The sequence below is a fragment of the Motacilla alba genome, chromosome 8 (genome assembly GCF_015832195.1).
Source record: "Motacilla alba alba isolate MOTALB_02 chromosome 8, Motacilla_alba_V1.0_pri, whole genome shotgun sequence".
In the NCBI taxonomy this organism is placed as follows: Eukaryota; Metazoa; Chordata; class Aves; order Passeriformes; family Motacillidae; genus Motacilla; species Motacilla alba.
The window spans coordinates 12025834-12097922 of NC_052023.1; the positions used below are offsets into that span (position 1 = coordinate 12025834).

At 39.1% G+C, this 72089-nt stretch overlaps 1 protein-coding gene across 1 annotated transcript; it reads right to left on the minus strand.

The window, feature by feature from the left end:
- Nucleotides 1-11361: 11361 nt before the first annotated feature.
- On the minus strand, nucleotides 11362-54046 carry LOC119703936 (vitellogenin-1-like). The gene is made up of 36 exons (XM_038144453.1): nucleotides 54007-54046; nucleotides 53687-53707; nucleotides 53311-53462; nucleotides 50629-50880; nucleotides 48315-48476; nucleotides 47484-47635; nucleotides 44600-44750; nucleotides 44343-44500; nucleotides 44077-44242; nucleotides 42884-43006; nucleotides 41113-41331; nucleotides 38848-39065; nucleotides 38671-38768; nucleotides 34880-35004; nucleotides 34693-34794; nucleotides 34490-34609; nucleotides 34046-34235; nucleotides 33856-33949; nucleotides 33558-33743; nucleotides 28322-28466; nucleotides 26560-26779; nucleotides 25510-25679; nucleotides 24443-24872; nucleotides 23916-24172; nucleotides 23777-23833; nucleotides 22753-22944; nucleotides 21534-21740; nucleotides 20264-20406; nucleotides 19614-19752; nucleotides 18307-18442; nucleotides 17425-17611; nucleotides 16932-17029; nucleotides 16264-16358; nucleotides 15999-16158; nucleotides 14654-14815; nucleotides 11362-11666 (listed from the first exon to the last, which is right to left on the minus strand). The coding sequence occupies exons 1-36, from the start codon at nucleotides 54044-54046 to the stop codon at nucleotides 11548-11550; spliced, it is 5646 nt and encodes a 1881-aa protein (XP_038000381.1). The 3' UTR covers nucleotides 11362-11547.
- Nucleotides 54047-72089: the final 18043 nt, after the last annotated feature.

Sequence of the window (72089 nt, forward strand, 5' to 3'; positions counted from 1 at the left end):
CAGCAGAGTCATCCTGATTGATGTATACATCTGGTGGACACCAAAATAAGGCTACCATTACTAAGAAATACTGACTTTGAAGTCATGAATTACAAAAAGAAGAAAGAAAGCAGTAAGAACATTTTGAAAATATGAAGTAGCAATGCTTACTAATTTAGCAGATATAGCACAGAAGGAGAACACCAAAAAGTAAATATCGCCCCCTTAAAGTATGGGACTTCAGTGCTGGCAAGCACCAGTTCAGTCTTATCTCCCATGGATACAGTTGGATGCAGCAGCAGGAGTGTTATTTTCTCCCTGCATGATACGAGTCACTTCCACAGGAGACAATATGCAATCCTAAGAGCTAAGCACTAGGTGTTTCATATTTGCTGAATTTCTTGCTTTGAGTCATTGATTTCCTCACATCGAATCTCATCTCTGGCCCAGTTAGTGAGCCATTAAGTGAGGGCTCTACCGTGTTGATGAAATAATAATTCTGTTTACAGAGCGCCTTCTCACCAAGGCACTGTAGGTGCAGCACACTGTCTGCTTAATTCACACTCTTTTAATAATTAAAGCTTTTCTACCTAATGCCTTTGTGAAAGACTGAATTCTTGTGCGAACTTCAACCAGAAGCAATTGCAGAGAGACTTCCTGGGGACCATTCCTAGAAGGTCGCCCATTTGTTTGGTGCCAGAGCAGACTTTCCTCTAGAATGAGGAAAACATTTCCTTCTTTTGAGGAAGATGCTCAGGCCTTGTACTCAAGCACATCAGCTGAGGAGAATGCAGTTGCATCCATTTGTGCCATGCTTTTGTCCCATTAGGGATCACCATACTCTGAATGCATAAGTGGTGTGACAATTCACGCCTTCTAAAAAGTTAAGATATGCTTAAATGATATTCATATTCCTCAAAGAATAAATTGCCTTCTGTTAGCAGAGAAAAAGACAAACTTAGGAGAAGTAAGGGCCAGCATGACTTGCTGTATCCAGCCCAATCCAGAGCAGTAGGAGTTTACCCACCCAGCTGAGGAGAAGGGAAAAAAATCTTGTTCGTATGTTTTTGGACAATCAACTTCTACAAAACTCCCTCTATTTTATTTTTCTTTAATTCTCATGCATAATTTGGGAAAAAAGGAGACAAGAGTGAGGTAGGCTGGTTGTTAGATAATGTGCTGTCTTATTCCCTAACACTTGCACACTGCTGGCTTAAATGTGAGCAATTCCTCCTGTTACACTTAAGATTCCATGGGGGCACTTGCAAAACCTGTCCAGAGCTTTTCTTTCCTGGGCCACAAAAGCAAATCTTTGTACGCTCGGTGACTCTAATCCAGGAGGGAATAAAGTTTAGTTACAAAGGCAAAAATTTTGCTTTAATCTTAAGGGCTTGTGTCTCCTTTTTTCCCTTCTTGGACATTAATGAAGTTTTTGTAAAAAGAGACATTAGGGCTCTGTACATATCTTGTGTGGGTGTAAAAATGACACACGAAAAGAAGGATGTAAAGGGTCACAGGTCATGATCCTAAAGTGGAATTGTTTGTGATTTGCATCTGTAGACCTGCTCTTGGGCTAATACTGGGTGATTTATTAGATGTAGTGGCTGGATATAGCCCTGAAGTGACCATCTACAGGAGGATAGCTGAGAAACCAGCTATGAAACATGGTGACTCTCACCTGGCTGATATGACTTCCCTTAACCTGTGGGAAGGGCTCCCAGAAGCTGAAGCTCTTGTAGCAAAATTTAGACTTCATGTCACATTACTGCTTGTTTTTGAAGTATGCTTTGAACAGGAAGAAAACCTAGCAGGGAACAGATGATAGCCCATGTTGGCAGGAATGAATTAATTTGCTTCTTACACTTGTGTGAACACTGGCTTCAGTGTCTGTTCCCACATGTCCTTGGTGGCCATGTCAGGGGACCCCTGACATGCTCAATTGGTTAAGCTCATCAAGCTGAAACATCTTGAAAGAGACCAGATTTTTTCTTTTTTTAATGTTCTTGCATTTCTGTTCTCTCTCCCTATATTTGGAGGGTCTCTGGCTAAGGGATGGTGCAGACAGAGTAATTTCAATTCCCATTGTGTTGTCCCAAACACTTTCTCTGAAGGCAATAGGCTGCAGTAGTGGGTGAATAGTTCTGGTGGAATTAGCCCGCCTGTGAAGTGCTTCCTTAAAGCTACTGGGTGTGCTGGTGTCTGGCTGCTGACAGAGGGCTGGAGCTCATGTGGGAAGGGTCACCAGACCCCCAGGAAAGGTGATGGTTGACAGCAAATGTCATTGGCCAAACTGCACCCATGTGGCCCCATTGCTGGTGTGAAGGCAGAGGAGCTGCTAACACTTACAGTCTCCTCAAAAAGTGCCTTTGAAAATATTTTCCTAAGATTTTTCCTTTGATTTTGTCATAAAAAGCAAGGCTAGAAGGTAGTTTGAGAGCTCTTTAAGATAAATCCTTTTGTGCCTTTCCTACAGATGCAGGTAATTGCAGAGAGATTTGGGATCTGTCTAAGTCAGATCCTGCCCATTAAAAAGTAGATCTCAGTGCTGGATTTGACATGCAGTGTTGACATCCTTCTTTCTGTAGTAAGTCAGATGATATGTTTAGCAGACAGCTACTTTGACAACTTTCCTTCTGAGAAGCTAAAGGAGGAAAATGCTGAAAATTTCTGGTAGCTTTTGACATTTTATGTGCTTGCTGGGCTAATCTTTGTAAAATCTTGATGTTGGGAGGTCACTTACTGATACCAGAGGCAAATGCAACTCTAGAGACTTCATTTCATTGCAGTTAGGGAGCTAGACCTCCTGTTAACAAAAAATATTGCCTTGCTTACATTAAAGGGAAAACAGACTCACCAGCTTCTGAACTTTGATACCAATTCTGCAGGATCTTTCTAAATCTTCCATTTCTTTCCATTAGAAAAATCACCTGCACAAATCTTTCAAGAAATTATGAAATTAATACTGTTACCTCTTCATAGTTTAAATTACATCTTGAATGATTCCCTCCACAGTTTTCTTTACTTTCTCCCTTCACTTTTGCTGCACTAGGAACTACCTTCCCTGTCTTGAATAGTTGAATAGCTAAACACCCATATTATGTGATAATGACTAACTCCACATACAGACCCTGAAGCCATTATGAAGAGTTATTGCACAAGACTTGAGCTGCCTGTGCTCATTCAGAATGAGATGAAATCCAGACAAGAGCCTTGTAGAGGAAGTCAGTCGGATGTCTCATTGTATCACCTCCTGCATTAACAACAAACACCTAGAGTGGGACCTCTAAAGTTTTCTAGAAGCCTTTTAACTGGTTACTGTGAATATATTTTTTCAAAATAATTTATTTCCATAGGGTGTAAAATATCTAGTTTGTTTTCATTTGTATTGGTTTGAAAAACAACTATGCATATACCAGATTTTTATTTGAATATCTGAGGAGAGTGTTTCACTTGCTTACAGTTATAAAATTTTTTAGGGACATGTGTAATAAAGTGTCCATGTGTTTTGGGAGAGTTCCAACCATGAATATTTTTAGTGTGTCTGACAGCTGTGTCTCTGGTAGGAGATACCATCACAGTGTCCTTTCTGAATGTACAAGTGGGCAAAGAGGCTTCTTCTCACAAAATCAGCCATAATGAAAACCAATTATATATTAATGTACAGGGATTTCTTTTTTTAAACGGCTTGGTCATGTTTGCGCTCCAGTGGCAGTGAGTTTGCAGCTGATGGACCCCCAGAAGTGGCCAAGAGGAGCAGAGAACATCACTAACAGGTTTTATTTAACTCTGTTCTTTGTTTTGTGGTTCTATTTATCAGTTTCTACTGTGAGCATATAAGTGCACAGAGAAGGCTTCCTCTCACCTAGAGGTCAAGGTGAAGTATGAGTAAACCTATTTCCTGCTGCTCCATTCCCTGGAGGGTAAAACTATTGAGATGATCACCAAGTCTCTTATCTAGAAGGTAAATGCAGCAGCAGCTGGTAGGAGCAGAGGGGGCTGCAGTTTGGTTTCCTGAGGGTTTGCCACAGGAATCTGTTCAGCTTGTTGAGACACACTTGGTTATGTAGTGCTTTCCTGACAGCCCTGCTTACTGACTAACAAGGGAAAAATAAGCCCTACAAATAGCATAATGCAGAATTCAGGCAAAGAGAAGAACTTAAAGTAGGAAAGGTCTTTTCATAGGAAGGAAATCTGGCGAGGGAAGAGGGTAATGAAACCCAGTAGCTGTGAAATTGCTGTGTGATCACCAAGCAAGAAAAGCGCTTGGTTTGTCATTCAGAAAAATTATCGCAGTTTTCAGTCTTGAGACATTAGAATAGTAAGACAGGTTCTGCCACACATTTTATTTCTCATATACTGTTTTAAAAGATCTATCAACATTTTTGCAGCAGAAGAAACTTTTTTCCTCTCTTTCTTAAGTGCATATTGATGTGGAGGAAAACAGCAAGGCTCATGTTTTCAGTGTTAGTGCAACATAGAGGAAATGGTTGACATTTAAGGATGATGTAATGAGGAAATTACCAGGTATTTTCCTGAGGGGCTGACTCTGGGTGATCCCACTCCATCCGTATTCCTTACACCTATGACTCAGGGCCATTGGTTTTTAAAAAGCACTATTTATTACGTCTTGATTGCCTTAGGATGAAGTACTTGTAGAACAGTGGAAGTGTAATGAGAATCTTATTGGATGACAGACTTCCCCAGCTAAAATATGAGTTTTGGCAGCTTGGCTAAACAAATACATTTCCAGCTAGCAGTTGTGAAAATCTCACACTGTCTCCAGCCCAGAGGTTATGCAAATGTAAGCTGTTGTGGCACTGCTTGTCTCTTCTGCTCCATATGGAACTACAGTTAAAAGGGGACTTGATGACTGGAACAATGGGGAAGGGATGGACACAATTAGAGGAAATATTTCTGTTGTTGTTACGGGGCCATTCAGGCATAGAGTCCTGATCACTGATTTCAGAATAAATCAGATACATATACAAATAATTGAAAAACCTCATTTTAAGTGAGATTTCTAAGGAGAACAAGCTCAGGAAGAGCAAAAGCATTTCAACTGCTCTTTGGTACCATGCTGAAAACATGCAGCAGGTGAGTGAGGATGACATTCAAATGTTTGTGCTATAAAGGAGTTACCCCTAGAATTGATAATAGAAACTGTGTAAGAAATGAGAAATCCTCTTAATTATTTTTATATTTATATTGGCATGATATAGAACCATACTATACTCTGAGCTATGATTTTGCTTGGCCAGGACAGGGTTTACTCTGTAGGTGTTCGTTCATGTAAAGCTGCAGATTTGGTAGAACACAGAGCACAGAGCTTTGCCTGTACCTATAACCTAAACCATGACCTTTCATTCAGCCAGTCTGTGCCTACTCATGAAGAGAAAGCTGAAATGGGATACCGAATGATGTGCAAAAATTTAGTGCTTTGAGCTTCAGATCCTTTGAGAAATATAAATTAAATAAATTCATCCCAGCACTTCTGAAAAGCTCCTTGTCCCCTGCCTGAGTGAAGAAGGTGAGGCGGAGAGCAGCCTGCAGGTGCTGCAGAAAGAAGCCACTTCCCAGGGCAGTTTGGGGCTGTCACACGGCGCCTGGCTCTGCGCAGGGGGGGATGTCAGCATCCCAGAATTTCTCATGAGTGGAGCAATCCATTTTGTCGATCTACCAGCTGGCCAAGAGGTGCGGGCAGTGCCAGGTTCCCTGTCTGCCTGGTGCTAACCAGCTGGCCCTGGGCATGCTTCGGAGCCTGCAGAGCCAAGCTGAAGGCAGGAGGCAGCGCAGGGGAGCTGGCTGCTAGCTGGACTCGGAGTTGGCAACCTTACCTGGCCCGGGAAGCAGTGTAATCCGTATGGCTGCAGCTGGGGATCTGAGCGCTTGGCAAAGGGGACAACCTGCCTGCCAGATTTATTTTGGTCTGTCAGGCAAGGTCACCAATTAATTCCTCTGGAGCATTTCAGTTTGGTTGCATTAGGATTTTCCAATGTGAAGCTATAGTGTTGTAGAGACTGATGCCCAGCTTCACAGAGGAAAGAAAAAGATTTAGATACAATGCAAGTGCTTATACTCAAGACTGAAATCCTTAATACTCCTTTCTATACCTTTAAAAAGTGAAGTCTTTCACTGCCTAATTTTCACAAGCTGTAGAGCTCTCCAGCATCCTAAAAAGCAGCCTTGCCTTTGCTCAGAAATGGTGGAAAATATGCAGGGCTCAGCCCCTTCTCGCATGTAAAGTGTCACACAGCTTGCTCTCTGTACTCCACCTGTGATTATGCTTGTGCTTATTTTCATTCCCTAATTTAACAGGTTGAGCAATCATCAGAGATGTGAGCCTCCTTCCCTGGCCCACTCTCCCCAGCTGCGTTTCAGAATGGGTAATGCATGTGCCAAAACCTAGAAGGTGATTTCAGGTATGGAAACTGTTCCCAGGGAGCCCAGGGCCCTGTGAAATGAGCTGTGTATGATGACAACTTCAGCATTTCCTGTTGAAGCCTTGGTAGGGATCGGGCTGGAGGGAAAGATGCCTTAGATCCCACCTGAAGTGCTTTATCTCCTTAATAAGGGAAGTGAGTGCATTGCTCTGGGATGAACACTGTGCTCTGGCTCCAGACACAGGAAAGCCAGGCCTTGTAATACAGACACTCAGAATGCCAGAGGAAACAGGGGCACCATGACTCATGGTGTGGATCAAACGGAAGGGGTGTTATTTCTCAAAGGTGAAACATTCAGAGATGTATCTGCATTGAGTCTGCAGTAATGTAGGCAGGCTAATGCCACTGTGAGACAAACACTTCTCTGCTAGTTCTAGCCCCAGCCTGAGCCTGTGTTAATCTCTTACACCCATAGTGAATCTCATCTGTATATCATCCCCCAAATCATGAACAGATCTTGAATAGTACTAATCTTGTTTTGACCCCAGAAGAAGGAATCTGAGTAGAATTCTAGCATGTTAGCTTATCCAGCCCAAATGCTTGAATTCTTGGCTCTGTTTTTTGTTGTTGTTGTTGTTGTTTTTTTCTCTCTGTAATTATCTTTTTTTATCAGCTGCAAAAAACAAAGCATCAAAGCAGCTCTAATTAAATTCTCAACCATGTAAGAGACAGATATGACCACAGTTACACTAGGCATTTAAATATTGTTTCATATAATGTCTCTAAGGAATGTTGGGTTACTTTTTCTTGTGAATGTTAAGAAGATACATGCAGGTTAGTTGCTTGCATGTGTGTCTGCTTGCTATGCACCAGACCAGTGGATGCATAAATAGGGAAGGGAAACTGGGACTGCAGGAAGAGACAGGCTACAGATAATGAAGGGAAAGCTCTGTGATCAGATCTGTCAATATAGATAATTCCTGCTTATCAAACCCCATCTGAAAGGCAACTTAAAATTATTAGGCCATAGAAGTGTTTGCTGTGAATTACAGCTAAGTGAACTGCAAGTGCAAAAAGAGGGATAACCAGATTTTTTCTGTACATTAAGCATTTTCAGGTACCAAAATAACAACCTTCTCACACTGATTCAGGATGAACTGTAAGTACTATTTCTGAGCAGCTTTGTATTTTCTTCCTAAACTGTTCTTCCAGTACTGCTTACAGTGTAATTATTGCCTTTCCAGCAATACCAGAAATAAGAATGTCTCATGCAATGCCTTTTTCCTCTGGGGACAACGTGAAATGGTATTCAGAATAGTACCAAACTGTAATGTACTCACAGGAAAAAAAAAATCACATAGTAATCAAGTGTGGAGATAAGAGGGAAAAACACCCCATCCCAAACCTTAAATGGAATTTATGTAAAACGACCTGGAATATATCAGACCTACAAAAAAAAAAAAAAAAAACCCAAAAAAACACCCACAAAAAAACCTCAAGGAAAGACATATAAGCCATTGTAACTAAATAAAAAAAGCCAGTAGATGGCATGAGAGACCTTGAGATTCGACATAAAACTCAGATGGTCACTAATAGCTACTCCTGCAACCTTCTGAGCTCTCTCTGCTTTTAGCCCTAACTACTGTATTTGCTGGATTCCTGAGGTTTCTTATTCATCAGCTGCACTTAGATCCACACAGTACATTTATTTTTAGGGACAACTAAAGTTCATTTAATAACTCATTCAAACATGCTGAGTAAAAGCCTGGCTCTGTTGAGTTTAACCACTGGCTTCAGTGAGGTTAGAATTGAAGATTTTTTTTTTTTAATGCTCACGCTGCGGAGCTGGCATTTCATTTCCAGGAAGGGCCTGGTATTAGTGGTTTTGTTCTTTCTTATCACACTGCAGCTCCTTTCTCTGGAGCAGAATGATCCTGCTTTCCTGAGATTCACTGTGTCATTTAAAATTAGTGAATCAAAAGAGCCAGGTCTGGTGGACAAAAGGTTTGTTGTCTTTGTCTAGGATACAAAAGGCTGTGTCTCCAATAGCCTTTTTGCCTACCTGTCTGTAACAGCACCATCCAATTCTAGGCTTTTAGGAATAATCCACTAAGGTATAACCAAAGCTGACCAGGAACAAATTAAGTATATTGTTTTGATTTTTTCCAAATGTATAGTTATTTTACAGTTGGATGAATCTGAAAATGAAAACCTTCAACTTAGCAATAAAATATACTCATGTGGTTAGGAAATCTAGTGGAAAAATTTACTTTTCATTTCTAGAATCACTGAAGAACTTGCAAAAGACATATGGGACTATAAATTCATAAGCATTTCTGACTCCATCAAGTAGGTAAGTAGTCATATCTTTCTGATGCAGAAAATGAGACACAGAAATCCCCAGCCTCATGCAAAACCAGAGAGCTGCAAACCCTTACAGAGCTGCAAGGGCAGGATTAGGATGCAAGCCTGGCTTATGCTTAGGTCTGCATCTTTTTTTCTGACACTTTTTAAAAAAAACAATACTAGGGTACCATAATTGCAAGATTATATTACTTGGTTACTGCAGTACAGTCCAGAATTCATTAATACATACAATTGAGAAGCACTAGGAATGAAAAGTGGAATGCATAAAAGCTCAGCCTGTGTAGTACACATTTTAATACTCAGTTGGGTACATAGCTTTGGCTTGCTTTATAAGATAGGACAGGCATGATTTCCAAATGAGGTTTAAATCTGGACTGCAGATATTCTCCCAGATGGGTTGGAAATGTCTGTGTGGTGCATTAGAAATTCCAGAAGGGCTTTTTCACACTTGTACTGCTAATGTTCTTCCTTTGGCAAAATGAGCTGGTTCTAAGTCTTGCTTTGCTGTGCACACTACCAACCTCAGGCTTTTCTAACGTTCATTTCATTGTGATTTTACAGCTGCAGTGAAGCCTTTCAGGCAGTCAAAGGCATTCAGCTGTCTCAGCAAGAGGGCACTAACAAACAGGAGGTGGCCAGAAAGGAGAGCTGCTCCTTCGAAGGAAATGAGAGCTGTGTACTGCCTGTGCCCTGTGCAGAGCAGAGAAAGGTCTGTGCCTGGGCTTTACCAGTGACTGCTTTCCCCAGGGCTGAGCCTGCACCCCAGCCCAGGCTGCAGTACTGGTGGGGTGATGGTGAGTGAATTCCCTGCCCCAGGAGCGGAATTTCTTCTCTTACTAATGGCTCTTTGCTGTTACTAAACCCCTGTTTTAGTAGTTGAGCATGAAACTTCATTTTTCTTCTCCCCCTACTACCTTTGTCTTATCTGAAGTGGTTGACTGGCAAAAGTTTCTCTTTTGTAAACAAACGGATTAAAGAGAAAGGTGTTGGATTAAAGATGACAGTCTGATCCCATGAAAGTCAATGTCAAATCTCCCATAAGCCACAGTGAAAACAATACCAGCAAGAAAAGAACTCTCCAGGTGTAAGACTAGTGTGATTTTAAGGGAAAATGGAATGCAATATTCTTCATCTCCCCTCTTATTTGAGGCTATCTGTTTTGCAATCTAGCACTTCTGATGAGTTAGGAAAACATAGCTTTTGTACAATTTGCGAATGGTTTATTACAAATAAAGTCACAGAGCAAGAATTCATGTTACTGGTCTTAGTTTGAAGATACATGCCTGACAAAAGCTGTTGAATAGAGCACTGGCTATTTGCATATATTCTCAACTACAATACATAGACGAATTAAGGCTGGTGGAGGAGAAAGAGGCAGCCTTTTGCCTTTGTAGGTTATCCCCAGGAGAGAGGCTTGGGGCAGAGGCAAATACCCTTGCCCCAGGCATCTGGTCTGAACAAACTTGTAACGGCTTACTTCTGGAGGTAATGATGTTATGGCTGTACACGGAGAAAAACTGGGCCTTTTCTGAAAGTTAGTGGCAAGACTGCAACTCGAGAGAGAGTAAAAGGAGTGCCTCCTTACATTACTCATTTTTCTGCTCTGGAAAGAAAAGCACCGTGAAGTGTTATGCTGTAATTGTTCAACTATTTAGTCTTCAATCATCCTCAATCATCTTTCTGATAGATCAGTTTTTAGTTAGAAAGAAAAGTATTTTCTTTAATGAGAGTTTCCTGCCAGGGTTTGGGTTCAGCTGTACGGTGCCCACACTAAGGTTTCTCTTGGAAGAGCAGGCTGGCTGCTATTGACTGCTATGGAAAACATACCATGGTTCAGTGCACGGCTGATTTGTGACACAGGGTGAAGAGATATTGTGCCATTGCTTGGGGGTTTGAAGGTGCCTCCTATTCCTGGTCCCCTGGAGTGGGAGGGAATTACCTTTCTGCACAGTGAAAGCTAGCAGATTGACTCTTCACTGGTTAAACACAGTCTGACTGTCCTGCTTGTATTTTATTTTAGCTTTATGATGCTATTGATCTTACATATCTTTCTATATATTGCTTTTCGGAGTATTTGGAATGCTACTTGATGTATTATTGTTCCCTGAAGTTTTTGAAGCCATCATTTTCATAAATATACAATAGGAGATGGTAAAGCAAAAAAAAAGTTCCTATTCACACTTTTAGTTAGTTCATGAAGCAACAGCACATCCATTGAAATTTAAATGAAAATGGAGACTGTGTCACACACTATAGCTCTCTGGAAAGCTACAGTGGGAGTCTAGCAGTCCAATTCATTCCTTTGTAGAATGTACTAAGGCTAATGGTCTTGCTGGGAGTAAAATATATTTTTTTGCAGAACGGTTCCAGGAACAGACGTTGCTCTTTACCAGAAAACATAAAAGAAAACAAATGCTTACTGTGTCTTTAGTATGCTAAATATGAAATTCTTTGCACAATGGAATGTTAGCAGTAGCCGTAATCATGTTTTCCTTTCATCACCTAGTGAACATAATTTTAAGAGCGGACTGCTGTAATTATATCTCAGATAAAAGAGAGCAGAATTTCTGTATAATATTATAGTTGGCCTGATTGTTTTGTTGATAGGGAAAAATAAAGAGAGACTGCATGAATACTTATTTAATGAACATATTTATTAAGCAGTGCAGACTGTACATAATGCATTTGACTTTGCAGTAGACTTACTTTCTTCAAGCACCTTTCTTAATATTTTACTACAGCTATTATGTTCCCTTCTTATCTGTCCAGCTAGTCAATTATTTGTGTAGTATGTCTATAGCACAATGCCAAAAGGTTTAGCTTAACTACAGCTGCCAGTGCAGGTACAATCAATGTCAGCATCCACAGACTCCACAACATCCTCAAACGCAGATTTCTTATCGCTGCTTTTCTGCCATTCCAACAGGCTTACAGCAGTTTCTGTCAGAAGAGTGAAGCCATTGTTAACTAACATCAAGCAAATTAACACATTTCAAAGAAATACTGTTTTGATGGCTGTCAACTCCCTCATCAAGTAAAGAATGAAATCCTGCCCTCACGACTGACATCTAACTGACTCATTGACTTGGAACAGGATTTTCACCCATGGTATAATTACTGTACTACTTCCCTAAAACCAAAATGAATTACATTTCATGAAGCACAAAGACAAAAGGAGGCTGTGAACATGCTGGAGGTAGCCCCTGTCAGTGTAAGACCACCACGTACCAATCCACATCAGCAATCACTTCTGTTAGTGCTGCATATCACGGGGTATTTCTGCTGACTATTTGTCGAAGTTCATTTCTGAAGGGTAAGCCCTTTGGAGAATTTTCAGAGGTTCATAAACTTCTAATTAAAGTTTCCCATATATTGTGAAATCTGGCAGAGCATTGTCAGTTGCAGTATTAACCTTACCACACTGCTTTATCAACAGCAGCTTGAATAAGCCATATTCCTTAATGCTGAAATAATCTAAATGGAATAATGATATTCATCCTCCCAATAAATATTCCTAGCTAGTTGGAGGTTTATCATTGCATTGGAAGAATATTAGGATATCCATTTAGATTAAGTTTGTACAATGAGAATGCGTAAAGGTTTCATAATTTTACTTCCATTTGTTTTATTCCTTAGTTGGACAGTACATTTATAACATGCCATCCCCCATCACAGGGAAACATGGACACTACTGTATGAGTTCAGGTCACGTCAGTCACTTATCTTCTGACAGGTTAACACTCTCCATGGCTAAATTACTGTCCAACATTAAGCACAGGTTTTGCATACTAAACTGGATAATAAATATTTCCCAGCAAGATGCTGGAGATGCTTTTAAAAATGTATATTATATTTCCAGGCTGTGAAATGCTATAAAAGTCTGAATTCTGTTTTTTATATACATTATGTCTCTTACTCTTGGCACACTGTGGGTCTGAGCACATTCATATCCATGTAGGAAATGGTTTCCTTGCAAACTGGATTGTGGGTGAGTAACTGATCCCCATGTAACTGATCCCCTTGTGGCATGTTTGAAATATAAACCAATATGTGGATTTAAACTTGGAGTGATGCCTGCCTCAGTCAAGTTCCTAAGGCCACAGTCTTGCTGATTTGAGGACAACAGGAGAAATTATGCATTCTTGTACTTAATTTTATCCTTGCTCCACTGGTGACAGTGATGGGGTCCTTGAATTTTGAAACAGCAAACTATCATGTCTGAATTCTCATATAAAGAGTTAAGAAAAGTTCTTTGTCCTGTGCATGCATGTTCTTAGATTGAGAAAGGAGTTTCTACTGCTTCTACTGCTTCTCCAAGTCATTAGACAAGGAAAGAGAAAGAATAGTTTTTAAGTGCTGGCCTTGTATTCCCATTGATCTTTAGCCTAAGAAAAAGCAATCAATTTAGGAAGCTAAAGAATGATAAATGGAATCTTTTTCTTCCTCTTCCCTCTCCTCTTTTTCTGCTTCCTCTTCAGGACAAATAAATAAATGAACAAACAAATAAATAAATAAGTCTTGATTAGAAGTATTGCAAGCAGAGTGCCCAGTCTCTGCTTCAGTAAATGAACAAGAGAAGCCTGCAGTTGCTCTGAAAGCAGCACTGGCTGCAACAACTACGATCTTTTTTTTCTGATTTTCCTCTTTTCTCAAAATGTTTTGTGAGACAGCTTTATTATAGCCTAATACTGTATGGCAGTGAGTGGTCTGGGGTTGTGACACTTCAGAGATACAGACTTGGATACACAATAGAAATCTGTGAAACATGGATATAACAAGATTTTGGAAGGATTTTTTGTAGAGGGTGGGTTTTTCTTTTTATGAAAGAATGCATCCATTCTCATCTCAGGGAGCCATCAGAAAACTATTACCACTCTCTCCGTGCTACTTGTTGAATAGGCTGTTGCAGATATTTGACTATTGTGGAGAGAGCCTCTCTGCTTTTTCTGGGCTGATTCAGCACATTGCAGATATTAATAACACAAGCAAAGCTCTACACAGATGTTTAAATTCAGACATAAAATTCCCTGTCCTTTCCAGCACTACCCAACACAGGGGTGCATTGGCTGCAGTGAAACTACACTGGATTATCTCAGCTAACAGTGGGTTTGGCCAACAATGGTTAACAGAGAACAAACCACTTCAATAGATACTTCCTAATGTTAGGTTTCCCTGTAAGCTACATAGGTAATTAATTAAAAGACTTAGAAAGAATGCACCAGAAATATCTGTGGGTTCCAGGTTGGATTCTCCTTTCATGATTACATAACTTCAGTGTGAAACTGTATTAGACAGTGCCTTATATCCTGGTATAAATGAAATGAGAAAAAGGCTTGTGGTTTTTTGTTTCTCCTTTTTCTTTTTTTCTTTTTTTTTTTTTTTCTTTCAATCTGGGGCATGAGTATGTGTGTATAAAATACATTAAAAACCAAACCATTTTCTGGAACAATCTAGAGAAACTTCCAGCAATGTGGTTTTGCTGATGTATTGCACAGTGGCATAGCATGGCAGTCTAACTACAGCACTCATGTCACACTACCTGACTGACTTTCAATTGCCTTGCCTGCCCTCGTCTGCACAAAATTGCAGGCTGTAATGTACATAAAAGGACTCAGTGTTGCTTATCTCAACTTTATGGAGATCCTGAAGACATGACAAATTTTATTTTGTGATTTTATTGATCGCTGCTGCCCCTTTTACCTCCTCAAATGTTTTTCTCAGATGATGCTACCTGCCATCACCTAACCTAGCTTTTAGCTGGCCAGCACTGTCAGCAGTTATAGCAAATACTAATGGGATTAAAAACAGCAGCTTAGAGAGGAGCCAGAGCAATACAGGTCTGTGCATGGCTGTGCTGTGTTTTGTTCTTTCGAGTGCTCTGACAGCTCCTGCAGTACGTGACACATAGAGGGAGAAAAATACTGTACCTTTTGGGAAGCAGTGGAAGCCAACCTTTACTGAAGCCTTTTCGACTGGAGTACAGCCTTTCATACATTTCAGTACTGGGTCAACAGAGTAGCACGTAGATTCCTCACCATCAATGGTAGGATTTCGATTCAGCTTCACATAACTGCGCTGCAGCTTGCACCCTAAGAGGAAAAGGAAAGGTAGTTAAAATTGTAGAAATAAATCCCAATCGATCCTTGCAATAATAAAGGTCCATATTTTCTCTTCAGCTTTTATTAAAACACAGGTATCTGACAAACCATTTTCACAGTAGCGAGGTTATCAAGATAGGACAATAATAAGTTGAGGAAAGAGTCTGAAAGGGGAGCTATTTTTAAAATCTAATTGCACAATAGAACCCAAATGGAATCATGTATACTCAGTTTTTTAGAACTACATAATACACAGAAAATAACCTCTCATGTCTGAAAGCTATTAAGAATAGATACTGCAAGCACAATGGCTACTTCATTGCATTAGGAAAAATGTCAGCCATAGTGAATGGATAAAAAAAGGGCAGCATTTATTTAATAACAACAAGGATAATTTTTGTATTGGATGATTTTTATAATGCTGCAATTATCTCACTAGAAAGGTATAATGTAACTTAACAGGATCCCAGCTACGACTGCTTCCTGACACACAGATAAGAATAATTCAGCTGCCACTGAAGTCAAGGAGAAAGCAACCATTAACTTCAATAAAATTATTTCAGGTCCAAGGTAAATGGAGACCTAGCAAACAAAACTGTATTGATATTTTGGGAGTCTAACGTTCTAACATTGTTTTTCCAGATGCTTCTGAGATGAAGCTCTTTACTGTAGGAGTAGTTCTAAATATTTTCCTGAGATTGCACCCTCACATGGTGCAGAACAAAAATGAATTTTTTTTGCACTTCGGGAATTTACATGAGTGTAGGATCTGACACTGTATTCATAGTCTGCACCTCGTGTGGTGAAATTAAGTCTGCAGACAACAGCTGAAACTGTTTTGATACAATGGTGAAAATCACACTTTTTTTTTTCCAGTAGGAGCAAATTAGGGCTGATTTTGCCTCTCAAGAAAAAAGCTACTCAGTGTAAGAAATAAAACCCAATTATTTAACATCAAATTGCACATGAGACAAAGACTTTTGCTGGAGTGTATATTCTCTATATTCACTGACTGTTTTAAACAGTCAGTGGTTAATAAAGTTAAAATGGATAGACATGGCTATTGAAATTTCTAAGTAAAAGGTATCTACTGCTTTAAAAAAAATATTTTCTAGCTCTTGGAAAAGTGAAATCATAATCTATCCAAGCACAGAGTTGTTCCAGATCCACTCACCACCAGAGCAGGCTTCTTCTAGCAATACCCATGAATGAACAAATGCAGAACAGCTGTGTGCCAGCCTATGGTTTGGCATGAGGAGCTCATTTTCCTTTTCTCTGTCATTGTTACCACAAACTCCACAGGTCTTTCCTCTCATCCATGAAGCAACCGTAACCTACAAAATATAACATCTTTGTAGTGAATGCTGAAGTGTTGGTCTGTCACACTGGCAAGGCACTAGGCAGAAAGGAAGCAGTAACCTTGAAAGAAAGTGCAGTACCTTAAGAGTTACACCATCAAAAGTCACTTCCTTCAGTCCCAGTGCTGGAACTTCCACAGTAACTGTTTTTCCATTTTTATAAATTTTAACATTGCCTGTAAAAAGATGGTGAATGTTTCAGTGAGCTTATATTAATGGAGAAACTGTAACACAAAACTCACCACAATGCATTTTCCTTCACAATGATCATTTTGCTGCTATAGTTAAATATGTGTATTTAAGTGGAGAGGAAAAAAATAGAAGAAATAATATATTTTCAAAAATATACTATTGCTGTTACCAATAGTTGGAACTGACTTCTACATCCAGTGTGCTCAATTTAGAAATGATAATGACAGTGGTGGTTCTCCAGCTAAATGTCTGAACTAAAGCATCTCTCTGTGACTTTAACATGAACTTTTTTTCTGAACAATCACCAAGCTGGGTATATGATAAAAGAGGGCTTTATTCACCTGTCATTTATGCTGGAGGAGTAGAAGTAAGCGTGTATATACTATAGGAAACATGAACTTGTAAGTCACTACAAAACTTAAGAAAGTAGTCTTTAGTTTTCTCTTTGAATTAATTCCACTTGTGTTTTCTTTATACTGAAATTTTTCTGTGAAATTTATACAATCTTGATATTTAGTTCCCAGGTCAGTCCTGGAAAACTGGGTATCATATCTTACCTTTTTCATACTCAGAACTTCCACTGTGTGACAGAACTTGTTCTTCATTGCATGCCACAAGGAGAGATGAATTTGAGGCAGGACAGATTGTGATGTTCCTTCAGAAAAAGCAAAAATAAAAGAGAATAAATCAGTGGTTAATTTAAAATGTGAAATGTATAGATATTTGTGACTATTTGAATTTGAATGAATGAACAAGCAGTTTTCTTTTGCAAAGTGCAAAATTCATTCGGACTGTGGGCTTTAATATTCAACCTTTAAAGAAAAGACAGCATAGGGAATTAGTGAGCAAGTTATCAGATATTGGTGGCTCAAGACAAGAGCAATTACACCACAGAGCCTCAGACAAGGATTCCTTCTGGAAATTCTGTCTTTCCCCATATGTCTTATTGAAAACCAGTTTCAGCTAGAAACTAGATATCTCTTACTCACAGAGTAACTCCTTGAGAAACTTTGTACTTAATTTCTAAGCCTCAGTATAAATCACACTTACGCTGATGTTGTATTTATGTGAACCTCTCTTGAGAAAGATTGAGGATCAACCTTTCTTGTAGTAATGATGAACTTTGGGTGTTCAGTACAGTCTTGAACCACCACCAGGTTGCAGCTTTTATTGAAAGAATATGAATGGCTCACGCGATCAAATGTTTTGAAATCTTTCTCCCTGATTTCACACGTGGCTGCAAGACAAAACCATGAAAGAGATGGCAGATGTGACCACTGTATGTGTTGCTGTGAAGTACTAAAAGACACCTCTATGAGACTGAACTACCCAGCAAACAGGAAGAAAACTTCATCTCCTTGGCAGAAGCCAGAGTCTTGTAAGGACATGAGAACACTACAAAATAATTACCTGCTCTAGATTATACCAGTATTGATTTTGATTACATGCCAAACACAAAACTCAAGCTAACAGGGGCTAAAATGCACAAAATTCTTGAGAAACTGGATGCCATAAAAAACTGTGATAAAAACTCCCCATTTCCCACAGGAGTGCTAGACACCAACCAGGAGAGACTCAGGTGGCTCCTTTTTGAATAAAATAAACTGGACAGAAAATATGTGGACTCTCTTGTGCCCATCACTTGGTGCCTCTCAATGCAGAGCTGGCACCTTCTCAGGAGGGACAAAAGACAACCTCTAGTCCTTGAAGACAGGAGTAAACTATGAATGTTTGCAGCAATCTGAAGCCTCTTCATTCACCTGCCAAAAAACCTGCTTCTCTGTGAGGGAACAAACTGCTGGAAGCAGGGCTATAGATGCATGCTATGCTTCCCTGTAAGACCATTAGAAGGAAAGGCAAGGCCCAGCCATGGCAGAGTATGGATCTACACACATCGCTTATTCATGAGACAAACATATAAGTAACATTTACATTGATCTTCTTGTGCTATTTGTGAAGCTATTTCAGGAAATAAATTCCAGGCAGTGATATCTCGAGTCTCGTAAGCTGGAGATGGGCCTAAGGGCAGAGTGAATGGCAATCGGAATCCCTGACAATAAAGTGTTACCTGAAAAAGCAGAAATGAAAATACATTAAGATAAATTGAACCATATGCTCAAGATATGACTGCAAAAAACCCCCACTCTTATCTTGGAAAAAAAAAAACCCTTGAAGATTCATTTCTACAATTGCAGTTGTGTTAGTCTCGGCAGAACGTACCCTAACCTTCAGCTTTTGTGAGAAATCATTATCATCTCTTCTAGTCATACTTGACTTTTTGAGAAATTGTTAAGAACATTGAAAAGTAATGCATAGAGATGAATTTAAGTGATATTTGAGTGACTTCTTCAAAAATAAGCAAACAAGTTGAGTAACTGAGATGATGGATGTGTTTGGAAAAATGAATCTCATCCATTAAGGGCTGAAAACCGGCATGTTCAGCATTGGGGTAAGATCCTACTGTAGCTACAAATTATATTTGCCAAGAGGGTCAAATGAATGCCTAATGCACCAACTTCCTCATGAGCACATATTAAAGATCCTGCAATACTGAAGCACTGTGGAGGGTTAAAGACACACAAGTTTCTGTGAATGAATAGCTAGCAGTTATTAATTTGCCAGAGATCCGTAGGGGAAATTATTCAAAGAGGTGCATAGGAATTTGGTGGACAAGGACCAATTAATTAGTGGGACTCTGCAGCCTAGGCCTGTGCAGGCTCCTGTGAGAGGGTGACTAACTGCTCCAGTTTGGTTAGAGCAGAGTTGCATTTGTGACTTGCTCAGACCAGTCACATCGAGCATGGTTACAGCAGATGTGGGACTGGAGTGCCAACACACACAGGTGCTGTTTGTGGCTGCAGCAGAGTGCAAAGTGTTCTCAAGGCCCCCTCCATCTGAGACCCTCGTTCAAGAACTAGTCAAACTGGGCAAAAATGCATAAAGGTGTGAGTGCAGAGCAGTCATACTTGAGACAATTTGGCCTCACTGCTGTTCTCAGAATGCAAATAAAGTATTGGACTACAGAGTCTGATTTTCAGCTTACTACTGCACTGGGCCAAAGCAGCACAAAATCAAGGGAGCTGTTGTATGTATTTGAACACCCACGTAATATAGTCAGGTATATAGCAGATTCTCTAAAAGGGAATGTTTTGCTTTTTGTTTCTTTGTGTTAAGTGTCAAAACATTCAAAGTTGAAAGTCATGCAATGTAAGGAAAATGAAAATAAAAATTTAATGTACCTCAGGAGCTTTAATTACTGTATCAATTGTTCGTGGAGATGTTGCAGCTGCTCTTACTATAAATTCATGAGATGGATTTCTCTGATGTACTTCTGAGAAGCCCAACACGAGTGCTGCACCAGGAACGTATTGCATGAATCTAGAGATAAACAAGATGTGACAAACTCAGGTGCATGAACAAAAGCACACATGGGACAGTAAGGACTACTGGCAGAGCCAAAAACTCAGGAAAAAGTGGAAGAACTGAAAAGTCAAGGAAATATTACTTTGGGTCAATTTAAATGGTTGATTTTATCCAGAAGAAACACACTGGTTTGATTTTGCCTATTTAAAATGGTTATTTTTGAGACTGAATAGAAGAACATTTTAAAACAAAAAGGCATTTTCAACAGAAATAGAAAATAATTTAATACGGAAAATGAAATCAAGCATATTTTTTAAATATTTGGAGGCTATCATTTAATATGAAACATGTGGAAAAAGTAGAACACATTCATAAAATGCTTGTGTACCACTGAATTTGTGGTTACCTTCCAAACACTGCCCAGACAAGTATGTTTGGGTTGAAGAATTTAATCCAATTTTTTCTGTGTTTTTCAAAGTAGGGTAAGAAAGTCAAATAAAAATTTAGGAAATAATGAATTACATACTCCGTGCTTGTCTTTTTTATCCAGGATGGAAGCTTTCCCCATTGCACCTTCAGCTGTGCAGCTGGCTTCCTTGCCAGTTGTCCTGTGGTAGCCACTGCTTCTATCCTGTAATCCTGGCACTCCTTGCCCCATCTCAGTCTGGCCTTTGTAAACAGGGAAACAGTCACCCAAAGTTCAGAAGAGAATCCCAGAATGAACCTTGACCATTTCAAAATGCAAAATTATCTTTCACCAATTTGTGCATTGATCATTCATATTTCTTTTACTCTCAACAGGCTCCCAGAGAAATTTTGACTTGTTCATGTAAAATCTGAGGTATAGTAGGAAGAAGGTTTTCTGGTCTGTGCAGAACTACATACACATGTCCCTGTCTCAAAGCAGCCACTGAAGCATGTTGAGATTTCCTTAGACATGGTAACTTCTTAATCAATATGTATTTTTTCCTAGAAGAGGACTGCACTATAAGTTCTCTTTTCCTTCTCCAAGATCTCCTGATTTGAACCCATCCCACTTTCTTCAATCCTGAATATCATGCTGAATTTGTTAATTGCATCTGCAAAAAGCAGAGGTTTATAAACTGTTGCACAAACTTCTCTTGCTCTAAAAAACCTCATGGGAAGCAAAGCACAGGGATAAGCAAAAAAAGTAAGGACCTGTTCCTTCATTTATGATGCTCTTTTTGGCATCAACTCGTCACCCAGTTTTGCTTCCATCTTTTCATATAAATCCTTAGAAATACAATGTAAATATATTCGAGTTATGAGTATTTTGAAATCACAGAACAGTCTGACTTGGAAGGGACTGAGAAGGATCATCCAACTCCATCCAGAAAGAGTTAACTCCCAGGTGAATGGCCCATACAGGGATCAAATCCAGTGTCCTTAGTATTATCCACACCATGCTCTAACCAGCTGAGCTAAACTTGGGGTCAAGAAATTATGTACAGAAAACCAGGCAGATTCCCGGACAAGAAAACTCAGTAGAACAGATAATAAATAATGATGGAGAAGTCAATTTTTCAATTTTTTTATGCTTCTACTGGTTATATTTTATCTTGAAAATCAATATTTTTTTGCCAGAGTTTGAAGTTTTTTTTTTTTTTTTACTATTTTCTACTTTAATGGTGAAATATTTTCTGAAACTCCCCCAACTTTATGAAACATTTCAAAATAAGTATGCCTTTCCTGTTTAATACTCTTAACAGCAGATTCTCTGTGCCTGCTCTGGGCTTTGCAGATGTCCCTCTGTGCGAAGCTGTCTGGGCACTTACCTGTGCTTTCAGAGGCAGTATCACAGCATCAGCACACGCTTTCCAATTGGTTTCAGCCAGCTGAACCACAACTAGTTGCACATCAACTTTGGCAGCATCAGAACGAACATATGCTGTAGCTTGATAACCTTGATTTCTGCTGTCACTCCTTACTGCCTGTGCCACAATCGTAATGCCAGGTGGAATTACGTCTCCCAGGAAGTTGCGCTGAAAAAGAGCCCCGACCATCTGTGTCTAAGGAGTTCTGTGTATTCACCAGAGAGCCTGCAGTCCAGTTAATGTGCACTGATAGCAGGCAGCAGCCCTTGTCCTTCATCATTTTAGTTTGCAGTACATATTTCTTTATCCACAATATTTAAGGATGAATTTGGTTGGAAACTTAATTATTCAGAGATGTGATTATTTTGATGAGGGATCCAAGATGCTTCCAAGCTATCTTTATGCATACAGCAAGATTTTGTTCATTATGGTAATGTTTCAAATAGTTGCCTGCAACGTGTACTAGAGATGTTCAGAGTAGTATACACATTCACAACTTATTTTACTATACTACAGTTTCTTCAATCCAATCAAATATTTTGAAATCCTGCTTAGCAGCAGAATCCCCCATGACATTGCCTGCATCTGCAGAGCTATTTGTTCTATTATTATGTAGATACCTTTATGCAGTACAATTATAGAGTACTATGTGCATAATAAAGGTAAAGGCAATCTGTGCTTAATGGGCCTTCACATTTACCAATCAGTAATGTTCATGGAAAGTCTGATTTTAGTTATACTCTGCATGCACTCATGACCTCCAGTCTACATTTAAAAATAATTAGGCAGACTTATTTATTTCTTCCTCATTTTTACCTAAAGCAACTGATTTTGTATTCTGGGCTTTCACAGGAAAAAGAAAACTATTTCCTCTTTAACTCACAGCTACATTCCCTTCAACATGTATAATTTCCAAATCCAGGCTTTAACATACTGCAAATACCTTCAGAAATGAAGGGAAGGAAACAGACAAAGCTGAACACAAGGGGATTTGAAAAAAAAAAAAAAAAGTTGAGTTTTTTGCAGGGGGAAATATTTCAATTAACTTTGGCTTTCAGTTTACAGACTTTACTTTTAGTGTCCCTCCTGAGCCTAACGCCTGGTTAGTGCCACCCGATCTACAGCTCCTGCTCAGCAGCCAGCTAAGCCTGGCTGCTCTGGGCACCACACACAGTTGTACCTCACGTGTCAGGCTGGAGCCATGGCTGTGGTGGTGGACTCTTTTGCTCCTCCTGGAGCTGTGGGCAGAATTTTCTCCATGGTGGTGGTAGCTGCTGCTGCTGCTGCCACTGCTACTGCTGCTGTTTCTGTGGCTGCTTCCCTGCTCAGAGGAAGACGATGATGAACTGCTTGATCCTTTATGATCTGGATGCTATGAAATAAAAATAGGTTAAAAATCGATGAGATAGCCTCTAGTTTTACATTGTAAATATCAAAACCAGAGCTATCAGCCTACTTTTACAGGTAACGGACTTGGACATATCTAGAGTGTTATTTTTATTTCCATATATAGACATGAATTATGTTGGGGTGGAATGTGCCTTGTATCCACCTTGACATCTCTGCTGAAAAAAAGACTGCATAGATTCTGATTGCAAATAGCAACATCACACTGTTTGGGTCTAATGCTAGGGAAAATGAAAAGTGGCATTTCATAAGTGGTCAAATACATTCATATCCAGAAAAAAAAAAGATAATACAATTTTATGAATAGCACCATAAATCATCTTCCTTTTTCACATGCAGGATATATAATAGCTGTACAGGTAACACCTACAAAAGCCACTCTATTATCACCCTTCTAATATATGCTAAAAATACCTCTGTGCCATAATGTGTACTGAACCTGGTTTCTGAAAAAATAAGTGTAATGATTTTGCCATGGCTACCTAGAACTGTGAACATAACTATTCCCATTGGAAAGTCCCACTGTTTGATCATTCCCCCATGGTCTTTGCTAACCTAGGTTTGGCTGCATTTGTGTGTCCTGACCCAAATTTGAGAATTGCAAGCGCTGCAACACCAAAAGAATGGAGTGTAATAGCACATTAGTAATAAATCTGCTTTTTTTGTTCATCATCAATATTATTATTGGGGGTTGTGGAATGGTCAAGAGAAATGGCCCAAATAAAGCCCTTCAGTAACAGGTTTGATCACATCAGGTGCAGCTACCATGGCAATGTGCACTTGAGTTAGGCACCTACCCAATGGATGTGAGCAGACCTGAAGCGAAGACTGTATACTTTTGGAAGGTGATAGTCCTGCAAAATTCAAAAAGAAGATATTACCTACAGCTCAGTCAAGATCACCTCCTTGCAGAAGTCAAAGTATTAGACATTTTACCCATTCTGTGGAAATGTGACTACTGCCACTGTGAACTCGGGGCTTGACATGGTTTGTCTCAGCTCCTTGGTCAGATTTGCTGCGCCAGCGGGAAGCACTAGAGCTTTCACTGCTGCTGCTGCTACTCTGTGTTTTAGGCTTCTGCTCATGGACACTTCTCTCTCCTTCAGCAGCACTGGCAAGTGGAAATGATGTGGTCTTGGATTGCTTCTTAGCCTTATGCTTTATACCAGATGCTTTGCTACTGCTGCTGCTACCTGTGCTGCCTCTGGTACTGTCTTTGCTGCTGCTACTACTACTACTTCTGCTGCTCCTACTGCTGCTGCTGTCCTTGCTGCTGCTGCTGCTCTTACTACTACTGCTTTTGCTACTGCTACTATTGCTCTTGCTACTGCTACTACTGCTCTTACTACTACTACTGCTGCTCTTGCTGCTACTACTGCTGCTGCTCTTACTACTACTACTACTACTGCTCTTACTACCACTACTGCTGCTGCTCTTACTACTACTACTGCTGCTGCTCTTACTACTACTGCTACTGCTCTTACTACCACTACTACTGCTCTTACTACCACTACTACTGCTCTTACTACCACTACTGCTGCTCTTACTACTACTACTGCTACTTTTACTACTACTACTACTACTGCTGCTGCTCTTACTACTACTACTACTACTGCTGCTGCTCTTGCTGCTACTACTATCACTACTACTGCCACTGCTGCTACTACTACTGCTTTTGCTGCTGCTACCACTACTGCTGCTACTGCCACTGCCCCCAAAGGGGTAGAACTTCTTTCCTTTGGCTTTGGACTGCCCTGTTTTCAGATTTATCTGGGTGCCTCCCTGTGATGCTCTGTCATCAGAGTCGCTGCTGGAGGGGCTGCTCGTTGTACTCTCGGCACTTCCACTGGCGCTGCTGGCACTGGATGATGAGCTCCTGTATTTTCTTGTCCCCTAGTCAAAGGTAACATTGGAAAAAAAATTATTTTTCTGTGTTCATGCAGAACGGCATAAGTGAAAACAGATGCAGACATCTCTGAATCTCTGCTGCCTTAGAAGACAAGGTGTATGCTTGATAACATCTTTGCAACACATCACAACAATTCAAAGGCAATTTCATAATAATGTGTTAAACCCACACACAAGCAGAACACCCCAAACGCTTTTGTGATAAGGAGCGTGTGCAGCAGTTGTTGGCCACACAATGACAGGTAACTGGTATCAGTAATGACAATGCTGTAGCTGTCACTGTCTCAGGGCAGGTTGTGTAGTTGGTGTCAGAGCATTTTGCTGCAGTTGCAGTAGCTGTAAATAACAGACTACTTTTTGGCCACACAACAGCTATTTTATCTCTTACAAGAGATTTTCAGAAAAGCATGCAAAACCAACCTGCTCCTTCTAATGTCTTTCACTTGCAGAAAGTATGAGTGCAAACAAAAGACCTGCCGAAAGACTTGTGTATCCAAAAGTCTGTCTTTATTTTCCACTTTGGCATAATATCTAAACAAAGGAAGCTACTTAGTAGAAGGAATAAAAATAAGCTTTGTGTAATGTCTCCCACAAATCCAGAAGTGGAATTTCGCAGCAGTACCTGATCATCAGCGTCAGCAAGGATTTTCTTCACTTTTTTAATTGCTTCTTTTCTGGAAGATGCTTGTGCCTCTGGATCTTCAAATGTTACTAGACGTACCATTTTTGTAGGAGCTTGGTCTCCTGCTTGAATTGTGATTTGTATTTTTTCAATAGGTGCCTCAGTGGAAACTGAAATTGCATGACAATTAGTATTATTGTTACTATTAGCAACTGAATGAGAGAACAAGCCAATTTCACCATAATTTATTTAGCCATTTTTTTCTCAAATATAAATGTTCAGTGATTATTATTGGTATTGAGCAACTTTGTTGAAAATTTTCTCTAATAGTTAAAGCACTTAATGGCAACAAATTTTAGAATATTACAATGATACTGAATTCTTTTCAAGTCAATAAACAGAATGATCAGCAGATTTAAGTCAAGTGAATGGGATTGTTTAAAGAGATAAACCATGGGTTAGAGAATTAAATGTCAGACAGGAATTGAGGCTTAACTCTTGAATGCTAAAGAATGGCCCAATGGTTAGGCCATTAGTTTGATACTTAGGAGACCTAGATTCAGTGGCCTGCTGTGCTTTTATTTCTTATGATCATGGATTAAGACATTAAGGACTAGATCCTGGCAGGGTTAATCCATAATTCCCTTTTAGAGTCTGGGTTTTAGAATGTAGCTACAGGACACTGCATCAGATCTGTTGCCCATGTCCAATTGCTTCGTGCTTGCATCCCAAATCCAATGATTCAGGATGCATCAGACACACTCTGCAGGCACAGATCAGCTCTGCTTGACGCTGGCCACGCTGAGTGACATTGCTGGGAGAGCTGGGAAATTGCTGCTCAGGCAAGTGGGGGAGAAATGGATTCCTGCTGTGAGCATAGACTGTTGCCAATACTGGCTGGCTTGGTACTTCTAATTGTAGATTTAGTGGTACTTAAGATGCAAAAAATATATATGTAGATATACATCTGTATCTATCTATATGTATGTGTGTGTGTGTGTATACACACCTCCATCCACTATTTTCTCTTTTGTGCCCACTTGTATTTACCTGGCTTGAAGCTCATTCTCAGGGCATGCTCTCCAACCAGGTAATAAAGAGGCAGGTTTTTGATAAATGCTGCGTGTACGCTTTTCTTCTCAACACACACTTGAACTCCAAACGTACTCGCATTGAAGCACACGGACTGAACAAATGGCTCTTTTTGGGAGGAAGAGCGTCCAGAAGAAAAGGGATTTCCAGATGAAACATCCTCTGCAGACTGTCTACCCTATTAGATAGCACACACGTCAAGTGAAAGACAAAAATGAGAGTAATTACCTGCATGTTATGCATCGCATTTTGGTAACAGTACCTGTACTCTGCAGGGGGAATTAACCAGTTTATTTTAGATACCAAGGCAGTGACATAGAACAAATTGGTTTTAAAGTGAACAAAATTATCATCTGAATGGGTTGATTACACTACCTTCTGTAAAAAGACCTTCAGGTTGTAAGAATGGGAAAATATATCAAAAGTTAATTTAAAATATTTAATTTTGTTTTCCTGGAATATTAGACAGTGTTAACAGGTTCTTGATAAAACTGAGTGTACTTTAGACTGACTGGAGTCTTTTCCTTTGATTTTTGATGTGTCAGACAACAGAACTTTCAACTATGTCCACAGAAATTCTGACTCAGATGAGGTCTAACATGAATGTGACACTATATCAATTAAATGGTCAAAACATATCATGTATTAGAAATTTCCACTAAAAATTATGTAATTTACATGTGTTAAGCAATGCTTAAGGAAGAACAAATTAAAATTAATTAAAATTGGAATCAAATCCATGAAATGAAAACTATTATTTCCTGAAGCAATGAAGCAAATACCTAAAGACACAATAGTCACAAGATTTTGTTTCACATCCAATTCATTTTTGCAATTATTTTTTGCAATTAGTTTTTTTATGCAGTTTATCATGTCTCACAAGATTCCGGCCTTGCATGAACCCTACCAAAAACCTGGAATTTCTAGTGATACTGAGAAATGCTCCACTCAGTGCCAGTTTTCAGTTGCTGTTCATTTAAGAATAACTGTGGAGTGCCGAGTTTTCAGGAAGGGCAGCACGGAGGCACAAAGCAGAAGAAAGCTTGTTCCAGGGTATTGGAAACTGCTCTCACTGATAGCATGTTTGTCTATTGACTTCTCCATAGGAAAGCGCTATTCTTGTCCTCTGCTCATCTCTTATTTTATCTGAAAACCCTTCAGAGTTGCAGGATAACAATGAAAGCAGAACAGGACAGCGTATTCCTGCCTCTGTCGGTCTGAATGAATTGTCACAGCGATGCCTTCACAGTACCGCCCATCTTAGAAAGCCTATCCTGGCTTTTATGGAAACCTGGCTTACAAAGCCATGACACAAACTGCACTCCACTCTCAAATCAGGATGCTCACAAGCATTAAATTTGGCTCTATAAGTCGAGCAGTGGAGCATCTTGTGGAACATTTGTGACTGCCCCAGGAATGTGATGCTTCCATAATGGTTGTGAAGTATTTTAAAGATTGTGGGCCTGTAGATGGCAGTGCAAAATTAATTACCAAAGAAAATGCTTTTGCTTTAGACAAAGTGTTGCAAGTTTGATGTATTACACTCCAGATTTTAAAATAATGTTACTATAGGGCTATTTGTGTTATTAGATTGAACCTGACTTATTTGAGTGAAGCAGCATTGGTCAGAGATGAATTGTACCCTTTCCTATAGAGAAAAGAAATGGTTCCCTACTGTTTAAAAGCCCAAAAAAGAATAGTCAGACACTACATCATTTACCCTGATGTTATCAGTCTCGCCTGATGCAGAATCTGAATTGAAGGACGTCTTCATTATATCAGGCACAGCTTCAGGTAAAAGAACTGGAGTCATCTTGCTAGCAGCCAAATCCCCAATATTTCGTGTAACAGCAAATGTCTTAGACCTGCAGAATAAACATTAGAGGAAACCGTATTGATAAAGCACTGCTGAGGAACAGACCTGAATAATGCCTTGTAGCCTGCATTCAGCAACAAGTATCATACCTTGCAAATTGCTTTACAGATATTTACAGCTTCCTTCCTGTTGTGCTTTCAAGGACTGCTAAGAGTCAATAAAGACAATCTCAGGGGCAGATAGCCCAGTTAGAATTTTAGAGTCATATGTACAGGTTAAAAGCCTTACAGTTGTTTGGATCTTCATACTCTAATATCATGAAAAACAGCATGCTTAGAAGCATGGCTGTGGATTACATTATTAATTTTTTGAGTCTCCTATTTTGAGCTTCTGGACTTTTAAATTTTTAAACTCATCTTCCGTGTGTTCACTGCAGTAGCCTTAGTTCTAACTTCTTTTGACATTGTATTTGGAAAACTACTGCCATAACTTCAAAAAACAGCCTGGGGACTGGTGGCTACTGAATGCTGCTTCCTGTGCAATTTTTTATTAGAGCAGAATTGAAGAAAGGAGTGTGGAATCATGAAACTAAGTGTCTCCAGCTTGATTTAAATTCACTAATACTCATGGCTCGGCCATGACTTGGCAAGAGGTCAAGTTGAGCAGGAAGGTTAAGAGCCTATTTATGTAAATCTGCTCGGTACATTGTTTCCAGTGTTGTGAATTCTAAGTGTATTAGTCAGGATCCCAGATAAGTGATAGTAGGTGCAGCTTTAGACTGAGGCTCTCATGGCAAAATATCCTGAACCCTTGGCTTCACACCCCACATTCTTCATGGAACTTGTTACGGTGCTGTGAACTGTGAGTTTTGTTTTGGGTCAGAGAAACGTCTCGAATGCTGAAACGCTTTTGAGAGACAAAAACCCATTTCCCTCAGCTATTAACACCATCCTAGCTCTACCTTATTAGCCATTTATCAGCTAACATCCGTCTCAAAAGTCCCCATGTGCCCTTTCTCAAGGATGAGGCTGATCTCTTTGCGCTGGGGCTTTTGAGGTCTGCCAATGAAGGTGGCCGCTGTGACAGTGAATGGAAAGATGGTCTCAAAATGGTCTCTATTTTAATACAGTCCACACTGTACTAGCCTGAGCAATTCCAATCTAATCTGTTTGAAAGATGAATTTGTATTCATTTGATAGCCCTCTCTTCCTCTTGAAGGCTCCTACCGTGCTGTGTGCAATGTAAAGCACACAATTGCTCTTCATGTGGAACACCTCAATAAAACGTGTGTCACCTGTGGGCTTTGTTTTCTTTTCCATCTCTCTCTTTTTTTAGATAAGGACATGACAGCAAACGCTCCACGCTGGGTGATAGGAGAACCTTGAAGAATGGAATCTGAAATAAAATATTCTCCCTAACAAGCTGAGGGGATAAAAGAAAATACAAATCAACTTGCATTTCAGATAGCTCATCTGGGTAAAGAGACAAAAAGGGAAATGGTTTTATTTTAATCCCATTCAATAATTCAAATGACCACTGAACTGTAGGCTGGATCTCCAAGCAGAAAAGCCCTGGGGTTTCTTTTCCAATTTTTTAAGTATTTTTATGCCAATAGTCTACTCCTGCCACCTAATGAAAGCGAAGGATCGATTCCTCCCTGTTGAGCACAGAGAGCCGACAAATGTAGCTGCATCACAGGTGACACATGTCAATGTCTGCAGAATCACACAGCACAGTAAAAATAGGCTACAAGAGCCAGCTCTGGTGCTTTAACAAGAAAAAACAGTCACAAAGAAGGCCTAAAGCTATGGTATGAAAGAATCTGTTCTCTCTGATCCCACACAAGGGAGAAAAAATAAAAAGGAGATTTTCCAATATATATTAGTGCATTTTTTTGGATGAGAGAAGAAGCTGTGCTATAATATAAGCCAAACTCACTGCATGGGTAGGGGACAAGCAACTCAGCTGTGTTGGACACACTGATGTTTCAGAGAGTGTGGCCTTACATACATCCTTAGCATGGGGACAGGAGAGCTCATATGTCTGTTTAAAACAAAAAACAATCAAAAAAACCCTGTTTTCCCAGGTTTTGAAACACAGTGTGACATCACATGTAAATAAATGAGAAATAAGATACAATTAGTCAGCCTGATCTTTAGCTCTCTTTCTGATGTGGTGAAACAAAATCTTGTACCTTTCCTATACATCTGCCTTCCAACTTTGGTGCAAAGGTTTTATAAAAACAAAGACTTTGAGCCCCACCTGTTTCCCTTTTATTCCCCCCAAACACACCTCACTGCCTCAACAAGATCACAGCATATGCTGTCTCTTCCTCATTTTCTGCTATGCATGGTGTAGTCATGTTGGACAAAGAGATTTCTAATTACCTGGCTCATCTTACAAATAAGATGCCCATGTGAAGCAATTTCTGCTTATGCTACAGCTAAAATAAGCAAAAACCCTTATGATACAAGCTCTATTCATGATTATGTATATACTTCAGTAGGCTGTCATTATGAATATGAGGTATATTAGCAATGTCCATTCTCTGGCAGCTCTCCATATTTACACTTTAGTCACAGAGCTCTAATTTCCCCTGAAATTTATTTGATTTTTACTTCTTGTAAATTTTGTTTAAAAGTATGTTGAAGTAGCCATCTGTAGTATACTAAATAATTATGTTGAAAGAGCCTTAAAAATAACCATTATTTTAATTAAATTTTGATAGGATTGAATTGAAACACATGCTGTATATTCTCTCCACAGTACGATTAATTACCGTGCTCTGATTTTTGCTATAGAGAGAGTTGAGCCTATAATGTGCTGATTTGTCTTGGGAATGCAACCCCTCTATCACCAAAGTTTTCTATTTTTTTTCTTCTTTTGAGCCTTTGATTACTAACCTGAATTTCTCTTTGGCTCTTGAAAATTTATATAAATCCCACTGCTGTGACAGGTTATAACCTTTATGGTGTGTAGGATATAAATGAACTTAATGCTATTGAAAACTGTTTAGTTCCTGTGCCTGGATATGAGAGATGATGGGGAAAATAATACCACATCCTGTCTAGCTTTAATGCCATGGGACTGTAGAAGGTAACCTGCTGACAATCAAGACAGTGCCCAATAAGAAAATATTTTGAACAGAGCTTACAAACACATGAAAGATCAATAGCTTTCTAGAACTGTTTCTTTAAATGGGGAATTTAAAGCTAACAAGGGAAGGTGTCACAATATCTCTAAAACATTGACTTCAATTGGATCTTTATTATTTGGTAGATCCCTGTAAAAGGAAGAAAAAGACTATGCTGAACTGAATTTTTAAAATTAGTCTATACAGCTATATACAGCTATATCTATATATTTATCTATCTATATATCTATCTCCTTTCTCTCTACCGTGCCTGCTTGTGTCTCTTCATACCCCTAAGATTTTACTTTGCTCGGTCTTTGACCTCCTCAGTGATGTGGTTCAATGTAACATTCTCTAGTTATTGCTCTGCCTTCACTTGCACTCATTGCTGTTTCATTGCTCTGTGAGGTTTCTGCTGGCCATTTGTTTTGTAACAGTGAATGGGAATGCTTTTTGGAGAGAAATTGATGGTGCTAGAAGTCATCTAGTGAGTATTAGTTTTCTCATATACTTGGCATTATGGAGCTATTTCCAAGTGACTACTTCACTTTATAAATGGTAATGCTGCAGGGTCTAGAGCAGGGCTTGCGCTGGAACTCATGGGCTTCTCTGCTGTAATACCTTGTTTCTGATACTGACTTGTTTTCTGCTTAATGGCAATGCATTTAACCCTTTTTCTGTCTCATTTGATCTCCCCTTAAGTCAAAGGAGGAGAATATTTTTTAATCTATTGGCAGGGAGGATCCTTCTGCTAATATTTCTTTCTGCTTGAGGCTCTAAACTCCCTATCAGTATTCAATATTCTCATTTCAGTTCAGTGTGCTTATTGAGTTCATTAATATCTGCCTCACTCTCTCTAACAGTGGGAACTAGTGAGAGTTGTTGCCTGCTGTCCCTGACGACCTTAGGAGCAGACTGTCCTGGCCTCCATAAGAAACTGAACCAAAGAAAACATGCAGCTGACTTTTCATCTCTGAAATGCTGAGACCCTCCTACCTCTGCATGGAGAGAACCTCATTACAACCACACTTGATGGAGTGGAGGAATTGTCTTAGGGAGGAGGATGAGATGTCAGATGCACATCAAATGGTCTGTGACTATTGAAGGACAAGGGAAAATAATGATTAGCCTAACTGGTGGCTAAACTGAGGAGACCTGCAGAGCATCTCTGGGCCAGCAGCCATGAATGCTAATTGCAGCTGGATCAAGCAACTGATCTCTTTTGTTACAGCTGTATTCCTAGAGCAGAAACTTGTTAACATTTCAGTGGTTTGTATAATCGCCGATTTCTGTTGTCAGTGAAGCTTTTTCCTTTGTGAAGAATTTTCAGCTTCTCTTTCTCAGTTTTATTTTCTTTCATGTGTGTGCGTGAGAAGGTTTTCTAAGTTTGGTCTACTGCTTTGATTCGTTGGACATATTCTTTCTGTTTCCTCCTGCTCTTTGCATTTGTATTTCCATCTGTTTTCATTTGTTTGGCATCTGGCTACAAAAGTTTTCCAGAGTGTATTGTAATTGCATTCACTGATAATAAATCAAGGGGATCTAACAGGTAAGAAAACCAAATGGCAGCCACAGGGGAACAAGGTAAAAACAGAAGAAACACCAAACCCTCTATGCTTCAAGGCATCTAATGCAAATATAGATGGGTTAACTGTTGTATCTGATAGGATTCATTTGGCTTATATCTTACCATATATCTTACCTAGTTTCCAGTTCAAATATTTGTATCAAGATAGAAATTTTATGTAATTTGTTTTGTAATTTGTTTCAGATAGCTTATGGATCTGAACAACTGAGATATAGTTCTAAGGAGGATTTTCAGGAGAAGACCACAGAAAGTAACACATTTTCAAGCAAAGCTTTAGTGCATGTCACTTCATTTAAAATAAACATTAACTATACCAATCACCACCACTTATCCAAGCTGCAAGTCAGAGACAAGATTCCTATGTGTATTTGGGTGACTCTGCTTTGCTACACAGAAAGATACTAAGTGCTGTGTCTTACCTTATAGTAACTACGTTAGTCTCATCTTTACATGGTGGAATTTCAATTTTGATATTTTTTTCTCTCATCTGGATAGTGGCAACAACATTCACAGGTACATGAGCATTTATTTTGGTGCGTGCCTCCAGCCCTGCCTGGACTGTGTGTGTGTTAATTCCCATTACAAAGGTCATCTCCTTGGCCATGCTGAAAAGGTAGAAGGAGGGTACAATTATGTTCATGCAGCAATCAGCTGTTGAGTATTTATGGTCTCTGTGACTTGAAAATATTATTCCTTTATTTTATACTAAATACTTACCTTAGACTTGTTTTGGATCTCAGCTTAATGTTGGCATTTAGTAACTCAGTCAGTCTGAAATCAGACTTTGGAGAAGGTGTAATCTGTGCTTGAACTATTAAAAAGAAAGCAGGGAAACAGTTAAAAATGTTCTCCAGTCCTAGCAAGAATGTTTGTATTGCTGAAACAATGGGATATGTTGATATGTTACCATTTCCTGCCACTTTTGTGACAGAAGAGTAATAGAAGCTGGTCTCTGTTGGGAAGCCAGTGCAGGTGGGCACAATGCGGCGGATCTCAGCGGACAGGAGAGCTTTGGTCCACTGCCTCCCTACACCACTTTGAAGGCTACTGATTATTCTCCTAAGTGAAGGGATTTTTTCATCAGATCCGTACCATGCCTGCAATTACAGAGTTCAACATGTCTAAATAAGCAGAACTCGAATATCATGATCTGTGTCATTAACTATGCCTCAGGGGAAATTCTGCCAGCAATGATTATAAATAATCCTGATCAAAGCTTGACCTTATTTGCCTTGATTAATACTAGAGACAAAAAACACAACCATGAATTTATAAAAGGGAGAGAATGTGTGAAAGTAACAGTATTTTAGAGCTTTTGATGCTTGGGGTAGTGGTGCTTTAAAAATGATACCTGCAGTGCATTTTGGATGGCGTTTTTATCAAGTCCACCAAAAAACAGCTCTTGGCCAAACATCTTCAAGTAGCCTGATGCAAAAGGTTTGTCACTGGAGAATGCCTTCCAGTCAGAGAGCTGTGTGAGAAGATGAAAAGAGCCTGATTCTTCATAACATCTGAGAAAGCAATATCAGAATTTTCTTTTCTCCCAGAATTTACCGTTTTCAGGATTTTCTTGAAGTCATAGTCAGTCTCCCAGTCCCTGTCAGGAGTGTAACCTTTGGCAAATATCTCCTGCAGTCCTTCAGCTGTTATTCCTACCTGCGGGAAGAAGTAAAGTGCAGATGCCAGTGGATGACGGTTGTAAGAAGGGATTAGAGGGCAAATTGTGGGTAGACCCAATTACCTCCAAGGGATCAGCCACTCTTCCAAGGAAATGTGTCCGTAGCTGGGACATTGCTATAGTTGGAATTAAGCTACCTGCATCATTCAATACCAAATATTTAGCTGCCAGCCCGCTCATAAGGAACTCTGCAGAGAAATAGGCAGTGAGACACAGCACAATTAAGTTTTTAGGTTAGAGTATGCAGATTATATCTATTTACTAATTTAATAATTAACTTAGCTATAAAACTGGTGTTCTAAACCATTTATAAACAGAATATTATGATTTTTTTCAGTAATAATGGGCAAAGCTACAAGCTCACTGGTCACTGCATGGTGGTTATGCCATTTTTCCAGTTGCTTTTGCTATATCATAAAATCATTGTATGGTTTGGGTTGAAAGCAACCTCAAAGATCATCCATTTCCAACCTCCTGCCATGAGCACGGGCACCCTCCAGTAGACCAGTTTGCTCAAATCTGCATCCAACCTGGCCTCGAATACTTCCAGAATTGGGGCATCCACAACTGCTCTGGACAAGCTGTGCCAGTGTCTCATCATCCTCACAGTAAAGAATTTCTTTGTGATATCTAATATAAGCCGAGTCCCTTTCAATTTGAATACAGTCTCCCTTATCCTGTCACTCCATGCCTTTGTGTAAAGCTGCTCTTCAGGTCTCTTGCACACTCCCTTCAGGTGTTGGAAGGCCACAATTAGGTCACCCCAGAGCTGCCTCTTTTCCAGACTGAACAGTCCCAATTCTCCTGCCTTTCCTCACAGGAGAAGTGTTCAACCCATCTGATCATCTTGCTGGTCCTCCTTAATACTTGCCCCAACAGGTCCACGTCTTTCCTGTGCTGAGGGCCCCAGAGCTGGATGCAGCCCTGCCAGTGAGGCTCACAAGAACAGAGGAGAGGTGCAGAAATTCCCCCTTGTCCTGCTGGTCAGGCTTCTTTTGCTGCAGCCCAGGACACAATTGGCTTTCTGGGCTGCAAGTGCACATGGCTGGCTCATGTCCAGGCTCTCCTTCTCCGGCACCCTGAGTCTTTCTTGGCAAGACTTCTTTGATCTGTTCGTTCCCCAGCCTGGATTGATATGGAGGGTTGCCCTGACCCACATGCACCACCTGGCACTTGCTCTTGTTAAACCTCCTGAAATTCCTGTGGGCCCACCTTGTGAACTTCTCCAAGTATGGAAAATATGCCTGTCCACATCATTTACATCCAGTCACACTCTGTAAAATCAGCTTATGAAATGCTTTTATGAGACGTCATTCAGGGCACCTTGACTAAGGAGATGAGAAATGAAAACAGATTTGCCATCCTTTGCTAATAGTTTAGGGGAAGTGATACAGATGTCCTGTAAGGACAGATGGTGAGCTATAGATTTGTCTCTCAAATGACTCAAAAACTATTTAATAAATCTAATCCCAAATGCTGTAAGCCTTACATGAAATGCATCAGTTGTTAAATTATTGATAACTAGTGAGTGAACTTTGAGCAAACAATTTGTTTCTATTTATTTCTCTACTTAGATATATAATCCATAATGTTCTTAGGTACAGATAATCAGTGCAGAGCACAGTCAGGAATTCTTCCTAGTTCTGGCACAGTTAGATCCTGTCCTGTTTTACCAGTTAAAGTAACCCCTCTGCTTTTCTAAGCTTCCTTAGGTTTCAAGAGAAAAAAGGCTGACAGGATTTGTAGGCATCCTTGTTGTGCTTCCTTCTAGCCCTTCTCTCCTGTTCCTTCACCTTCTGGAGAATAGGGACATATGTATGAAGTGTGATTTTGCCACGTTGCCTTCATTGTTTTGCTGTATGAATCTACTGTGCTAACCAAAGTGCTGGGCACTATCTACCTACAGCATTTGAGATTCAGAAACAGCTCCTGCAATCAAGACACAAGTATTTATGCCACCCCACTTTTGACAGAGGAATAAGTGGAGAACATTCAATAGATAGTAATGATGATCCTATTAAAAAAAGAAACCCAAACAACAAAGTGGTGCCACACTGGGACTACCAGCGAGTTGACAGGAAACTTAGAAATGTGAAGACCAGTTTTTCTCTGCATGAGCTTAGCCAAGGCAATGCCAGGCGTTTTGTGGACAGGACATTAAAACTGAGGCACAGTACTTTAAGTGAATTTGTTAAATCTTTTTCATGTTCTTACCACAAAACCTGCTAGTTAAAAAGTCCATGGTACTTCCTGATACTTAATAAGAAGTATTGCTTAGAAACAATTAAATTATTATATAGAATTCATTGACTTGAAGAGAGCAGGAATATTTTCCATATCTCAGGCATTACATAGTGTTAATGCTCCAAGAACATATTTGCCATTTCACCATGAGAGTTTGATGACACCTGCATATATCTGATTAATGTCTTATCCCAAAGATGGGGAAAGAAAACTTAGTGAGCAAAGAAAGCAATCTTTGGTACATATAAACATCAGTACATGAATCTGTGCATATTGAGAGACAGATTCTCACAGTCCTCACTCTGAGCAGAACTTGTCACCCCTTTGATTTCAGTAGCAATGTATAGAGCATGAAGCACTATTTGTGGTGGCCACGTGTGACAAATTCCAGAGCAGAGATTGATTCAGCTGACATTATTGTGTGTCATTAAAAATTCAGCATCTAGCACCACAAAGATCTGTGATGCTGGGGGCAGATTTTTGTTTTTATCAAGGAAATAGGTACTGAATTACAGCCATCACTATGGTAACTCTTCCAGAATGGACTCACAGAAAAATATTTTACCTGTGGCTAGTGGAGACAAATCAAATTAGAAAGTTGGATCCTCTTCCCATGCTAGTGTAGTAGGAGATTGACTTAATTTAGCTGAGTTATGCAAGTCTAAAATTAGCACATGTGAGAAAAAGGTCTTGCTTTTTATTTTTCAGGATAAGGACCTACTTATCCATGGTAGCGAAATTACTGACAATGGTCTTCACCAGGAAGTAACAGCAATTCCCTGATGTACTGCATTTCCAAGCTACAGCCAAAATAAAGTATTCCATGTCACATAGCCTCCTGCCAGCATCCCTCATACACATTGCACCCTTCTTTCTCACTGTGTGAAAATTTAGATGGCTTAATTTTAAAAGCAAAAATTAGAAGACAAAAGGAGTGCCTAAACCAAGAAACCCATATCTTCATATTAATGGAAAATATGGCCAGTAACTGGCCAGTCTCCAGATACCATACATGGATCTGCTCACTCTAGTAAAGGATCCTGGTAGGAAGATGCAAGAAAAATCTTTAGACAATAAACCTGACATAGCTGCACATGGGTGCAATGAATTGTCACATCTGAATGTTTTCTGTTTCACTGGGCACAATTGTCGGGGTGAAGAGTATTTAGCATCACATTTGGATGCAGCAGGAGTTGTAGATGTTCAACACTGGTAGAAATTAATCCACTTCAGCAGTAATTTAGGTCCCTTCTGTTTGTTTGGTGCTGAACAATGGTATGAAATTGTTAAGCACCACTGAGAATACAGCATTTGATACAGGAGCATGTGCCTCCCTGACTAATGAAAACGAAGGGTTAGAGCCCCACAAGCCCTCTGGTAATTTCATGCTGGCAGTGTACAATGCAAAACACACAGGGACATAAACACTCTTCAAATGGAGAGCCTAAGATTTTAATATTTTTTTCACTGAAGCTAGGAAAACATGGAGGAACAACAAGCAGCCTAACATCCCTAACATCTGGCTAGGAGAATTGGGCTCTCATACTGTACAATTTTCCCCCCCACATATTCACCAGTGTATATTTTCTACAAAATCTTCTGGATCTTACCTTTAAAGACGCTGAAGCGGAAAACCTTGCTGAACTGATATCCAGACCTGTCAAACTTGGGAGTTAGTGCTCTGACAGCCATTCTGCAGGCAGAACCTCTGAAAAAGTTTGGTGAGCGCATTAACATTTCACTTAGCTTGCAACAAGTGTTTCTTCTAGGAAGGGAATTTTCCTTACATCGCTTGAAGATCTGGAGCTGTGCTTCTGCCCAGGGCCCTCAAGTGAGAGTAGATGAAACTTGCCACTTGCATGCTAGGTTCCTTCAGCACAGCATCAGCTAATGTCATCACGATTGGAAGACCTGGCTTGGTTTCAAGTAAAACCGCTGCAGCCAACATTCGGATTCGAGGATGAATTTTTTGATTCAGGAAAATCTCAAGGGTAATAGCCTGGACCTGAAAATAATAGATATATCCAGTTTTAATGTATGTTTGAACATTTTGCTAATAACTACCCAACACCAGTGAATGAGCTGTTTCATCAATAGCAGTAAAAATTTGGATTATTTAATTATTATGGCAACACTGTTGGTGGTTTCATAGTCTGAGGGCTGGAAGGGGCATTATGGTAATGTAGTCTGACTTCCTACACAATCAAAGCCAAGGAACTTCACTGGAAACTTCTACATCAAGTCTTTTATCCTTTTTTGAGCTATCCCATTCCAGGTAAAAGAGATTTCATGAATCCATTACATTCCTGAGAAGTGATTTCAGTAATCACTTATCCCTATACATAAAGGTACAACTTATTTCTAATAATGTTATCTTCTGGGGTACTTTCTGCTAAATAACAGAATAAAAATGAAACAAATAAAACCTAATTTATTACCAGAAATCTCTATGCCATATAGGTAGCTTAAATCAAAATTTAATGCAATAAATGTAATTTCCTTAGTAGTACTTGTGGTTGATGTGTTTGCCCTCAGCAATATTCACTACCGAGAACAATTTTGTACTGGAACCTTTGCAGTTTCCAGGGGGGCACAGGAGCCTTTGGCCCTAACTTTAAAATGGATGTGGATGATGTGCCACTCTTCTGGCAAACCTTCTGTACAGTCCTGTCCTGCCGGGGAGAGAGTACATCCATGAGCTGTAATGAAGAATGACCCAGGAAACTTCAGCCAACTTTGGAAAAGCCCTGACTGCTTTTATGAATTTGAATATGTCGATTATCAAATGTCAATGTAGATGAGGTGAGAAAGATGCAGTAGGCCTAAATTTTCAAATTAAACAATAAAAAAGGCCATGAATTAAGTATGTTTAATCCAAATATGGGTGTGTACCTAGCTGCAAACCAGAAATTGAACTGTTTTTTTAACAGTAAAAAAAGTGGCCACAATCATTAACTTGTTCCAGATCAATTTTCTCCAAAGAAAATGCATAGAAAATGAAACTGAGGGGTCTGGGGCACCTGTGGAAAGCCAGGGCAAAGAGCAATCAGAGATGTACTGTTGGTCTCAAACACCAAATTGGCTTTTTTTCTTCCCCAGAAAATACTTTACTTCTACCCTTGCAATTCTCTCCTCTCCCTCCCCGGCATTTCCCCATCCAGCTCCCGCACTCCACTAAATGGTTTCTTTATTCTTTTGGTTAAAAGCATACCCTGGCTCACTATTGTCTGTAGATCAATATGTGCACTCAAACTGGGAGGCACATGCAAAAAAATGAGTATAATGGAAACACTGATACTGATTAATAGGTGAATAGTTAATGAAAGCTTTTATTTTACTTTTTATATTAAGAATTTACTTATATAAAACAAGAAATTTCAACATCAGGAAAAAGATCTTGAAAAGCTTGAAAAGGTTTCCATTTAAAAGCAAATTGCTTCAAAATGGAAACGATTGTAAAGCAATGTCTGCGGTACACGAGAGTATGCTGGTGTAGGCATTGTATGTGAGATCTAATAATTATCTCAGTCAGGGACAAAAGTCACATTTAGTAAATGCTCTGTTTATGACTTAAGCCCACACAATGTCTGTAAATTTGTAATTAGGATGCAAACCCCTGGTATCTATTTACAATAAAATCTGGTCTTGAATTACGATTAGATGTGACACTCAGTATTAAATGTCAATTCTCTGAAAACATTGTTTTGTGGTTCTCTCACATACCAAAGGTGAAGTAGTACTAAACACATTTGGGTCAATAATTTAGTTTTCTGTCTAATGTCCTTGGAAATGAAATGTTTGCAATGGAAATACTGATTTGTCTTCAACAACAATGAATGTGTCCTTTTAATGGGATTTTTTTGTTGCAGTCTGAAATACTGGAGGTTAATGTCAAAAGAAATAAGACATGCCTACCAAGGAATGGCTAATTTTTTTTTTAAATAATGTTATCTTTAAAAAAATAGATCTGTTTTTATCTCATCACCCATTATCTGTTAGCAGCCTTGTAAGTGGAAGTCAGAAGGGCAAAGAAGGCAGCTTTATTTTCTTACCATTTTGGGGTCTTTTAGGCCTATGTTTTTCAGGGCCATCACAGCAGTCGCATGGACCCTGAGTGGCAAATCCAAGGCACCAGCTGCATATCCTGGCAAAAACTTCTTGATGTGCTTGATGCTGGCTGGATGTCCTACATTCCCAAGGGCTTTCAAAGCCAGGGAAATTTCTTCTGCACTAGACTTGCTCAATGCCTCTCCTGCAAAGCCATGAAGAAGCTGAAAAATAAAAATAAATCTGTTGAGTTCAATTCCAGCTCTTATCTATATTTCATCCACCAGCCTGTTCTGGGGTTTGACTTCCATACTTTCAGTTTGTTCAGTTCTTTTATTTAAAATATTTTCAAATTCCTATTTTTCCTCATGAATAGAACATTTTATTCATAGAACAAGTGTAGCTGAAATGAACAGCTTCCTCTCACTACACCTTAAAGTTATCAAGTAAGATTTTTAAAGGAAAAAATAACAGCTTGGACCTAGTGTCCACTGCCTTTCAAGGTAAGTTGGGAACCCTGAAATAATGGTGCTTCAGCATGTCTCTCTCTCATGGTTAAAGACAGGTGCAAAAATACAGACACAGTTAAACCTTCAGACCCTTAAAAAAGATTCCTGAAGATATGGCTAGTGGTGGTGCCCTTAACCAGCTATGACAGCCTCTTTTTAGTGCGGATTAATAGATGGAAAATGGGATCATTGCCAATAATTAGATAATTTTTCAGCCTTCATTGTAAGCAACTGCATCACACTTTCATTAGTATGGCAAGATTAGAAGTAGTTGTCTGAAGGCTGAATAAGAGCAAAGAACTAAATCCTAACAGATAACAGTTTTAAATGATAACAAATGGCTCTAAAAAAGCAACTGAGATGTTAGAGAATTATTTCAATACAGATTCTGTACTTTAAAATAACACATTTGAGATCCGTTGATGGTGCAGAAGCAGTCTACTTCATATTACTAATCAAATGAAGGGACACCAGAAATGCACTAAATAAGCCTAAACAATCATTTGTTTTGGGAAAGAATTTTCATTTTCTGACACAGGGCTTCTCAGATTTAATTAGCTCAAGAGCATTGGTGGCAATTGTAGCACTGGAGACGAATGCAGGAATGTTGGCCATGCCTATGTACTACAGAAAAAACATCGTGTCAGGCACGCAGTGTAATTGGAACACCCTGCCCTCACTGGGGATGGTGAATTGACTGGTGCCAACGACTAAACACATATTTCTCTTTCCTTCACTGTTACTGGCTGAGTGGTTGGCTCCATAAAACTTGACATGCATTTTTAGAGCTGGGAAATGCTATTTAATGACTACTCAAATTGTTTTGAGGCCTGCTGATTAAAAGCAGTGTAGAACAGGGAGGGTGTTACTGCTGTTATAACAACCTTATAGCCTATATTGGCGACTGGGCTCTGCTTCTGGCTAGGATACATTAATTCTGACAAAGACCTGGCCTTTTGTATCACTTAGTTAATTTATAAATATACATAATACCTATATTTAAGGTATTTTCGAGCAATGTCATGGGAATTCATTAATAATTGGCAACAAAGCACTCAGAGACACTCAGAAAGTGTTACGAATTGTTTGCTTCTTCCTCTCGCTCTCTTTCGTGTGCTAATCAAAGATAAAAATGCTGTATTTAACCAACTGGGGTTCCTTTCCCCAAAGGAAATGCTGTAGTGAAGCAAAATACAGCTTTCTGAATAACGAAGAAAGAACTCAAGGCTTAATTTTTCTTTTAAATGATAAATAACCCTGTGGTTACCTGGAGACACTCGGAGCAGGAGTCTGATGAGGAGCACTGCTTGTGGCACAGGGACGCGTAGCTGAGGTGGCAAACCTTCCCAAGCACGGAGCTTGAGCGCGGGCAGTGCTTCTTTACTATGAGCTGGGGAGAAAGCAATTGCTTGTTACTACCATTAATGAAGAGAAACATTATTGAAAAAGATGTTTCTGCCCAATGAAAGACAAAACCGGGCTATTGATATTTTTTTGGTTGATGGATTTTCAGTTAATCTGCGGGTAGTTCTGTATTTGACAATGTAATTGTAAAGTAATACCAAGTAACATCTGGAAGGCAGATTTGTTTCTTTTACAGTGTTTCACATTTAAATTTGGCATAGCCTATAATCCAAAGGGAAGAAATCACCCAGTCATGGAATGGAAAAATGCACGTTATTGAAGAAACATTCATCATGTTTTGTGATTGCCTCAGCTATAGGTACAACGAATTTGAGATTTGTCGTGAATGGACCTCACTACTTGGGAAAACAGGAACATCTTTTATAAATGTAGGGGCTGACAGGAGGCACCAGTCCACTGGTTTCTGGTTTGGGAAGCAGAGCACCAGCACACAGTAACAGTTGGGCTGTCAGGGCTTTCACTGGGGGAAAAACTCTAGTCTGGGGTTCCTCATCTCTACTTAGGGTAGGCAGAGATAAGTTATTGCATCTGAGACTGGGATTAAAGCCTGTGTATACAGAAAAAATTGCAAAAAAAAAATAGACTTCCTCCTACATGGCCTTCACATTGACATAATTCCCTTGGTTTTGACAGATCTTCTCAAATTCATAGCCATCCTTCTAGGACAATTAGGACAAATACGTGGATATAACAAATATGTATTTCTTGCTCCCTTGTCTTTGTAGACAGTCAGAGAACTAATCTGATGTAACTATAAAGTACATTTGGAAAAAGAGAGACTAGAAGGCACTGTTTGCAGCAAAAACCTCCTGAGGGGTATTTTAGTCTTTATTTCCTGTTGCATTCCAGACTCATTTTCGCCCTTTTGATTTGCATTCTCCTCCCCTTAAGACACTCAGGAAACAAAGCCCTTTCAACCTCGCTAGAGGATATAAGACCTTTATCTTTTCAAAGCCTTTGCCATCTTGTCAGAGGAATAAATACCACAGATGCTAGAATCAGCAGAGTGGTTTGAGAGTGTTTAGAGAATCCTACCGTTGCTTCCTCCATCACATCCTGAGTTGGAGTGCTGGAGTGCAGAGCCACAAGCACTGTTTGAGTCACTTCCCAGTTGGTGAGCTCCTGCCTTTCCATTTTGTGCCGCAGGAACCTGAGCGCTCGGTGACTGGCCACTGCAGGAATTATATCCAAAATGTGGCGCCTGCAATGGGAAAGGCAAGCAGCATTTTCCAAGTCTGCCCCTGAACACAGGCATCCCAGAAGGTCTCCAGCAGAAGCAGCACCACCTTTATTGCCTGTACCTGTAGGCTGGCCGATTGGAGAATCGCTTCCACACCGATTCGTAATTCTCCTCGTTTGCTGCACGGAAGAGGTGCAGAAGCTTGAGAGCTTTTGCTGGTGCATCATTGGGAAGCTGGTCAGAGGTGGCCTCTACTAATTCTTGCAGGCTCTCCTCTATCTGCAGAAAGATGAAAATGCAGGAAGCTCACATTCATTGTTTCCCACATGCAGGGATTTATATCTCAAACAAAGAATCTGTCCAGTGGCTGGGCTTTACCTGGTTTTCCACATCTTTTATTTTGAATAAGTGGACAGGAAGCTGAAGCAATTCACTGCCAAACTGATATTGAAGAGATCCACGATTCTGGTATGCTTTTGAGGGGACCTCTGCCCTTTGCTTCTGCACATCAGTCAAAGCAAGTTTCTGCCTGGAATGGAGAACCCCAGGAAGAAAATATCATAAGATGCAGGGTATAAACTAAACAAACAAACAAACACCCCAAACAAAAAACCAAAAAAAAAAAAAAAAAAACCCAAAAAAACCAACCCAGTAATTCTGCTTCCTCATATTGCAATGCAAATACAAAAGGGTTTGTTATTGAGGGTATTTACAGCCAGATGCCTTTGGACATGCTGCTCAGAACCATACTCTGAGAAGGTGTGCACTTGCACAACAGGGCTCAGAGCAGAGCAGCAGAGCCAGCCTTTGCCTTCCTTTGGGAAAAACTGGGCTTGAGAATTTATGGAAGAAGAGGGAGGTGAGAGGCTGTGGCCTGAAGAAGTGCTTGTAGTATAGGAAGTACTTGTTGTATCTTAAGGAGTAAACTATGGACTCGAGAAAAAACACAGATGGAGAGCTTGCTCAGAAATTTTAATTTAATTTAAAAATTTTAAGAAGTTCATAAAAGCTGTTATGTGTCTGTGTCTCCCTTGGAAGCTTCAAATGGAATTGAAAGTTTTTAGATACAATAAGAAATGCTACAATCTTTTTACTTGAACTATTACAATTCCCTCCCCATTTTGTTTGGTAAGCTGAATATCCTGGGGACTACAAAAGAAAGTTCTCACGAAGCTTTAAATTGGATTTGAAAAGAAAAGGGCCACATAAATTCAGGATTAGTCTTTGGAAAAGTACTCGACCTTTTGAAAACTTTTTAAGAAGCAACAGACCTTCATCATTTGTTATTAAGAATAATTCCAATGAGAGACTATCTTTGTAAATATTTGCTATCTTTTACATTTTCAGCTAAAGAGATGCAGCCTATCCTACCAATTATGTTTAAAATGGGTCATTTAGGACACTATAATAAAGTTAGGTATTTGTACTGAACAACTGAAAACATTCCAAAAGCAATATTGCTGTACTACAGTCTCTCAAAATCTCTGTAGAAAATTGGTGTGTTTATTCTGGAATCTCTATGATCTTCTGTATCATTTCTATTCACTCCTTCCATATGGATTGCAGAGAACTGCTGCAGATAAATAGCATATAACTGCTTTACAGACAAGCCACTGGAATTTGAATAGAAACTGCTACAGAATCAGTAGAGATTTTTTCTCTCTTGAAATTTTATACAATATTATTGAAAGGGCATTTGGGTCACAAAGTATAACATCAGGCGCACTCAGGCAGATTTAACTCCCCCTTTCAAATCATGATGTATCTATTATACCTTTATTTTCATTGTTTTGGGAAGAAATACATCTGCCTGGAATAGAAGGGAAAATGTGGTATTCTGAAGAGAAGAGCAAATGAATGCTAAAGATAGGATTAAAATGGTGAAACAGTAGTGAAACCTCTCTTGGCCTTTAAAGGTGCTGCAAGAGTCTTATGCTGAGCAGGTCTGAAAACTCAGCTCCAAGTGCCTTGATAGATTACCTTTTTTTTTTTTTTTTTAACAGAGAATGCATTGTGGAAATAACTTCTGAAGACTTGAGTGAGATGGTCACATCTTCCCAACTATCTTATACTTGTCCCCTTCAGCTGGATAATGATAAAAATGCAGAGAAAATGGGAAAAATAAAGGTACTGTCCTTCTGAGAGCTGAAAAAGACCTTACTGAAGACAATCTCTACAGGCTGCACAAGGAGAGTGTAAAGCACCATAAATCCATTGTCTCCACACTAATACTGACTCACAAAAACCTATAATTTCATAAAAACTTTGCAGTTGTGTCTATCTACACCTTGATTGCATAAGATAGTAAAGCCACTTTCACTTCTTTTTTTTGTTTGTTTGTTTAGTTTTGTTTGTTTAGCCAAACTGAACATCTTAATTATATATATATGAAGTTAATCAGTCAGGTACTGACACAAACATTCTGATGTTGCTGTTTCCAATAGATCCTTGGAGAAGCTAATGAAGATTACAGCAGCTGTAGAGTGGGATGGAAGAACACCTTCTGCACTGTGACATTTACGCAGAAAGCCTCTCCCTTCAGTAGGGCACTCCTATTTACAGAGTCCATAATTAAATAAGTAACAGAAAAAAATTTCAATAAATTAATTTGATAGATGAAAAAAATTTTCAAATACTGAAAGTTTGAGTGCTTGAGCTGGAGACACAATTTCATAGACAAACATATTCATGTTTTGCCCCAAATTTCTATAAGAAAGATGCAAAATTTACTGTGAAAAAGCAAATGCATTTAACATGTCTTGTGCCCAATTGTTTTATAATAAAACCCAATTTCCTATCAAGAAACAGTTTTGATGGGAGATTTGCAAGCTGCCCATGGTATTTAGGAATCCAAAGTCGTATCTCAGTTTCTTGTGAACTAGTCTCCAAGGATCTCTTACTACATTATTATTTTCCAGGGAACTCTTTTTTTCTGAGCAACTGTCTTTCAAAGTATTTTACTTCAAATATATTAGTTCACAATTTCTCAGATGGAATTACATTTGTTTTGGCTTTTATGGCATAAATCAAATATCTCTGAGAAATAAAATAGTCAAGTCCTGCCAAGTTTAGCTAACAAAATTTGGATAGTGATGTGCATGTTTCAGATTTACAACTAACAGTGAAGGTTGCTTTTATGAGCTGTTTGGGATATTCTGTAATTAAATACTGGCAAACAATAGGCTGTGGAAGTAAAGGATTTATTTCACTTACAGACCACTCAGATTACTGGGTTGCTGAATTAAAGGAATATGTACAGTACCTTGCTTCTACAATAGCATTTCCTCCTGTTATCTCATTGAAGGGTGCAAACTGGTGGATTTCTTCGACATCAGCTTGTGTAATTACAGCTTCACTTCGTGTATATTTAATTTTGTAATTGAAAGTAGCAGTTGCACGAGAATTCTTGTTCCTCTATATAATATAAAAAAACCCAATGAAACAAAGAAAATAAGAAGTCATTGAACGTTGAAATTCTGTGACTAGAGGCTATTACATCACCCACTTCAACTCATTTGTTTTCCAGGGCTGTTTTGTTCATTGGCCATAAGAGCAATCAATGTGAATTCTGTGCACTCACTTCCATGGGAGAGGTCAGGCACGCTGCCTGTCTCCATTACTTTTACTGCTAAGAAGTGTTGGCTGCTTTTTCCTTTTCCCAAATCTAAGTAATTGGTCATTCCCTCGAGAAGCAGACACATTTTTCTGAGGAGAGCAGCTGCATAAACCACTTTATTTCAAAGACAGGATTATAATAAAATTCAGCAGTACCTGTCGTGAATAGCAGAAAATGGATATCGTGACTAGTTTTTTTACTCAACAGAGTAGGTGAATTAACTCATGCTGATAATTAATGGTTTCCAAGCCAGCTAGCTTGTGCTAGCTCATGTGTGCTTGCAGTACATTAGAGTGGGCAGCCCACTCTGCTTCTCTGTGGGATCATTTTCATACAAGAAGAAAATATTGACAACTGGATACAGCAGATCTGATTCTCTCCTCATTTTTAATATTTCAAATTAAGAGATCGTGTGGTCTAAAATGGTGTTCTGCATAAGAATTAAAAATACTTATACATAATACCACTTTGATTTACCTGCTGACAGGTCTTGCATGGATGAGTGTATGCTGAGCCTGTGACAATTTGAACTTTCTCTTCACAGCTGTCCAGGTCCTTGGATTTGGTCACATAGACTAGGTTTGCTCTCTTGTTGTCCTGGATTGCATATGTTGTGTTACAAATTCCTCCAATCCCAGCCTGGCAAAAATGAGAACAGGATCAGAGAAGGTCACTATTATGCAAAGCTTCACTTCACCACATGAAATTTCCTGCTTAATTCCGCATTTTCAAAATTACTAATGGAAATGAATGCTTTATTTTTCCTTATACTCTTCAGAAGCAAAATTGCAATGATCATTACTTTCACGTCTTTTTTACAAGTACAGTTTTCAGTAAGCCAAATCAGAGTTACACTGAGAGTACTAAATCTCCCCAAAGTTTCACTTGGAGCCTCAGGAAAGGGGAGTAATAATTTTCAGTTAGAGCTGTTGATTATGAAATATATTTTGAGAAAATATTAATTAAAAAAGTGTCAAAATAACTCAGTCAGAATGAAATCTCAACAGCAAAGTATTTCAAGGTTGGATATGACATTCTGCCCTCAAAAGTTGCTTTTACAGAGAGCTTACAAATACCTATGGAACAGGCCTTGCAATATCAGGTGATCTGTCACAATATGACCAGCAACAATTAAAAAAAATTCAGGATAACAGAGTTTTGACTGTGGGTCTTCTTGAGTTCACAGTTTTAGCTGAGCTCTTCAATAATATTTTGAGTATATACATTTGTAAGAGCTTTTAATTCTCCACAGTCAGTGAGATTTTTGTGGAGGAAAAAATGCTTGATTGCATTTTAGGAGGAAGAGTTATTTTCCTGACTTTTTATTATTGTTATTTATAGCATAGCTAGTGCAGAGACCAGCTCTGGGCTATGTGAGAGCAGAGAAATGGTCATGTGGTGTTTAGGAAGCAAGATGCACCCACTTCATCTTCAGCTTAACAGAATTCCCTGAGACACTGTGTCTTTGGCAAAGGCTAGAAACAGGAATTGCTCAAGCTTTCTGGAAGCCTTGCACTCTGCAAATACAGGTGTGGGTCTCTGCACACTGCAGGGTATGGTAGAGACCTCCAGACTTTAAATGGGAGCATCCAGCCCAGAGAGTTTGGTGGGATGGAGCAGGTTCCTGCCCAGCTGAACTTCACGGCTGTGTGCGGTTTATGGCTAGCTCAGGTAACCTGAACCCACAGGATGGGATGTACACTTTCCCAGGTTAGTCCTCTAAACCTCTCTGCAGCTCAGATTTTGGGACTAATAGTGTTTATCGTCTCCTTTGCAGAGTGACTCAAGATTTTCAAGCATGGGTGCCAAAGCTCATTAATCAGTTGCTGTCTGAGAAAAGCAAAGAAAACTTGGAAATTATTCCAGAAGGTGAAGTCACATCTATTGCCTAGCGGTGAGAGTACAACATATTGCTAACTGAATTAGAAAGAATTAAGATGTGAAACTAGATATGAGAAAATTGTGTTGCAGAATACCCAACAACACCACCCGGATTCCAATGTGCAGCAAACAGCATGCAAAAAATTAAATAATTTAGCTCCTTTCCCAGAAACAACTCTACTTATGTAAAAAAAAAAAATTTAGAGTTACTCTGGTCTACAGTTCCAATAAAAATAACATGAAAGTAAAATAATTTCAGGGTTTTTGCCGATCTCTGAATTGAATGTAGTCTAATCAATGTAAATATGGTTTCACAAAAACTAAACACATTGCAATTTCTGTGGTGAATAGTAATATCAGATGATTGACCTTGACTAATATATTAAAACTTGAAAAACAGTGGAAATTTCAACAGAGCATCAGCTGAAACTGTCAAAGCTGTTACAGTAATGTTATGACATATATACTATTTTCTGCCTAAAAGAGGAGCTAGAAGAGATTAAAGTATATATGATTGGTAGAAAAAGTCAAATTACTGTTATTTTGAATTTAATATTAAACTGTATTTTCAAGCATGTTTTATACAGTGTTCCCATTTTATGTAGGCTTCATCTTTCACAGTTTACTTTCTCTGGAATCACAAGCCAGATTTTCCAAGGGTTTAATTCTGCAAATGTATTTTCTGAAATACTGTCATCAACCAGTTTAAAAATATGCTCTTCTGTTGTCCTGTTTAAGTACATCTCCACCAAATGTTGTCCCATATGCACCTTAATCATAATTTCCCAAGCTTAGGTCTTCCTCTAAGTAAGGTTTGTGTCAAGGATGAATTCAGAAAATGCAGTAGAAGACTCTGATGTGAAAGTTTATTTATTTACAAAGGCACCACAATGGCCAAACCAAAACTCACCTCCTGTAGACTGTATGAATTCTGCATCTTCTTTATGCTCAGCTCCAGCACGTTCATAATCCCTCTGTAGATGTTCAGAGCATCATCTGAGACAGAATCAGGAGCCATAATGTTCCCAACGTGGCCATTGCTGTACTCAAACTTGATGGGGTTACTGAGCTGCCCAGTGAGGACCTGGGTCAGTTTCAGGGATCGTGAGAACAAGCTTGTGGGCCAGACACCGTTGTACTCTGCGGCTTCGATCGAGTGAATCTAGAACAAAGGGGGAATAAAACTCCTCTTTCAGTTTTTTTTTTTCCCAGTTAACTTTCTTCCAATACACACAAGCACCCAGAGCTTCAATCACATCAAAAATGAGCTTTTAAATAACACAAAATTTCTTCAAAGGGGAAACTTAGAAGTTGTCATTTAGCATAACTAGTGTCGATACACATATTTCTGTATATAAAATGAAAGGGAGAACTGCAAAAGGCTGATATTTCCACAGCCACTGCACTATGTTCTGTTTCATAGGCAATCCATATTGCCAAAGGTTGACTTGTGCAAAGAAATGAGCCAGAGAAGAGCCACATGCAGCAGGTTGCTACCCGAAAGTAGTATGGAAGATTTGCAGGAGAAAGTTAATGTTGCATAAAGCATCATTAACTCCTGTTGTGAACTCTGTCATTTCCCTCACTGGGGTCACAGAGCGCAGGCAGCAATCTGAAACTAATAAACACATGGCCTCTAGGCCAGCCAGACATGCAGAATTAGTTTGAGCAGTGGACAGCAGGTTACAGAAATTGTCCTTCCCTACGTTTTGCTGCGGAACCAAAGGCTGAGGCACTGGCTCCAACCCCACTCCGCACTTCACGCTCCAGCCTCAACATGGGGCACATCCAAACAAGTAGAAAGTTGTACTAAACTATGCATAACTTGAAAAATTCCTACCCCATGGGAAAGGGCATGTTTAGCTTAGTTTCTCTGAGGACCCTTCCCTTCTATATATTTTGACAATTGAAAGAGACTTTTCTCTGACACCTCAGGCTGGCGATGTGGTGCAAGACACGGATTAATTTCTCAAAAAGCCACACAAACTAAATCCTCACACAGCAAATCACTGGAGACTGCACTTTCATATTTATTTTTGTTATTGTTGGTGGAGATCACTGCCAACCCCAGTAACTGAAGCTTACAGGGAAGGCTGTTAGAGAGTAAATCCCTAATGCTGCCTCTTGGACATGCTTCTGGCATATTGCATACAGGCAGGTTTGGGACTGCTCTGCAGGGTCAGGGCGAGGTAGTTTTCCCCAGCCCTTGGGGCTCAGGCAGGACTTAGGCTGTCTGCTTGGTTTTGAACACAGCTGGCAATTCTTACTTGTTGGTTTGTGATGAAAAAATTGTCAGCTGGAAACTGCCCAGGGAGCACAGCTTTTTGTTTGGGCTGAATGTGAACTAGCAGGCTGCAGATGAAAGTTTAATTCCCTGAACCATCCCTCCAAACTGTCTAATTTAAATATAACAGCAGCAAAATAAACTTTTCCCAGAGAAGAAGGGAATAAATGTACTATTACCTTTAGCTTAGAACTTGCCCAAAAAGTTGTGGTTTTTTTCTTTTTCTCCTTTCCTTGCCTGAAATGATTTCTGAAATGGAAACTTTTCAAGAATGCAGTACCACCAGTATTATGTTAGAAAATTTTAGAGAACAAGAGTCAATTTTTGGTGAAGACTCACCCTGGCGCACCAAGAGCCATTTAGGCAGGAATGAAGGAGGATTTGGGATAAGGACAAGACTGCTTCTGCCTCCTTTCTGGCAGGGAAGCTTTCTACTCACCCCTCCAGATGTGTGACTCTTATTTTCTTGGCTTATTTTGTTTTGAAATCCATCCCCTTACAAATGTCATGGAAAAGCAATATTTCCCATCTAGATCTATTATAATTTGAACTTACAAAAATATCTCATAACAACAGGCTAATTCAGGCTGGAAGGCTACAACATTTACAAGCATTTATTAGTATACAGCCACCAGTCTTTTTTACCTAAAGTTTTCAATATACCAAATTAAAGCTTTTAAAAGTAACATTTTTCTTCCCTGCTTACACAAGACTAAGTGGAGTTTGTGTAAAGCAATTGAGGTGTGCACTTCTCTACAATCATTATAAGCACATATAGGCTCCTGTTAAAGACAAAAGTGCATTTCACGTAATCAAAACCCTCAGTAATTACTCAGCAAGCAGTGAAAATATACAATTGAGGATGACAAAGAATGTCACTCAGGACCCTTCAGAAAAAAGAAGGATGACATTAATTATGCTAAATATTGAATCACATGCAGCTACTGTTGCATGTTTTATTGCCTTCTGTCTGCTAGTTATGAAATCAGTTGATCAAATAATCCTAGGTTGTAAAGTTTGAAACAATTGGATTGATCTAGTAATAAATAATTGTGCATTTCAAATTACATTCCATTGTTTCCTTGACCACAAAGCAGAAGAAATCCTTCAAGCCCAAGGTTGGCTTGAGCTGAGAATTACCTTGCAAAGTGCAAATAGAATTTAGGGCACTGTAAAAAATAACAGTGTTAGTTACATTATCCCTGAGTAAGCACAAGACATGATGAAACCTAATAACTTCACAAAAGCTTAAAAAAGAAGCTACTTATGATGAGAATTTTACCTTTCAAATTGAACACATTTTCTTACCCTAATAAGACAAAGTTTTGGCCCAATACCGCTAATTTCCACTTTACTTTTTATTCTTATTCCAGCTCTTGCAAGTCCTTTTTCTGGAAGTCCACTGAGAAGCGTGGCTTCATAATCAAATGAATAAACCTTGTTTTCACTGAAATCGGGTTCTGCAAAGAAATGGTTCCCACAGAACATTATACACAATGTACAGAACATATTAAATTACCTGCATTAGAATGTATGGAACAAAGAAAGATGAATTTGTTCATTTTGTATTACACCTGAACTAAATTAGCTGTTGTAAAGCTATATTAAACATTGATACACTCTTCAGATTCTATTTTTAATTTCACTCATTACAATTATATTAGTTGATAGGAAAATTACTTACGGTAATTAAGATGCTGGCTCCCTGAAAGAGAAGAAAAAATAGAGGAATTAAATGGTAAGGAAAAAAAAACCAACCCCAAAATGTGAATGTACTGTGGTATAAAAGGCTGTATCTCATCTTGCACATATAGCATAAACCTTTCTAATTAACTTTACTTCTATTTCAGGACCAGCCAAATGCCTTTTTTTTTCTTTAAACAACAAAAGAAGTAATATTTTTTCTACAACATGTTAAAGTTCACATCTGCCAGTGAACTATATTTAGGTTCTGAAACCTTTTCCTGAGTATACAATTTTAAATTCATCAAAGCAGATACTCACCCACCAGGGTTAAAACCAGGGCTAATATCAAGCCCCTCATGATGGGGATAAAGTAAAGGTGAACGTGATGGGTTTCTCTTTTATAAAGGCATGTGATATCACATGTTTCTTTTGGCACATTAGTTTGACAAATAAGTGTATTCTAGAATGCATATTGATCAATCAAAAGATAAACATTTCTGAGGTCATGAATGCTGACAACTTCAAATCACCTCATGAGTTCAGCTACCTTACTTTCTATATAGTTCACCATATTTGTGAGCCCTTTGAAATTCAGCAGGATACCTTGGCAGGTGTATGCTGGAAAAGAGATTTAATTTAAAAAATATCCTGCTTTCTATTTTCCTCCATTTCTCTACATTTTATTTATACAGTAAAAGAGACAATTAACATTTAAATTATGCAAATATAGTTCCTCCATCATAACTGAAATAGTTTAGCTTTCTTCCAGTCATGTCTTCAATCTCCTGATATTTTATTCTTCATAAGGGTCACTGCTTTGGAGACAAACCTTGCTCACATTGAAACTACTTTTAGAGGAGAATTTGTGATTGATTTCACAGATTTAGGCTTGAGACAAGTTACAGCTCATAGGCATGCAATGAGAAACTTTCTGTGGTATCTACCATATCTTGCTACCCACACCTGGAAAGACAAAACTTGTCAGTATGACCATCACATTAGCCTGTGGTTAACAGTGAAAGTTTATACTAAGAAAACAGGAGGGAAATGAATCTATTTGTTTATAAGAAGGATTTAATAAGAAGTGAGTTAAATTTTCAGCAGGACCTCAGTGAGTTGGGACCATTGGGAACTTCTCAGCAGGTTCTCATGAGGCTTTTTCTGCTGTCACTCTTGGGGAAATATATCCAGAATTTCCCACTTGTAGCAATAACATTTAGATCAATCCTTAGCAAAACCATATCAGGAGGGAGTTTGCTCCCTAACTTCAATTATACATATTTTTTTGCAAGTGTTTAACATTTACTTTGAATTTAAACTTGTCTTTTGTTCAAATGATAAATTAAATATCATGTAAAAAACCACCTGCATACAAAGGTTACCGAGGGGGCAAGAAGGAGAGCTCAGGAATGTATACCTGGTATTTCCATGAGGCTATGGAGGGTGTAATGTAGCAAACAGTGCACTAAGTCAGGCAGCCAGGCTTTATCCTCCAGGAAGGGAACAAGGATTTCTCTGCTGGTGCTGTCCATCAGAGAGGAGAAGGGTGAAACCTAAAGCCAGGTCCTGAGGGCTTCACCTCCAGGCCTGAAGACACATTTACTGCAGGCCCCATCAAACAGTTCTTTACACTATTGCTTCATTTACTTGGAGTGATGCCACCTGACTGAGGAATAATGAAGTTCATTACTGTGGTGCCAGGGCACCTGGGCTGGAGTCAGGGATGCAGTTGTATGGTCCCTCTACTCCATCACTGCTCCACCAGCAGTCAAATGACGGCTCCTTTACTACCAAGCTCCCCTGAAATCTTGAGAGTTTTAGTATCCCAGCTTTCCTTCATTAAGGGAGTGATACAGAATTGTATGGGTAGTCAGACCTTCCCTGAAATGAAATCTGTCTAGTAAAATATTTAAGTATATAGTAGACATATGAACCATTAAAAGAAATTAAAAATTATGTTTTTAGTTCAGTGTGAGCTCAGGTGGTGAAAAATTAGGTGCACACATATTTTCCTTGGTGTTTTCTCCTAAGGTGCTAGGTCCAGTGAGCTTTGACAAGATACACCATGTTTGTGAGCCCTGTGAAATTCAGCAGCACACCTTGGTGCTGTGAGATGTAGTCAGAAACATCCTTACAAACAGCAACTTGTTTTACAGCCAGAATGGAAGTAAGTGCACAGCAGCAAAGTAATACTGTGATAACATGCAAAACTCCTGCTTCTCTCACCCTGCTCATCACTCCCACAGCTTGACCTCTGCAGTAATATTGTGCTATCACATTGAGCTCAACTAGCTCCATTCCACAGGGCAGAATGTATAAAATAAAGTACAGAACTGTATGAGAAAGAATATTTATTTAAACATGGTTATTAATAGCTCATTGAAATACTGTGTGAGGAACACATGCATATTAAAACAGAACTACAGCATTTTTCAAGTTTAATACCTGATTGTGAAAATAACAACTATAATAATTAAGATAGTGCAGGCTGCCATTTTCTCTTCATTTGCAGCATGTACTCTCTCTTTTTAATAACTCCTCTCCACTCAGGCTTGTTTCCTTGGGGGAGAAAAGAAAGTGATCTCAGAATTGCTGTACCCATTATTACTTTAAAGGAACTACCGAATAAATGCAGTAAGTAGAGAGGAGACACAGCTAGAGTTTGAGGGTCACAGCACTGAGCTCTAATCCTTTCTTCAAAGTAGACACATCATTCCAGCTAGTTCTGAGGGAATAAACAGGAGATCCATCACTTTAAGGAAATGGATAAAAGGAGGAAAGGTAAGAGGTACTCTTTTTAAAGGCAATACAATTTTTCTTAAGCATTCAACAGGTCATGTTAGTGAGCAAGAAAACACATGAAAAATAAATAATCCACAATCAAACAAGCCCTCCACAAACAATTTCCAAGTGCCTAATTTAGTTGCAGAGGAAGGAAATTTAATGTGGGCAGAGGCTTTATACACAACCTGTATATTTTCCTTTTTTCTTCTTTTGGGCATAAACAATGAAGAGCAGGGATTGTTAAAAAGCAATGGGAAATATCTTGGGATTTTTTTTTTCTTTTAAAGAAGAAAATATATGGTGTTGAGTGTTACAGAGAATGTGGTGGCTGTATTAGGAGTGCAGTAAAAGGAGGTAGACTGCCTTGATTTTACAGGGCACTTGCACCATAAATGAAACATGAATACAGCCTAATTAACCTGATTAGAGCTATTGCTGCCACACAGCAATTGTCTTTACATAACACATTCTGCTTGAGTAACAGAGTCTTATTATCTGCTGTTGTACTGCCACCGACAGCTCTGCACTCTCCTTGTTCTGTATTCACATTGCTGAGTTATGGTGCAGTGATGCCATTTCCATCCTGCTAATGTATAGCCTAATGACAAAGCAGAGATTAGCCAAACAGCTCCCAAGCAACCACAGCAGGTTAAAATAGATATAACCAGTTGGCTACGCAAAGAGATGTTCAGCCTTCAGTTTTCCTCATTTCAAAAGATTTTTAAAAGGAAGCTTCACACCTATTTCATATTTAACATTCACTCCTTGAATTTTTTGCTCAAAACATTCAGCATTTGTAAGAGTGGCACAGCCTCCAAGATAATGTTTGATGTTCTCTCCAGAGACATTGTCTAATGAATGGGAATATGTTCGAGGTTGGGCTAAATTGCCATATGCTTATTCTAGTACATTCACAAAGGGATTTTTTTTCCTTTAGATTGCTTTAAAAGGGGTTTTGGGTTTGTTTTTGACTGTTATTCCAGTTTGATGCTGGCACACCACCACTGGAGTGATAACTGAGGGAATTGGATACAAAGTTTAAACACTAAAACAGGTAGAAATCCTATTTATATGTTGTCTAGTTTTTGATGTATGCATGGTTTGAAAGATTCTGTTGGTCTAGATTAACAGAATAGCTGTAGAATTTTATTTTGATAAATTTGCTTTCTGCTAATATATGCTGCTAAGATAAAGCCATATTTTGGTGCATTTTGTGAAGTAGTTGTTGGGACTGTTCCTAAGGCCAAGTGTGCATTGCCTGTCATTTCCAGATAAGAGAATGAAATTACAAAGAGGAGTGGGAAATATAACTCTGACATTCTCATTCTGAAAACAGATTGTTCTGATACAACTTATTTTTACTAGGAAGCTCAAAGGTTTTTATTTGTATTCAAATATGGAAAACACATTCTGAAGCCTGACAGTCCACCACCGTGGCTGCCATCATTGGCTCAGCAGCCAGCATACAGATCCAGTGGCTTCAGGATTTCCCCTCCCCTTTAAGGACAGACTATTTCCCAAGTCATTCAGTAGGGTTAAATGTTAGACAACTTGCATCTGAGGTTTGAGTCACCTCATATTTGAGGACTGGTGTTTGCTATGTAATTCCATTGCACTAGAAGATAACTAATAAGTTTATCTTAACCCTTAGGCTTCATGGTCACAGAGTGATTAGCTCTTGTGGGGTTGGTGCTGACAGGAAATCAGGTAGCCCTGAAATTTAGCCGTGTCAGGATTCCAGCTCAGCCACTTTGGGGGTGAAATGGTGATGGCACAGACAGGACAGAGCTCTGTGCCCTGCACTGCCCTGCTCCCCAGGCTGAGGTGCTGCTTGTGACTGCATGCCTGGCTCCAGTCCGGTATCTCACCCGAAGGGAAGGATACTTGTGTAAGGTTTATTGTGATGAACTATGGCTGTAAAAAGTGTGGGCACTGCTGCAGGGAGGTGAGGAGAAGCCACACCACCCCGTGCACCTCAGGATGAAAGCTGGAAGAGGGAGAACACCTGGGATAGCCAATGCAGCATCACAACCCCTTTTTAGGAGGCTCTGTGAGCACACAAAACAGCTGCTGCCACTTCAGAAAACATCCATGACCCGCTGCTGTACTGCATGAGGATGCCTTTCTATCCCTAGAGGAACAATGCCCAAGTCAGTGGTGGAAGAATTTTAAAAAGAAGGACATTCTCAAGGCTTTTTTTTTTCTTTACAACAGCCCAAGTGTGTTACACTGCAAAACTTCAGATTCCCCTAAGAAAGGAATTTGGCTTAGTGTTTTTTATTTTCAAAGTGTGGAGGGGTAAAAATATATAATGATTCCTCAATATTGTTACTTATATTGAGGTCCCACCCAAAATGTGCAAATTTTTTTAAGAATGAAGGGGAAAGCACTGATTATTTTTTTTTAGAAGTCAATATTCTCAGGTATAATTTTTTTTTGTGTTTTTAAATTTTTTTTTTTATTTCACAGACCTTCATCTTAGTAACATATTCCTTTGTATCACAGTACCACTGCAAGAACAGGATGGGTCTGGATCATCCCTTTCTAGTGCCAGACTAACAGACAGGTTTATGGTGTCAGGAGGAAGCTCACCATGAATTTACTCTCAGTACAGAATATGTGAGGTGAGTGATACCTTAGTTTCACAGCACTGGGTCACTGTGACATTAGGTCATGGGTCAGATAAGATAGGCTGTGTATTATTCCTAAGGAAGGAGCAGATAATCCCCAGCCAGTTCAAACAACAGGCATTGACTTTACTCTCACAAAATAGGAAAAAAAGTCAACATCACCTACCAATATTTAATGAATGACTATGACTTCCAAAGTATAAAAGGTCTAATCATATACAAATAAGAACACATTTTGGTTTTTAGTTAGTGTGAAAGTTAGTTCAGTAATAAATTGAGCACCATGTCTTATCTGTTTAAAGGAAAGTTGCTACATGTTTATTCCCACAACAATATGTATTAATAATCATAATAATTTCTGTATAAGACAGATAAATGGAGCACTGATATTCATACCTGCTTATCAAGGACTGCAGCACTATGGTCCAGCATTGCCCATAGAAATTAAAAGGCAAACTAACTCTTGAACACATCTTTGTCTAAGACCCTGAAGATTTAATTTAATCCCCCTAGTATAAAGAATTAAGGCTGAACAAATTTGTATATCCAGGAGAAGTTGGATCTGGATGCAGATCCAGGCCTGCTGTCTTGCACACTCACACAACTGCATTTTCTCCCACCTTGCAGAAAATCTCTTAACCATTTGACTGGGAGCAATTCTAACACTTAGGATAAAGACTGTCTTTTCCTGCAAGAAGAACATATATCACTAAAATTCTGTTCTCCAGTGTGGTATGTGCAGCCTTGATGTGTAACTGCTCAAATTCTATTTCCAATACTTTTAAATATAAATATAGGAAAAAGTTAAAGGCAGGCCCCTGCTCTCTACTCTCTGTACCCTGCACTGAAGTTAATGGTATCTGTTCATGGAGTTTAACTGGAGCTATATCTAGGTTATGCTGACACTAATTTGCTCTTTGAGAATTCACTGTAACTTCAGTGCAAACACTCAAGGAATAAAAAGTTCTCAGTATGAATAGGGTTTGAAAATCTACTCTAGCATGGGTACCTCTCAGAATGTTAAAAATGCTATATGAGAACTTTATTTCAGAAGCCATCCATTTCTTTAACTATTCAGGTTTTTTATAATAATACCTAAATTAATTTCCTTTTGCTCACCTTTGGAAACAACACTAGGAAGATTATTATTTTCTTGGTTTTCAAAGGCAAAGAACTGGAAAAAAAAACTTCTAAATTTAATTTTCAATGAATGCCTGCACTGATCAACAAATAATGTCAATCTTGAGACTTAAATTTGACATCATTATCTGTTTTTTAATTCTTCACAGAAGGCAATGGAATGAAGACAGAGAGATTCCATGGATATTTTCTGCAGTTTTGTCTTGTTACCTTTCCTGTCCCCTCTGAAAATTTATTTGTAATTCATTCACTGGCTGAATTTCTTCTGGAATAAGCTGATGTAGCTCCAATTAAATGGAATTGGGACACTTTACTCCAGTTGTGTATTTCTTATTTTACAGTTTTTAACATAGGAAGTGTTGGTTGATGCTAACTTAGTTTCCTGCTAGAAAGCCTCTAGAAAAACAAGTTCCCTTGAACGGATTATTAGTGCATGAACCCTCTAATTGAAGACTTATACTGCAAAACACAAAGAACAATAAGTACAATCTAGTAAATGATTCAAGCATTCCTGTTCATCTTCCCAGAATTTCTGGACACTGTGACACAAGGGAATGAAAATTTGTCTTCCTCTTGATTTAAACATTGATTTAAGATCTTTCCTACAGCAAATAAAACTACTTGGATTCACATATCTGAGTTTTCTGAAGTGAATGTTAACTTTACCACTCGATTCTGTACTTGTGCACTTCTAAATATATGCAGCATATACCACAATCAGGCGTAATAAATATGTGCATTTAAGCATATAAATTTTTTAACTCGTAATTAATTATACAAACATTTTTTACCACTTGTGTTCTTGGTCCAGCTATCACAGGCATCTACACTTCAGTGGCTGCCACAACACACAGAGTCACAGCAGAAGAGCCTATTAACACAGCCAAGTCTCTTAAAACAAGATTTTCGTGTCTATAAAGCTCAACTATGTTTCTTAGTGTAATTATTTTTTATAAGCATTAAAGATTTTTTCAAATCTGCCTATGTTTAGCCTCTCCAAACAGCTCCTGTGCTTTCTGTAGCAGCAGAGTGCTTGAGCAGATCATGGCAGTGCCACTGTTGAACTTGGAGTTAAATGATACTATCATTTCAGGTAGAAGTGGTGATACTAAATAACTCAGTGTCTTTCTGGAAGGTAGCAGCCCTATAACCTTTCAACTCTCCTCACCAACCAATCTACAAAGCAATGTTGCTAGGAAAAAATATGGAGGAGTGTAGGAACAGCTCATCTTCCAGGCATAAAAGTAACTGCTGGTATCAGCAAAGGAAAATTAAAATATGAGACATACAACTGTAAAAGAAAATATGTTCTACATGAAAGCACATCAGCAGTTCTATCTATAAGTTTCTACTCATTCAACATGTTGGAAAAAGTATAGAAAAAGATGAAAGTGCATGTACAAAGACTAAGGCAATGTCTGAAGAGAGGGTAACAAATGTTCTGTCTTAATGAAGCATGGAAAAGAAACCAATCTCACAGTAAGTTTGAAAGGCCAGGCCAGTCACCTGGGAAACAAGAAAAAAAGGCAAACCAAGAAAATAGGCTATCAGCCTAAGCCTCATGAAGCATTCACAAAATATAAGTACCACAGACTTGTAAGTTAGTGGTTAATGGGCTCTAAAATTATAGAACTACCTATAGCATACACGGAACCACAGGTACGTGAGCCAGCCTTGTCACTGAAGATTACTGGAGCAGCAGGTTCAAAGCACATTGAAATGAAGACCATTATAGGAGTTTCTAGATACCTTTCCCTGACTCCAAGGAGCAGTTTAGCAATGAGTTTGAAACAGCCTTTCCATCCTGAAGTTACAGCAAATAAGATTTCATTGCCATTTAATGGGTAGAATTCCTCATGCAGGAACAGTTAGACCTGTGGACAGTTCTTTAAAATGGACCTTGACCAAGATAATGAACCTCCAGCTATAAGGTGCAAGGACCACAACTGAAGGCAAGAGGAGGATTGTGAATCAAGGAGTGTGATTCTTCAGAAAGAGTGGGAAGAATACCCCCGAATCAGGGTTGACCTGCCTGGCAGGTGGCACAAGGCGTGAGAAGAAGATTTGTGACAACTATATGGAAGTGCAGGTTCAGAGAAGCAGCCAGGTTTTCCATGAGGGTATTCCCTGACCCTAGGAGATAAGTGGAGTCTATTTTGCTAAAAAGCACGAGACACACAAGATGCTGACAACAGCTTCAGATTGATCTGGAGAGCGGGAAGGGATGATGGACTTCTCAGGGAAGGAGCTGTTCGATTTCTCATCAGAGCACTTTGCCCTCACTGTCACTCATTTCGCTCTAGAGCCTTATAAGATCTTTAACCCAAAACAGGTGGTTTTGTCCTACTAATGAGACTTAATTGGAAACCTATTGTTTTTACAGGGAGACTCTTAGGTCTTCTCAATAGGCAGATCGAAATAACATGAGGGAAAAAGGGATTTAAACTGAAAGGCACGAGTGACATTTTGTCCATGTTATTACCTCAGTATTAAGTAGTTTATTTTTGTCTCTCTGTCTTGGGGAAAAATGGTTTGGATTTGCCTTTGAATATGAAAGACGATAGAGAGGTTTTAAACAGTTTAGATAAATACATGGCAAAAATTACTCTGGAAACAATTGAGAATAATTTGAAGTTACAAAATAAAAAGATAAAGATATATAGAAAATTCTACTTTTCTATTTTGAAGTCCATTTAATATACTTCAGATTAGAAGGCTGGAAAAAGGTTTCTACTTCAGTCTCTTATCTGAAGCCAGGAGCAAGTGTACAATGCAAAAAAAAAGGAACCAAGGAAAACTTTTTATTTTTCTCTTTGATACCTTCACAGATCCTTCAGAATAGAAGAGAGCTTCAGATACTTTATTTTTTAAGTCTTGAAGAACTTCTGGAATAACTCTGAATTTTATATATTCTGTTTTTTCCAGTTAGCTTTTCTATCTAGAAAATTTATTTTAACATCTCCCACCATCTTTAGCTTGTCTCTTGCTTTGTCGCATTGTAGACACAGTGACTGTCTCAAAGTCAAATGAGGGCAACAATATTCTTCAGATGGCTTTTTGCTCTTTGAAAAAGCCCATCCTGCAGTTCTCTAAATCTTTCATTAATATACATTACTTTATGGGGGTTTCAGGAAAGACTGAGTAAAACTAGAGAGAGGTGAGTACTCCTGTTAGATGTCCAGAGAATGGGAGCTCCATTTAAGTCATCCTTTAGGTGCTGCTGCCTCCTCCTGCTCCTCCTCCTCCTCTGACTATTCCTCTGTGAAAGAGATTTGGACACTGACCTTGCTCTTCCCCTCCCTCATTTGGGACCTCACACAAGATGCGGGAGGCTCTGTCTTCCCAGACTGCTCACAAAACTGGTCTTGTGTTTACCACAGAGATTGCTAACAAATGAATAAGCAAAAAAAAAACCAACCAAACAAAACCAAACCCAAACCCAAAAACCCAACCAAAGAACCCCAGAAAGACCAAAGCAGAGTTGCCTTCCGTGAGTGTGTGCTGTGTTGATTACCAGGGATGTTAACAGCTGCCACAGAGATGCCAAAAGGCAAAAAAACCCAACCTCACCTCAGCATTATAGTACAAGGGATAAATGGAAAGTGAGCAATTACAAATATATGATAAGAGAGTGCAAAGACCTGATTCATATGCTGGTGGTAATTCATGTGCTGTGGTGAGGGGAAGGTGCTCTAAGCAGGGGTGTAAGGAGAGAGAGTAGAATGCTGACTTATGAGCTCCACTCCTACAAATGCATTACTGTTTGACTGTAAAGTACCAGAGACAGCACTACTTGAGGATGCCATCTCTCCTCACATTTCTATTTCTCCTTCTATTTCATCAGGTAAGATCTCTCTAGCAACAATTTATCATAACCTCATTAGCAATCTCTGACAACTGTGTTCTCTCCAGCTTTGTTTTCTCTCAAATCTTATGATCAAGAAAGACACAGTTTTCTCTTCCCTGATTTTCTTCAGGGTTTTATTTTATTTTATTTTTTTAATGAAAGCCTGCAGTATGTAATGAACGATTGCTGCCAGGAGCACATTGCACAGTGTCTATGTGATGATTATGTGAGTAGTTCACAGTCTTTCACGTTCCATAGTATAGAAGTGAGCCTTTGGGGCAACTCAAAAAGTTTTAAAACACTTGATTTCATTCAGGGAAGAATCAAAGAGTTTCACTAGAAGAAATTGTCTTTACACATATAAAAAATGAAGGTTTCTAAAGGGATCTTTTGGTTAGATGACAGAAAACCTGCATTTCGTAATACCGCAGGGGTTCTTTTAATAAGTCACTGAAAAGTTCCATTTGACAAGTCAAACCTTGAATTTTTTTTTCATACTTATTATAGCCAAGGAGGTGCTAACCTAATACAATGGGCAAAGGAGTGTCATCACAATACAATAGACCAGACAGAGTTAGTACAATGCTGGGCAGTAAGGGATCTCACTATAATGAGTTGGAGAAGCAGTGTCTGCAGCATAAGAAGCATGCTTCAGAAAAGAGAAAAAAATGTGTTTGGTTTGTTACTGGTCATTTTACAGCTGCAATTGTAACCCAATGCAATGACCTCTAGATGCTTAAGAGTCTTTAAAAAGCAGAATGAACATTTCAAAGGTTCACAGGCCAAAAGAAACCATTATGGTACCTAACTGGGGGCCTCAGTAACACAGGCTTATAGATTTCTGCACAGTGTTGCCTCTATCTGACTTGATAATTCAGAGTTATATCAGTGGTGTTAGGCTGAGACTCAGTTTGGCCCTCTTTATCGATCACATTGATGCACTATGAGAGCTACAAAAGTATTAGAGGATGAGATGAGAGTGTTTTCTCTCAACTTCCATTTAATTACATTTGACAAAATTTGCAAATTTAAATTAAATTAAGTCAGAAATCTCTTGTTTTCCTGTACTTTTTTAGTATTGCTTTCCAAAATCTTTATTATATTCTTGGCCCTTAAATCACTTTATTCCATTTATACTCACTTCCCAGCTCATGTTCAAATTTCAAGGTGCACTAGCTCGGGCATCAGGACAATCCCATAGCAAGTATGAAGGGTGTTTGGTTAGAAAAACATTCCCACTCGCCACATCTTTCTAAAGCACAACACAGGCAAAGGATGCTCAGAACAAATCCATACAATATAGTATATGTAAATCTTCACAGGTTTTCAGCAAACTACACCCTGCAAATTTATGTGACCTACTTTTTCAGATTGCTTGGTGCATAATAGCATCCTTGCTGTCAATCACAAGGCAACTGCAAGTATAATATATGCCCTTGATGTGGAAAGAAGAGAATGAGGCATAACTTGAATAAAACTTGGGCAAGATGTAGAAGAGAATGACGTAGGTATGAGTTCAAATTTACAGCACAACAATACAAATGCTTGGTGGGAGAAAAAGTGCTGCTCATTCGCTGGAGACCAGAATGAAATATATGGGGTAGAATGGAGTAATTGTAGTATACAGAGACACAGTTTGGATCATTTGGATATGCATGTGACAGACATCTGAAAGTCCAAGCAGCACCTTTCCTGACTACCCAGAAGCTCTAATGCAAAGCTTCATAAAACAAGAGTGACATTACAGAATCACAGGATAAGCTGAGTTGGATGGCACCCTCAAGGATAATTGAGTACAACTCCTGGCCCTGCACAGCACCAGTCCCAAGAGTAACTGCATGTGCCTGAGAGCATTGTCCAAAAGCTTCTTGAACTCTGTCAGGCTGGTGCTGGGACCACTTCCCTGGGGAGCCTGCTCCGGTGCCTCTGGGTGAGGAACCTTTTCCTGATATCCAGTCTAACCTTTTCTGATGCAGATTTGAAGAGAGAAGGCAAGCACAATATGTTGGAGTTACTCAGTGCAGTACAGTTTAAGGAGGAGTGCATTTCTGGACCAAATTTTTTAAACATTTTTAATAGTTTAGTACTAATGAAAAAGGGCATTCTTATTTAGCACAGAAAAGCTGTAGTGGTATATACGCTTTAATTCAAACATGGCAAAGCACAGCCAAGCTGCAAACATCACTAGAACACTTTTGACTTCAGTAAGATCCAATTTACAGCTACTAAGAAAAAGAAACTATGAAATATTTCTGAGTTCCAATTGCTAAATGGCCTTCAGGAGTCAGAAAACTTGGTTTTGTGGTTCAGGCAGTAGATAAGGCCTGAGAAGAACCAGTTTCAATTTATGGATCCGTATTGGTCTTGGAGCAAATCACACTTAATACAAAATGTGGATAGTATGTCATGCCTGTTGCACTATAAACGTTCTAAGGCAGGGAAAATCTCTCACTAGGTGAGGACTCAGCATCTACCTCAAAGAAATATCTATCTTGACTGAGAGGATGAGGGATTCCTATATTAGAAAGACTGATCAATAACAAAAACAAATATTGCCGTCTTTTCCCAACCTCCCCTGGTTGCTGAAGCTTATCTCAGATGGTGAGATTGGCTACACAGATTTTCTTCTGCACTTAGCTTTGTTGGGGCAGACAGTTCCTGCTTGCTGATAAAGATCAAGAAGGCTGGCAAAGAAGAAAATGAACCAGAGTTGTGAGGGAAAACAGAAAGGAGGAGGACCTGATGGAGGAAAATATACTGGTGGAGATATTCTGGTCTGCAGATGGTGAAGGACTTATAACAAGTGCTTTCCCCTTCACCATCTGGCACTAGCTAGAACAGAAAGTTCTCAGAGAATTAGAAAAGGTTGCTTTCCCCTAAAAAATAACCCAAATATAGGGCTAATGATTAAGGGAAAAAAAAATGGTTTTGCAGCCAAGTATCCATAGTTCAGAAAGCAGGGGGAAAGCATTAGCAAGCGAGGATGAGAGCTCTAAGCCTTTTTTTTTTTTTTTTTCCTAGCCAACATTCAGGGCAAAAATGAACCCTTGCTCTGAATTCTCTTCACCTTGTTCCTGTTTTTGATGCTTCATGCAGTCCTCATCATCCTACTTCTCTCATTCTTTCCTTTCAAAAATCCCTGCATCTGCAATATCGCTGTGACTTGCTTCTAGGACATAACCTGGCATGTGGGATGAGGGCTAATTGTTTCACTAGATATATATGCTTTTTGTTCTCAAGGGAGATGGCATAGGTTAGAAAATGAACTGCCCCCTTTCTATCAGTGTTACATTCTTGCTTCTCTAAGGGACATTTGGGGTATAATGTGGTGGGAAGACATGTTACAGATGGATAAAACATGGTGAGAAGTTGGTTTTATCTGCCTCAAATTAGACATGGAGACAGAAAGGACAGCAATTTCTGGACATTAGGAGGAAAGTTTGTTTGGCAGAGTTTTTGAAACTTGGTCACATATTTTTTGTTTAACAGCTTACAAGATAGTGTATTATATGACTGAGTGAGTGTTTATGATCTGTGTTGGAAAAGTACTATGGGATGTAAGTTGCTGGTGAATGGTTTCAGCTTATGTCTGAAAGGCTGGCAAGGATGAAGGAGGCACTGTTTAGGGCCCTGAACCCTGGAGAAATGGATGCTGACCACCCCCATCTGCTCCATGGCTCCTCCTGGGGAGGAACAGCAGTTGCCACCATTCCATGGGGGGATTTCAGCACAGTGATTACTTCACTCTGGTGTTTTTGGAGGCGGATAGCAAATTACTTCAGTTTATACCTACACTTGCATTTATTGCTAAGGGAATCTAGCTTCCCAATAAGTGCCTTTGAACTCAAATAGCTCAAATTTGAGCCTTCTTTTTTGTGAAAGCATATAAGGAAAGACCTATACTACCAAAGAGAGCTCTGATTCTTATTCTTTAAAGGCTTTGCCAAATGTTCTTATTTAATAACAGTTATCTTTATGTAGTAGCTGTATCTTTTCATAAGCTAATAGTTGTAAAGCACTGTCTACTTTGCTTAATGATACTACTTTCCCAATATAAAACAGGTCTAATGGGTGTCAAATGTGAAAGCAATATTCCTGCAATTTATCACTTAAGCCTTCTTTCACTCTTTTGGGGTGAATTGTTGTATTTTTAAAAGGAAATTGATTGCCTTGAGTGAATTCTTTTGTTCTTCTACATTAACAATTCATGAATGAAGCCAATAGCTGCAACACAATCTTCAGTTCCTTGTCCCACCAATAACCTCAGCTGTATCCTGGAGGGTAAACTCACACTGCATCAATCAGCTGTCTCCGTGAGCTGTAGCACAGCCATGTGAACTGTGGCTTACACTATGTTCTCGTTTGCTCCCTTGACTTTTGGCAGTAGGGAACTCCACAAAAATGAATTAACTGCTACAAAGTTTTCTGGTGCGTTGTACTTTACTTGATTGGAAAGTTACGTTACTAGGAAGAATATAGACATTTACTCTGAAGTTCAGAACTAAATGCCAATGGTCATATGATCCTGTGCACCTTTCTTCTCTGTCCTGCTCTTTTCACTATCTTTGTTAAGAATTGGGCCAGTCCAGTTAAAAAGATTCTGGGAGATTAAAGAGGTTTCTGTTAGGGAACATTTTGGACTACTTTTTTTTTTTTTTCTTCTTTAATAACACAATGACAGAAAAATAACCCCAAACCAGCCCTATAAAATGAGCTGGGAAAGGCAAAGAGGGTAGCAGTTTAAGAACACATTAAGATTGCACCTGCAAATGAGTTCATTCAGTTCTTTCCATGAGCAAACCCTGTGCTTCTATTCCCAAATGAGAAATAAACACCCAGGGCTGGTCAGGCAGACATCCAAATGCCCAGACTCAGTGTAGCTGTGTGCCCACAAAACTCATATGGAGAAAATGGAAGCTGTGAATATATACTTCAGCCTAACTGGCAAAACTGGAGCTCTTGTTCAGGAAAACTCATCAAAGTCTGCTGTCCTGGCTGGCCTTCAGTCACTAATAAAACTTCTCTCTTGTGTGTCCCTTTCCTCACTGCTGCGGACTCCTTCCTTGAAAGACACCTGCTCTTAAGCACATTTTCCTTTTTTACCTCCTCCTTATTTTGGCTCAGAGTCTCCACATAAGCATGGGTATGTGTGTGCCTTTTGCTGTTTTAGTTCCTCTCCAGCCAAATTTGCTGTCTCTATGCAGCAACCTGTACCCACGCACAGCTCTGCACACCGCAGGTCAGACAAGAGCAGGTTTCACCCAGGAGAAACACCCTGGGCTCCCTGGACACACTTATTTCTATCTCAGTGTCATCATGGTACTTGGAATGGCTGGTTATAACAATTTGCACAACAACAACAACAACCAGAAAACCTCTGCTGGTTTACAAAAAAACCAGCCAACCAACCAACCAAGCTATATTGAAAAATCCATCTTTTGTGACCAAAACCCAATAAAAACCTAGCAAACAGTAACTTTATTTCCTCAGGAAAACAATAAATTAAAATGCAAATAAGTAGATCCCCCTTTGTCATTGAAACTATATTTAAGAGAAGCTCCTCTGGCCTATTTGCTTTAGCATTTGACATCAGTGAGACAGAGGAGATACAAAAGATTGTTTGTTTGCGGATTGCAAGATAACAAGCAGTACATCTGAAAATGTAAACCTGAGATAACTCTTCTTACAGATGATCCTGGGTGATCTTGGGAGAAGATGAACAAGTACAAGAAAAAAAAAAAAAAAAAGAGGCAGAGAAATGAATGACAGACTTGCTGTAGGTAGTATGAATAAAGATTAAAGAAAAGACCGGCGAAAATAATTCATTTTTCTGATTCACCACTTAAATTTCTTTAAAGTCCCCAAGAAATCTGATGTCCACCTGAACCTAATTTTTTTTCCTATTATTATCCACATTTGAAACAAATATTGCCTGGGATTAAATAAAAATGCTTATTTTAGCTGGTTTTTTTTAAGCTTTGATTTGACATATTCTCTGAGAATTTAGAAAATAAAATAAGTACTTGAAAATAGAGGGATTGACTCATAGAGATCACTGCTAAAATAGAAGAAAGAGAAGAACAAGTAATGATGGCACCTTTCATAAAACGGAGCAGAAACAAAATCTGGGTTGTGGAAAACCCAGGGTTAGATTTCACCTCCACCAAAGCTGCAGTGCAGACAGGAATCCACCTTTCCTTTCCTTTGCTCATGCCATTCATTCAGACAAACATTCAATAAGAGTTTATTTATGTGTTCATTATTCAACATAATATAAAATTATACCTACAGACCCAAGTTACAACTGAGGTCCCATGCACACCAGGATGAATTAATGGGATGACCACACATGGTGGAGAGAGAACATCTGCATCCTGTTCATGAGCTGTGGCAAGAAACAAAAAGGCTAAAGTTTTCTTGTTTGTCCAAAGCAATCTGTGGAAAATGGGATCAGAAATTACAAGTCCTGGTACAGTGATTTTTCTGAAAGTTGTTCCACAAGTTGCACTATAAAGACTCTCTCTAATGTCCCTCCACCCCTTTGCTCCCTGAACTGGCTGTGCTGAGACTCCAGGAAAGCTCTGACCAGATAACCTTGATCGACAAAACATTTTACAAAGACAAGGGCAAGGTAAACTTCCCTGGACTAGTCTGCAGTGTCATAAATGTTTGCAGAATCGACTGTTCCCTCCAGAGGCAGCCCCATGCTTCACTGTCCCTGCTGCATACAAATGAAGTCACTGCACAGCACAACCAAGTGCATATGCTGTGGTGTGACCTTCTGTTTGGTGACATCCATCAGTGAATTGCTCTGTGCTAGTGGCTGTCTGAAAATCAGCTGGTACATGAATTTCTACTCTGATTTCACTAAAACCTAATCAATAAGGGCATATAGCTTTAGTGTTCTCATATACCTGCTCTGTGAATAAAGTAAATGAAATATTTGCACAGACTTTTGTGATTCTTTTTATAGGGCCTGACCAGAAATTGGAACATGTCAGGAGCTCTGAGGAGGGGACTACAGACAAGCATTGTATGCACAGGAACTACAAAGTCCTCTCTTCCAGGTGGAGGAAAAGGAAAATCAACCCAAATATCAATGAACACTTATAAAAAATCCTGAAATATTAATTTAGCATAAGTTAGTATTGTTAACTCTCTGATGCTGGGCCCTTGTGAGCAGGTAATCCTGATTCAACTAAAGAAGAATTATAGATAACTGCTCAAATGCAAGCACATATCCCAGCTATGTCTATATTTGCATAGAAATTTGTAAAGTAAGGTTCCCTTGGCATGATAATTGTAAGGACATTATGGGGGATTTTGTTTTTCTGGTAAAAAAATCCCAAACATTAACCAACCCAATGATTTTGTAATTATGGAAAGATTAGGTAAGAAGTGGAAACAATGGCTCACTTTGTATTCTAATAAGAAAACTGGGGTAAAACAAACAAAAGTGCAAATAGCAGTTTCAGAACAAAAAGAGATTCCTCTGTACTGAGTGTGCCACCAAGCACAACATGCCCCAGCTATTGAAAAATATCCATGACTAATTGGAAATCTTCTGAAACAAATTGCTACTAAGGCTCATACAGAGCTATCCCACTTGGACCAAAAAAGACTCAATGCCCCTGGTGGCAACACTGAGAAAATAGAAATACTTGTTATTCTCTGAAGTTCATTCTTAGGTATTGTCTTTTGGTTGCAGACAGTACGTGTGGCTCTGTGAGTAAGAGCAGCAGAGCCAGCGTGAGACAAGGGGGTTATTATTCCTAAATGTTATGTTATTGTTCTTAAAACATTCTTCTGCTAAGAAACAGTGCAGCAAGATAAAAACAATGGTATTATACTCAGGAGAAAAAAAACAATGGCTTTGGAAAAAAACAACTCTGGGAAATGGAGAGGAGGTTTTGCAAAAGCGCTCTTGTTGTGCTTTTCAAGGGCTTACATGGGACTGAGCACATATAATGGCTAAGAGCAGAGACCAGAGCATTTAAATG

What these genes read in the sequence shown, in the direction of transcription:
- LOC119703936 (XM_038144453.1), bottom strand. Translation starts at nt 54,046, where the DNA reads ATGAGGGGCTTGATATTAGCCCTGGTTTTAACCCTGGTGG. An exon ending in CATGCAAGACCTGTCAGCAG is followed by an intron (nt 47,636 to 48,314) that starts GTAAATCAAAGT and finishes TATATTATATAG; the next exon opens with AGGAACAAGAATTCTCGTGC. An exon ending in CAGTAATTAAAGCTCCTGAG is followed by an intron (nt 18,443 to 19,613) that starts GTACATTAAATT and finishes CTGCTTTTTCAG; the next exon opens with GTAACACTTTATTGTCAGGG.